Here is a 68020-nt window from a genome sequence, read left to right on the forward strand (position 1 = left end):
AAACACTTCTGCGTTATTGCTAGCTTTGCAAATAAAATACTGTGCAGATCGATAAAGGCAATCCATTTTATGACATTAAAATGAGTTATACTAGATCTAGGTCACTGCATTTTATTTTGTTCAATAAGATCAGCAATGAAACATACATAAGTCAGATTAAAGTGAGCAAAGTTGGTGAAGCCAGAAAAAAAGATCTGTAAGAGGGAAAGATGAAGGTTCACACCACATTTTTATGAATTTGGGGTTCAATCCAGCTTCATCTTTCACCTGCAAGAAGGACCAGTAGCTTAGGTTGCCAAAATGTGAAAGCTAATGTGGCATAGTGGCTAAAATTATATTGTTGTTGTTGTTAAGATTTATATACCACCCTTCATCAAAAGATCTCATGGTGGTTCACAAAACAAAAATACAAGAAAAAGCACAAATAAATAGTTAAAACAGAAACAACAAAACAATACCCTCCCCCCAACAGCAAACCCAACAGAATTGATTTCCTAATAGTCATGCATAGGGTTGCAGAGTGAGTTTTATTGAATTTTGTGAATTAAGTCAACATTTTTAAAGTAATTCTGGTTGAAGGAAGGTGCAACCTTCTCAGTGGAGCTTTCTGCAGGCTGCCACTGGTGGAGATACAAGTATATGCACTTCCACCTTCCCACTCATTGGACAAAACAAATCGGGAGTTTTGTGTGAGTGGAATGATCACTCTGTGGGTGGAGGCCATCAGGGCTGGGTGGAGGACACTTCCAACCCACAAAACAAACCAACCAAGAAAGGGAGTTTGGATTGCAACTTAGATCATTATTATTATTATTTTAGAGGAATGAAAAACTCACCTTGGGGGAGGGCCATAGATCAGTGACAGAGCACATGTTTTGCATGTCAAAGGTTCCAGGTTCAATCACTGGCAAGTAGGACTGGGAATGACTGCTGTTTGAAACCCTGGAAAGCCAATGCCAGTCTGTGTAGATGTTGTTGTTGTTGTTGTTTAGTCGTTTAGTCGTGTCCAACTCTTCGTGACTCCATAGACCAGAGCACGCCAGGCACTCCTGTCTTCCACTGCCTCCCGCAGTTTGGTCAAACTCATGCTGGTAGCTTCGAGAACACTGTCCAACCATCTCGTCCTCTGTCGTCCCCTTCTCCTTGTGCCCTCAATCTTTCCCAACATCAGGGTCTTTTCCAGGGAGTCTTCTCTTCTCATGAGGTGGCCAAAGTATTGGAGTCTCAGCTTCAGGACCTGTCCTTCCAGTGAGCACTCAGGGCTGATTTCCTTCAGAATGGATCGGTTTGATCTTCTTGCAGTCCATGGGACTCTCAGGAGTCTCCTCCAGCACCATAATTCAAAAGCATCAATTCTTTGGCGATCAGGCTTCTTTATGGTCCAGCTCTCACTTCCATACATCACTACTGGAAAAACCATAGCTTTAACTATACAGACCTTTCTTGGCAAGGTGGTGTTTCTGCTTTTTAAGAGACATAGATGTAGATGAGTGTGCTTCAATTTTGGGTCCTCCGTTGTTGAAGTACAACTCCCATCATTTCTGGTCATGGAAAATCTGGCTCTGAGTGATGGGAGTTGTAGTCCCAACAACATTTGGTGGCCTAAGGTTGAAGAAGACTGGTGCAGACAACATTGTACTCCATGGACCTGTTGGTCTGCCTCAGTATAAGGCAACTTCCTATGTTCAAATCCCTGGTTAGCTATGAAGCTCAGTGGATGCCTGAGGAAAACACATTTCCTTCTCATCCTAACCTACGTACACCACACTGCTCTGGCCCCTTTGGAAGAAAGGCAGAATAAAAATTCAGCTGTAGGCAGTTGTGGCTAAACAATATTCAACACAATGTCTTCCAGATGTTTCTGAACTACTACAACTTCCATCAACTGCATGTTCAATAACATCTGAAAGGCACCAGGGACCATCCCTGCAATATTGTGATTTAGCTGGAAGGTTCATTCTTCTACATTGTGAAGTAGAAAAGAGGGTTTGAATAGGAGGAAGAGGAGACTTTAAGATTCCCATTCTTGGAAAACATTTCCATAAATAATGACAGTCTTCAGCTGGGCTTTAATCTATTTGTGGTGCCTCTGCAGCTATCGAGACAGAAGAACAGAAGTACTCACACCACCATTCAGATTTAGAAATAATAGGTGTTTTTAAACCTGTCTAGCTAATTCAAAAAATAAGCATTCTGGAACAAAGAGGAGTGTTGTAAATTGTTTGGTTCCAAAGATCACATTGTGTAAGCGAAATACATTTGTCCACACGCAGAGGGGATCACTAATTCCCTTCCCCATCTGCAACCCCTGAAAACTGGCTCCGCTTTGGGATATGCTCTGGAGAAGTTGGAGGGGGGTGCAGATGAGGGGGAAATTGGCAGCTACCTTGCACAAGAGGAAGGGCCTTAGATTTGCACAGTGGGGTCTTTGGATCCAAGCCAGCCTATGCAAAGTTTCTTTGACTTACTTGGCAAAAGGTCTCTCATAAATAAGGTTGTTTTGGTTTGCAGAATAGAAGGTAGGAGACAAGAAGAAGAATGCTTTGCAAACTTTAAGCCACAGCTGGAGTCAGATTCCCCTCCCCCCTTGTACAAATAAATAAGGAGAATTGGAAGTTTTACAAGACACATGGAACAATACGCAGTGGTTGTCATCTGGTTAGACTGAACCTTTCTAGTTTTTAGCAGTTTTCTAAATAAAGAGGGATTTGGGGACTTTATGGGTCTGCGGGACACATGTTTGTGACAGCCGCTTCCAGATGGGTGGCTCCAAGCTCTTATAAAATACTGTTCTTCTGCTGTAAGATGCAGAATTGCAAGTGACTTTCAACACTTTCAGGGATATTGCACTTTTTTCTGAATGTTAATCCCACTACGTTGATACTAGTGAATGTGATGTAGCTGCTGTGTCAGGGGAAAGGGAAGGTCTAGTTCACCTAAGAGACCTTTGGGAGGAGGAATTCCAGGTGATCCTTAAAATTAAAAATCTGTAATTTATTTAGCACTACCCATGTTTACTAATGTGAGTGTAGTTGCCCATTAGTGTCCATGAAATGTGAGTACCCAGAATACTGAACTTTTCTTTTGGATTGAAAGTGCTTCAGCAGGAAAGTGGCAACACATTGCCAAAATGGTGGTGACCATAATTTTGTGTTTTTGTTTTTGTCTTTTTAAAGTGTTATGGTGCTGTAACACTCTTTTATTTAAAGAACATCTGTAATATTCATTAGTATCAAAAGGGAAGATTGGGGACAGTTAAATTCCCAGGATGTTTTATTTTCTGCCATAAACCAAATTCCAAACTTATGCTGCTATCCTGTAGACAAATACATACAGACTGATATATATCTATCGACTTAAACGTTGTTATTTAAAATATAGTATTCATGTTGCTAAACATATGGTTTTTCCATCAAAGCTCTATACATGATAATTAGAACTACATAGGAAGCCACAAGTCATCATTAGCTATGCATAACAAAAATGATTCTGAATTAAGTACGGTGCTAAGAGTTTAGAAAACAAAGCTCATTTGAATGGTGAACATTCTCATCAGCTGGTAGACCGCTTCAAAGCCCATCTGCAACTTTGCACAGTCATTTTCAGAAAAAAATATAAACTGATTTAACATGTGATATAGTGCATGTACACACACACACCTCCCTTTAATTTGGTAAAAATTAACAAAATTTGAATTTATAATTATCAGTTTTCACTGCATAGTGCCAAGGCTCAATGTGATGAGCAATGTGCTAATTATTTGTTTAAGCATCCTTCCTTTTTTTTTAAAAAAAAGGTGTGTTTAATAAGGGCAAAAAGAAAGCTTTAAAATTTCTATTTCGTTTTGCCGATTGTCAGTCTTCCTGTGCTGTGAGCTGCAGAATGGGACACAACTATACCACATATCCCATAATCAGAGAGCTGCCACTCCCTCCTGAACCCCAATAAATCTATTGTCATTATCATTATGGCATTATGTGCCATCCATAGTTCAAAGGCCTACCCAAGCTGATGTGAATTTAACCCCAGACCATATATTTATAAGAGGAAGGCATTCATATCAGCAAAAGCTTCCTGCATGAGGCAGTAATTTGATCATGAAGGAACTATAGCTCAGTGGTAGACCATCTGCTTTTGCACCCAGATGATCCTAGGCTCAGTCTCCAGCATCTCCAAGTATGACCAGGAGACTGCCCTGCCTAAAACCCCAAATAACCACTGCCAATCAGTGTAGACAGTTGGGCTACTTAGCATAATAGTTTGCCACGTTCTTACAAGTTTGCAGCAGTCCCCACTCTTTGTTTCATATCAAAGTTACAGAAAGATCATCATAAATAATTGACTAAAGTTAAAGGTAAAGGTAAAGGGACCCCTGACCATTAGGTCCAGTCGTGGCCGCCTCTGGGGTTGCGGCGCTCATCTCACTTTATTGGCCAAGGGAGCCGGCGTACAGCTTCCGGGTCATGTGGCCAGCATGACTAAGCCGCTTCTGGCGAACCAGAGCAGCACACGGAAATGCTGTTTACCTTCCCGCTGGAGTGGTACCTATTTATCTACTTGCAATTTGACGTGCTTTCAAACTGCTAGTTTGGCAGGAGCAGGGACCGAGCAACGGGAGCTCACCCCATCACGGGGATTTGAACCACAGACCTTCTGATCGGCAAGCCCTAGGCTCTGTGGTTTAACCCACAGCACCACCTGCGTCCCTCTAAATAACTAACTACTCCTCTCTCAATTAATTCAGATTAAGTGCATAATTTGCTTTGCCAACAGCATGTGGTTTATAGAACACAATCAAGTGCTAGAGGACCCACAAAGAGATATTGTGATAATGTCCTCCCGGGACTGTGGCTGTAAGAAACTGCCCGGGATGTGAGTCACAGTGTGAGCCAACAGCCAGAAAATAGGCCACAGTCCTCTCACAATTTTACAAAACGTACATTTGTAGAGCCAAACGTCAATACCAAGAAACTGAGTGCCCTTGCCAAGTTTTTGAAAGGGCAGTGCCAGAAGCTGAATCATTGGTCACAGCATGTCAGTAGAGGACGTTCAGAGAGACTTGAGAGGAACAGAAGGTGAAAAACTAAAGGTTGAATAAAAATATAGGAAGCAGGAGTACAAGAAAATCCTGAAAAGTAAAGTCTGGCTGGCAAGACTCCAGCTGGACATTCTAGATCAAAAGTTCCATGTAATATGACCATGTAACAATGGGATTTTATACTCAACCTTGCAGCATTTCACTGGAGCCACCAGTGACTTTAATAACTCATTTCTGTTCTGCTCACTGACATATCTATCCCTTCCTGCCCACAGGACTAGGAGGAGCAAAATAAACAATAGCTCATAAAGCAATTTTAATAGGCAGAGTGTTTCATAGCCAATCTTACTTCGCATAAGAATTCTGTAAGGTAAGTCACTGTTCCTCAGCTTTGCCAAGATCGTGCCCAGTCTATGACTTGGCATGTATTTTAATTAGTGTGGAGTGTGCAGCTCACATTACTTCATATGTAAGCACATGACCTGCTGCTTAATGAAGGGAATCTGCAGTACATGACATCTGCAGATAGGACAATCACTAATGGGAACTCACTTTCTCTCTCTCAGATACAGACCCTCAAGAGGCCACATGGACATGATGGCTAGCACTGATGGGAATTGGAGTACAAAAACCTACAGTGGTGCCTTGCAAGACGAAATTAATTTGTTCCGCGAGTTTTGTCGTCTTACGATTTTTTTCGTCTTGCGAAGCACGGTGTCGGGAAAGCTTTGGAAAAGCTTCAAAAATCACCAAAGTCTTTAAAAACCTCAAAAAAAGGCTCCCATGAGTTGCTCCTCGAAGTCAAGTCGCAACTGTATTAACGGTGTTAAGAAAAAGGAAACAAACTTGCAAGACGGTTCCGTCTTGTGAAGCAAGCCCATAGGGAAATTCGTCTTGAGAAGCAGCTCAAAAAACAAAAAACCCTTTCGTCTTGCAAGTTTTTTTGTCTTGCGAGGCATTCGTCTTGCGAGGTACCACTGTATCTAGAGACAGAGGTTCCCCCACACTTCTCTAAAGCCTGTTGTATTGTCATATTACTAAAAAAAAGTGTGCTTGGTATAATTTGTGAAAACAACCTTAGGAGAGTTGAGATATGCATTTACCGTGGCAAAGGTACCTTAGAGACATTATAGTACGTACACTAAACTTGCTGGAGGAGGATACAGAATTGAGAGGAGCCTATAGTTAGAGATGTACCTTGGTGTGTATGGTATTCAGCACTTGGCATGCAAAAATATTCACATATAACATGCCTTTTATATTGTGCTGGGAATTTTTGAACCTTGAATATATTTGTTTCAAAATTAAGGAAATACATATATAAAGAAAACAATGTTTCTTACCACATGTGCAGATACCCATATTAGAAAAATGGTTCAATGAAACAATCATAAGCCAAAAAAGCAAGAGTTTATAATTACACAGATGTGACATTGTCTTCAGATTCTTTCTCCCCCAAGTTAACACTGCCTGTAATGGTAGATTCTTCATGAGCTGCAGCGTTGTCCTGTATTTTTTTTGAACAACGTGGTATTTGACCGCAAAAGTACATATAAATCCATGGATTAACACAGCTGTTAAGATTCCCTAGGAGCATGAGAATGGCTATTACTGGACCTGAAAGGAAAAGAATTTATAAGTCATTCAGAGAAGACAAAGGAATATGTTGCAGGGGAAATGATCTCTCTCTCTCTCTCTCTCTCTCTCTCTTAATGAAAAACTGATTTTTATACCCTGAACAGATGTTTATGCCCTGAAGATAAGCTCACTCTCAATAAAAGAACGTTAATAAAAGATATACATAAGAATTTTTGATCCCATTGATCTTCAACCAATTAACTTACTATAGATTTGTTTGGGAGTGGGTGTAGATTTTCCAAATGTCTTTAGAAACATTTTGTCACAGTTTCAAAATCCAGTCTATATTTCTCTAGAATCAGATTATTGTTCAATTCAGTGTAGTGTTTCTCGTGCACTATAGAGTATTCGTAAGAGTAACAGCAATTGTCTCGTTCAGTTTTGACTTGAGCAAATACTCCAGCTGATCTGCTCCAGTTGTTCATAAATCATAACGGACATAACATTCAGCGGCCTTTGGGGCGCAAGCATTTCAATAAGTTTTGAAGCAAAATTCTACTCACTTAAAAACAATTGATTTCTTGTTTTTGTTCTTTAAATTCGCAAAGAAATGTCATTTGGTTTTCTTTTCTTATTAAGCCGTTTAATATTATGCTCACATATATGAATATAAATCCATCCAGATATTAAATATATAGCAATGTGATTATTGGCAAGATCATTGGCCTTACCTTCAGTCCTAGCATCAGTAGGGTGCCAGGCAGTCCACAGCTGTGCGATGAAAAAAGGTGACCAACAGAAAATATAAGCCACAACTATCACCACTGTCATCTTTATAGTCTTGATCATAGCCTTCGATGTACAACTTGCATTGTTTCCCTGGCATGGCTGTATTTGCTTCTGATTCGTCACTTCCAATTCATTGGAGCTTTTCAAATGCATATGCATTTGAATTGCTCTGCAGATCCTCACATGACATACGATGAGGACAGCTGCGGGGAGGAAGAAAATAGCGATGGAAATCCAAGTCACATACACCTTTGTGCCCCAGGGTTCAATGAAGTCAGCTTGGCAGTCAAAGATGCCTGGGGATACCTCTCTCTTCCGAAAGATAAATACCTGGGGAACGCTGAAGACCAGAGAAATGAACCAGCTTGTGCAGATAGGAGGGTTCCAAAGGGCCACCTTCTTTGGAAAAGAGGCCATGGGGTGGCACACAGCTTGGTATCTATCCAATGCCATAACCACGATCATATAAGTGGAGGCAAACATGCTCAACAGCTGGAAATAAATGATGGTTCTGCACAGAATGTCTGGGCCCATGAAAACATCTGTAATTTTCCAAAACAGCTGCGGAAGGACTTGGAAGAATGCAACCATCAGGTCTGCAATGCTCAGGTGAAGCAGGAACACATACATCCTAGACAGCTTCATTCTTCTCCTCCATAACACCAGGATGAGGATGATGTTGCCCACAGACGCTGTCGCAAATATTATCCCCAGCACAGTGATTTCTACCAGAGCTAATTGTTCATTTCTCGATTGCCTTTCGGGAAGAGCTGGTGCATTTGTGGAGTTGAGAAAACCGGGAAGGAAAGGAACGCCAGGCTCATAGTCATCTTTGGAAAATGAGAAATTCTTCATAATGCAGAAGAGCTACTTTCCGCCAGGGTCACTTAGGTTGGCAGCCGTGGAAGGCAAGCTATTAAATATACCGCCAGTTGTTTATGTTTCAGTGTGTCTTGGAACATATGGGTTCACGCACCAGTGGACTTGAATTTCAAACTTTCTCTCTCGTCGTCCAATAAAAACATCTAAAAACTAAAAAAAAAAAAAACCAACCCAGCAGCTTTACTCTTAACAAGTAGATCTTTATGTAACTTGAGAAACTGCAGTTGTCTTAGCCAGGAGGAAAATCAGAAACACACACATACACTGAAACTTGTTGGCTTATAGAACGTGAACTACCTATTTGCATTGACATCCCAAAATAAAAGCAGCCAAATTTATGCTTATACATTTGCTTATGGGATATTTGCCTAGTATCTACGTGACAACTGTGTTCTTTAATGTACCATAATTCTCATTATCATATAATGACAAAGCTTTCTACGTATGTACATAGAAAGGCTGTGCACTTTTTCATCAAAAAGGAATGAAAACCCCCAGAAGTAGGCTAAAAACAATATATTCAACAAGGGGACCATATTTCCCCATTAACTTTGTTCTCCCACCACAAAAAAGAGTGCATTCACTGTAAAAGATGTCTCCAAAAATAATCCTAGTGTTCCTTTGTGCTTTCCTTGTACAAAATTAAATATCACGATTGGAATTCCTTTGTTCATACAAAATAAATCCATGTTAATATAACCTAGAACTACACATCTGTTCTTGTATTTTTCACATTGAGCAACAATACAATGGAAGATACAGATTTAAAAAGTGCAGATAAGATATTCTTTGCCGTTTAAATGACTACAGCTTATGAAACTGCAAAGCAGATTTACAGCTCTCCAGTCTTCTTCTTTTCTTGGTATGGACTACACTGTTTTATTGTAGAAAAAACTACTGTTGATTTTGGGAGGGGCATGGCTGCTTCATACATTTACATTTTTAAGATGTGCCCATATTAGTTTGCAATGAAAATACGCAATGCATGAATGCAACAAAAATGTGATAGCAAATACACAATTCTGTAGCGGTTCCTCATACCAGTTCTTCCAGAATAGATTCCCAATGAGGGTATACTCAGAAGCAAACACAAGGCTGCCTTGCCAAGTATTGTACAAAGCAGCTCCACAGCAGAGCTAAAATCCTACACCTGTCGCTGTAGTCTCTCTACAGTATTATCAAACAGAGGTGTGCAATATTTTGGTCTACATTCCGACAAATATTCCCTCAATTTCCCCCCTTTGCTCCCCGCCCTACTATCATAAATATCAAATGGTCACAAGCAAACATTGTCCCTTGTTTCTTATTTCCACCAGTTTAAGGCATGTTGTGTATCGGCAAACTAACAGGTCAACTATTCTCTCTGTATTCATTAAAAAGGGCTATAGTACTTACTTAGCTTGCAGGTGTTGTTAAGTCTTGATAATCAGTGTCCATAAAGCAAAACGAATCCACAGTATCCTCAAAATGAGCATTCCCCTGCCTGCTTAAAGCTGCATAGCAATAACTGAGCGACTGAGAAATATTTCTCCAGCTTTGATTCTGGAAAAAAAGGGGGGGGGGACGTCCTTGCATTTGTTATATTGCAAACTCTTATGTACTTCGGCTTCTCTTAAGGTCAACAATTCTTCAACAGCGAACACTTGGTTTGTATTTAGATGAGGTTTTCAAGAGAAAATACTCCTAGTCACCGGATGTGTGAAATTGCTGCAAGTTCATCAAATCCTTCCCTTTAACATAAACATAGCCTCATGTTTTCCGCTTCTCTTTTATAGTGTGCTATATATTAATGTTGTTTGGACTAGAAATGTAAACTGATGTTCCCGAAACAGCGAAAGCCTGGCTTTTACAATGGCAAAAGTGACCGCAAATGGCATGCCATACATTAGTGTTCAGGTTCCTTCACATTTACAGGAAGTAGTAGCTGGTCACAGTCCAATATATTTCCAAATGCTTTTCCGGAACATATAGTTTCACAGGTGATGCTTGCAGATCTCCACGAAACAAAATCAGAAAGCCACTTATAATTCAGCTATGCATTTATTCCACTGCTAAAGTGTGTTCTCCCTCATGGAGAGCACAGGTTGCGGGCAGGGCTGACAAGACACCTCACTGTTACTAGGCAAATGGTTTGGCCATCCTTTAAGCAGGGGCGGGTTGTTACTGGGGAAATCTAGATGTTGCCATTTGTTGATTGACAGCCATGGGCGCCGACTCCATGGGGCCTGAGGGGGCCCGAGCCCCCTCAAAAATTCGTTTGGGGGGGCTCCGCCCCCCCAATAATCTCGGCCGCCCCTCCAGCAGAGCGCCATCGCCGCCCCTCCCCCAGCCCAAAATGCACAGGGTCGGGCTGCATGCCTCCTGCCCTCCCTCCCGAGCAAAAGCTCCACCCAATTTCCTTCGGAGCTGATTAATAGGCGCAGCACGCTCTCCCCTATTCGCTCACAAGGAGGCGGCGCCACTTTATCTGCATATTCATGAGCTTATTTATTATTCATGAGCTTTCATTTATTATTCATTATTTATTATTCATGGGCTCCCCCAATATTTTTTATAAGTCGGCGCCCCTGTTGACAGCCCTATTTGTTAAATACAATGCTCGCAGCGAAGAACTTCCTCTTTTCGCTGCTTACTTCGGATCACCCGCCCTCCCTTCCCTAATTTTAGGCTGTTTGCTTGACCTTGCTATGCCTGTCATGGGGTCGTCTGCTTTGGGGCAGGGGCCCGGTAGGAATTTTGTCCATTTGGCTAATTAGGGTGTGCCACTTGGTTTTTGCCTACTGCGTAGCAAATCGTCACAATTGTAAGGTTTGCCGTTAGGCATTGGTCTTGGAATTGGTTGGTGGAGGGGTATGGATTCAGCTGTGCCTGCCCCACCAAAATGCTGCTGCTGCTGCTTCGAGGGTTTTCCGTTAAAGGAACCCAGGGGCTCCCCATGCTTTTGTCCGAAACCCCCTGGCAAGGGGCTAGGGCCACGCAAGCCCCTGGGAGCATTCTGGGGAGAGGTGAGGCATGGTTCCCAGTCCCGTCTCTCTCCCCAGGTGACTTACCCTTGCTGACTTCACCGGGGGGGGGGGGGGGCGAATGTCAGAGCTGTCCCCATGCGGGGTCAGTTAGTGCTACCAATGCCTAAGCAACCACTCACATTGCTGTAATTTGAATAAAGTTGTGGCCAAAATTATGCCAAAAACCTTAAACAAAAATTAAGTGTCAATTGTGTTTTTCTTTGGGGGGGGGGTGTCATGGGGACCTCGACGCGCAACCTGAAAGCACATCCAACACAAGCCTAATGTGCATGACTTACCCCCAATGAACGCTGGGAAATGCAGTTTATTAAGGATGCTGGGAATTATAGTGCTGTGAGAAGGAAACTATAGTTCCCAGGATTCTTTGGAGGTAGTCACGTGCTTTAAGTGTGCACTGAGTGTGTATTATAATTGTATGGCATGGATCTGTCCTAAGCCAAACTTCTTCTGATCCCCCTTAAATGCAGACTGCCAAGATCCTAAATCTATTTTAGATTTCATGCATAACCACGTGCCAAACCACATGCACTAGTTCTCATGTTACGGTGCCTTATGAATGTGGGCACATGTGAGCCACATCTAAGGATTTTGCATCCTCAAGGACACCGCAGCTTGAGTAACCAAGATCTTGCTCTCCAGGGTTTCTGCAGCAGGCAGTTTGCCAGTCCCCACTGACCAAGACGGCATCTGTGTCCTTGGCTAAGAGCTCAAGCCATTTCTGCCAGTTTGATAACTTCTTTGCTGAGATTATTCCAAAATCTGTGGGGGCAAAGGAACAAGTATGCACCTGCTTCTTCATCTCTCATCACAAAAATGCCAACTGTTATGTACTGAAGTTCTCACCCTGGGCCAGCAGGGGGATACTGTAGATAGTTCAGGTCCACATATGCAAATAAGGGGTCGAAAGCGACGTTCAGTGATTGGATAGTTACAGAAAATGGTGACTGTTGCGTTCTAGTGGAGCTATATAAGCAGGCTGGCTGAACCCTGCAGTTCAGTTCTGTTCTGACCTGTGAATAAACAAGAGCTGTTTGGAGAATCGCTGTGTCGTCTGATATGTTCACCCACAACTTAACACCAACACTCTGGAAACGGGTGGACTGTGAACCTGCACCATTCCATTTCTTTCTGTGTTTGAATAAGATAAAACACAACAAGGAAAGTGCATAGTTCTTTGGATCAGATTATACCTTTCAATGCAATTTGCCTTCCTGGCCTCTTTGGGTTGACCTTTTCATTCATTTACAATGTCCAAAACTGAAATGCAGAAACAGTTGTGCACTACTATCATGTTTTCAAGGTCCAGATATCACATTGCAATCTGCGGCTGTGTATACGCTACAGCTTTAAAGCACATTTGAAGCATATTCTTTCCCTCAAAGAATTCTGGGCACTGCAGTTTGTGAAGAGCTGCTAAGGACTGTAACTCTGTAAGGGGGTAAACTACAGTTCTTTGAGGGAAAGAATGTGCTTTGAATGTGCTTTAAAGGTCTAGTGTGTACACAGCTATTGTGTGTTTCCTTCTCCCTTTGGAAATGGGGGGGGGGGAGTGAAGCGGGAATTATGACTGCAGATGGAGAATCATGCCAAACATATAAAATATTAAATCATTAAGCTCGCTTTGTGCTCATGAGATATATCACATTACAGTGGTACCTCGTGTTAAGTACTTAATTTGTTCCGGAGGTCCATTCTTAACCTGAAACTGTTCTTAACCTGAAGCACCACTTTAGCTAATGGGGCCTCCTGCTGCCGCCGCGCCGCCGGAGCACGATTTCTATTCTTATCCCGAAGCAAAGTTCTTAACCTGAAGCACTATTTCTGGGTTAGCGGAGTCTGTAACCTGAAGCGTATGTAACCCGAGGTACCACTGTACAGTGAGTTTTCAGGTTCCCCACCCACCAAAAATCTGGATATAAGGTTCAAGCCAGACTTAACATTTGACTCACAGAGTTGCATCAGGAAGGCACATGCAAACTTCCATAACGATATATCAATTTTTTAAAGCTGATTTTCATTTTTTCCTTCTCTCCTTGAGATATGTGTGCTGGGACTATGACTGCAGACCCTTCCAAATATGCAGTGTTCAATGAAGTTATCCCGTTTATTTAAATGAGCCAAAATACACGGGTCTATTAGACCAAAGACCTCACATAACTTGCCCCACAGAACATATGGGCTTTTGCCACTGTTGACCAACCTTTTGCCCCATTGTGGTGTTTTGCTTGAGAACTTCTCAGAGTTCTTGGCTCTGTTCCCAAGACACTGTTTTTTTAAAAGAACTAAGTGAAGCAGAGTCTGTACAGACTCTGGGAGCCTGGAAGAACTCTAGAAGGCCTGTTGCTTAGTTTGGATGGACATTTGATATCCCCTAAAGGGGGAGAGGAACTATGTTTGCTAGAGGAAAAATAACAAAACCAAGGTCCTTAGAAGTTTACAATTACATTAGAATAGTGGTGGTTGTTCATTTGTATTGTAATAAAAAATGGGGTTATCGACCAGTTAAAAATATTTTGTCCAGTTGTCAAAAAATTGATGAGTTAAAAAAAAGTTTGCCTACTGCATTGAATTCAGACTTATTCCTAGGTAAATACATACTGCAGCATTAATATAGATATTATTTTTTAGGAAACTTAACCAGGCAATTTTTCTCAGTTAAGCTCAAGGGAACTATTTCTATAATTTGGGGCACTTCTAGGTGGCTGTTCCCTCTGGAGTCTATGCTGTGCATGCATGCAAGTTTGGAACAGTTTCCACATGACATTGTCCTAATCTGAAAGTTTACCCATATTATTTCACCATTTAATCCAAGTTTACAATTTCTGTGGAAAAGCCAGTAAGTAGCAAAACAAAACAAAACATATAAATGGTAAATCTGGAATTAATTGGGGTAGGGGAGTAAGGTTGGCATTTTCATTAGGTTAATGCTATGTGGATGCTGCAAAAATAATAAAATAATAAAAAATGTGCAGCCCCAAGTACAGAAGAAGCTGCCATGTGGAGGCACCCACAATGAATAGCTTAGAATAGTTTCTCCCTTGTGTGCAGTGATTATCAACCACAAAATGTATCGCAAGAACTGGATGGATGGATGGATGGTTACGTGGGAGCCGGTTGAAGTTAAATCCTTCGAAGACAGAGGTCCTGTGGCTGGGACGGGGCGATATGGGATTGGGGGGGCAACTCCCATCTCTTGCGGGGGCGCAATTAGTGCCAGCACCGTCCGTTAAGAGTTTGGGTGTAATCTTCAACACCTCCCTCTCCATGGAGGCGCAGATTGCAGCTATAACAAAGGCGGCATTTTTCCATCTCCACCAAGCTAAGCAGTTGGCTCCTTACCTCTCTCGCCCTGACCTAGCCACTGTGATCCACGCGACGGTCACCTCCAGACTGGATTATTGTAACTCGCTCTACGTGGGGCTGCCCTTGAGACTGACCCAGAAACTCCAGCGGGTGCAAAATGCCACGGTGAGACTCCTTACGGGATCCTCGCTGCGAGATCACATTCACCCAGTGCTATACCAGCTGCACAGCAGAGTACAGGATCAGGTTTAAGGTGCTGGTTTTAACCTTCAAAGCCCTATACGGCCTAGGACCCTCGTACCTACTGGACCACCTCTCCTGGTATGTCCCACAGAGGAACTTACGGTAATAAAATAATAAAATTTATTTTTATTTTTATTTTTATTTCTTCATAGTTTGGCTAAGTAGCCAGTATGTTTCAATAGGCAGAGCTGTTGACTACTTCATCGTTAGGATAAAAATAGGCTCTGCGATATCTGGGATTTTTCAGTGTAATTATGGTAACATAAACATAGTCCTTCTAGGAACAGAATGATTGCTAGCAGATGTATGTAGCCGTATAAACAAGATTACCAAAGGAATATTTATTGTTTCAGCGTGCAGGAATATGAAGAGAGAGTATCAGAGATTCTGTAAAATTTCACAACCCTCTAGATTTCTTTACTTATCAGCTGCACCTTCATTGATAAACTTGTAATGGTTTCATATTATATTGCACATTTTTTTGGCCATTGGTTGGATCCAACCTTAGCCATGCTTAGAGTTGATCCATTGAAATCAGTGTGACTTAAGTTAGTAATGATGACTAACGTTCAGTTGTTGATTTCACTAAGTGTACTCTAAGCATGACTAAGGCTGCTGTTCTAACCCCACTTAACTAAGACTAGGAGTACACCCGATTGAATTCAATAGGACTTACTTCCAAGTAGACATGGCCAGGATTGCGCTGTAAGTCTGTATCCAGCCCAGTATGCTTCGCATCCATTATTTCAGTGGATATTTTCTGATTCTTGCATCTCCTTCCTCAAAAATATGATGCCCTTGTAACAGCCAGTGTGGTGTAGCAAATGTTGGACTAGGACCTGGTTCAAATGACCACTCAGCAAGGAAGTTCACTGGGTGCCTTTGTCAGCAACTGCTTCCCAGCCTAAATTACTTCACAGGGTTGTTGTGAGGATTCAATCAGGAGGGGAAGAACCATGTATGCCATCTTGAGCACCTGGGAGAAAAAGGTGTGTGTGCAGTGGGCAGGGTGTGTGAAATTAAAACAGCACTGTGGAGACTGGAAGAGACAAAAACAAAACCATCTGAGTTTCCTACCACAGTTAGCTGTAACAGGTTTAGCTTTGGAGGGGCTGAACACATGCTTACTGTAAGAATGCATGTTGTATGTCAGGGCTAGGGAGCCTATGGGCCTCCAAAATGTTGCTGGACTATAATTCCCATCACCCCGACCATTGGCAATATTGGCTGAGGCTGATGGGAACTGGAGTCTAGCAACCTCTAGAGCGGTGTTTCCCAAACTTGGATCTCCAACTGTTTTTGAGCTACAATTCCCACCACTGGTGCGGCTAGCTAAGGATAATGGGAGTTGTAGTCCAAAAACAGTTGGAGACCCAAGTTTGGGAAACCTTGCTATAGAGGAATACAGGTTCCTCAGCCCTGTGCTTACTTCCTACTTGGATAATTAATAATAATAATATTTTTTTATTTATACCCCGCCCTCCCCAGCCAAGGCCGGGCTCAGAGCGGCTTACAAGCAATAATAAAAACAAGATGAATGATTACAACTTAAAAACAAAAATAAAATACAACATTAAAATAATGGAACATTAAAATATTAAAATGTTAATTAAAACAGATTATACAAAAGTACGGTGGTACCTCTGGTTACAAACTTAATTCATTCTGGGGGTCCATTCTTAACCTGAAACTGTTCTGAATCTGAGGTACCACTTTAGCTAATGGGGGCCTCCCATTGCCGCCGCACTGCCGGTGCACAATTTCTGTTCTCATCCTGAGGTAAAGTTCTTAACCTGAGGTACAACTTCCGGGTTAGCGGAGTCTGTAACCTGAGGTGTTTGTAACCCAAGGTGTTTGTAACCCAAGGTACCACTGTATTCTAATTCTCCGGTATAAGCAAAACCCTGTAGTGCTGGTGTTGTCCCTGGGATTTCTCAGTACTCAAAACAGGGAATGTCTAATAATACTTTTCCAAAGAAAAGGAATACATCCAATTACTATTGTTACCATTAGATTAAAAAATCAGATGTAACTGTGCTCAGATAACTTAATCAGACACACCTTCTATCTCCCTACAGTTCACAAACTATAAATCAAGCAGGAGAACTTGAATCTTAATCTAACAAAGGAGTAAGACTAGTGGCACAACAGGAGATCAGTACATGCCTCTTTTTATCCCCTGGGAGATCCTATCTGTAATAGTAATCTTTTAACCTGCTTTCAATGGAACCCGCAGTGTCATTGTATATCGGGGGTCATAGGTTAACCTTGGATTCTTATTTATAGGGATGGATTTCACCGACTACAAAAGCATCACTTACTTGTGGGGAAGCACTGCCTGCACATGAATTTTGCCCCTGAGACTCCCACCTCACATCCAGCCGGATGACAGTAACTGAACTTTCCCCTCTATCAATCTGTTTGCTGAAAGAAAAACCCAAGAAGCTTCTTCAAACTGCTTTGGAAAATGGAAAAAGCTGTGTGAATGTCACACTTACTTTTGACTGCTGAGTATTACCCACACAGCTCAATTTTACCTGTGATCTCTGCCACTGTTGTTTTAAATTTTGTTTTTAATGCTGTGCATTCTACATTATTGGTTATTGTGGAAGGAAAGAGCAGGGTGGAAAACCATACAAATAAAAAAAAAAATGTGCTTGCCTGCCTTGGTGTTCCAACAATGCGTTTCATTCAGTGATGGTTAGAGAAGTTGACTTACCTAGATTCCTCTCCTGAAAAGGGGGCTTCAGACAGGAGCAGAAGAAAAAATAAACAGAGAGCTGTGATTTTGGACTGTGATCTAAAAGCATTGGGGGGGGGGAGATGGCAATACCCCTAAATATATGACATGGGAACTGTGAACTTTGCCTATTAGAATGGTTAAGCTCAGTGCTATTTTTCTAGAAAAAGAGGTGCCAGAACTCACAATGAACACCTCCCTTGTTCTCTTATAATAGCAATGGCACCCACCTGAGAGATGCTGAAACTGAGTTCCAGTGAATTCTGGCGGGGGGGAAAGCCCTGATTAAGCTACGCCTCAACCTATGAGCAACCTGTGTCAATAAAGCAAACGCTACAGAACGTCAATAAGACTTCAGTTGACCTCCTACCAAAGGATATCAAACCTGGGTAAGTGCTGCATGGACCACCGGAACGTTTAACCTACAGAGGTAGGATGTGCATAACAATGGCATACACTTCCATAGACCAGAGTTTACTTCATCACATGCATGGAGGGTTCACCTAAATTGGCAGGCGTATATGTAAAGAAACGGGTGGAAGCGAAGAAAGAAATGTAAGCAGTTAAGTCAGAGTTGAAGAAAATGCCAAAAAATAATAATACAGATCATGTCTTTTTTATATATATAAATATTTTATTAAGTTTTCACAATAAAAAAAAACATTCAAGAAAATATGCAAAGACAAAGAAAATACCAAATCACAAAAAACAATACAGTACAAAAATACAAACATTGAACACATCAAAAGAAAAAGAAAAAAAAGAGATAAAAACACATATAATAACAAAAAAAAACAAAAATTCCCTCTTTCTTAATTTCTCATCTTCAATTAACTTATTTTCCCGACTTCCTCACGTCTCCCGTTCTTGTATCCCTTTTTAGAAATTAATTCAGCAAATTCATATCCTATTAATTTATCTGTTATTAATCCAATCTTACATTTTACTTTGTTACTAAAGCCCCTGCGATTCATTTCAGTGTCCTCAGCATTCAAAAATTTTACAATATTTCTGCAAATAAGATTTAAATTTCTTCCACCGACTCCTCTCCCTGGTCTCGGACTCCTCCACTGACTCCTCTCCCTGGTCTCGGATTCTACCAGTCATTTCCGCCATCAATAATACAGATCATGTCAATTACATTGCAGTTTAAATGTATGTAAAAGGTGGGGGGTGTAAAGGAAAGTGCACATCCGGACATTAGTAAGCTGATTAACACCTGCTGTGTTGAAAACTGGTCCGCCTGCTCTTGTTTGTGCATGTTTAAAGGCAATCCAGGGCTTGACCTAAATGTAAAAAGTGTGTTGGCTCACCTAGATCAGTCTCTGTATTTGTGACTTCTTCTTCTGTTGGGAAACAAAATCTCCTTTATCTCCTTATAACTGGCTCTACAAGGTATTCTAAGCTGCATCTGCCTGCGCGTCTTGCCAAATTAGACGAATTGGCAGAGCAGTCCAAATCCTTGCCAAGGTGGGGCAGAGTGGCAGATCAGCTGCTGCATCTGAAGCTCTGCCAGATTATGCCAGCCAAGAAAGAAGGTAGGGGAGCTGCTTTTGTTTAAGTTTTTATTTATTTACTTATTTTGCTGTGCCGGCTCCAAGTTGGCATAACTGAGGGGCCTGGGTTAGGTTTCTCTCTGGTGTATGGTGTGGTTGGCTGGCTCTGCTTACACATACCCCATAACCCCATTTCAGGCCCTACATTGGCTACTGACTATCTTTATATGGTCTTGGCAGCTGCTTCCAGTCACCAGTCTAGCTGCTGCATTCTGGATCAGTTGTAGTTTCTGAGTCACTTTCAAAGGTAGCCCCACGTAGAGCGCATTGTCATAGTCCAAGCGGGAGATAACCAGTGCACTTATTACTCTGGCAAGACAGTGTGCAGGCAGGTAGGGTCTCAGCCAGAACTGGTAGACAGCTGCCTTTTAAATGTATGGTGTGAATGTGACCTAATGTACATCCCACCTTCCAATATATAATCCATACCAAGGCAGCTTACAAGGAACATTAAACTAACTTATCAAAGTCACCCTTTTAAAAGCCCACCGGGACCATTCTCTCAGGGCAATTGGTGGCCGTCTCCATCCTTGCCCTGCTCTAAGGAGGAGACTGAGAGCCTCATTTGATGGGTGGAAATCAGCAGGGCTCTTGGCTGTGGCCATTGGTGCCAGACACAGGGACCCGAAAGCACACAGCAGTTCCCCTGTTCACCTTCCCACTAGTCATAAACTCCCTTATCAGCCATTACCATGTCCCTCCCACCCACTCAAACAACCACCTGTCTCAAACTGGATTTATGACAGCCGCACTGTTCAGTGTTTGCAACCCAAATAAATGCAAGGCATTCTTGCATCTTCTTCCACCCTCCTCCAAACTTTCCTGTCTATGTTGCCGCCTCAAGTAATTTCCTCTTTTCCTTTCTACCTGTTCATAACATTGCTCCTTCCATTCCCAAGACCCTCTTCTTCTCTGCTAGCTGTGCATAAATAGACCCATTCTAAGAATCCTCCCTGTGTCTCTTTCCATTCCCATTATCCTTTCCCATCTCCAGAGACCGGGAAGTGCGGAGGAGGGTGAAAGCAGAGTTGCCTCTTTTCAAGTTTAGGTGTATGTCATAAACTATGCCCTACAGTGTCTCTGCTTAGCTGCCAAACTAAACAGACATTTGCAATGGATAGCGTGCTTATAACAATGGCAAAGTCATGGAGAATGAGAGAGAATAGATTCATATAAACAAAAGGACAGGAAAGTTTATTGCTGGCTAGTATGCTTCATTTGTAAGTTTGAGATATTTATCAGTGTACGTAATTACACGAAAAACAAGTTCCTTTTCCATTTCGGGCTGCCACCTAGTGTTTGAATGTAGAAGAGTTTTGGAGTACAGTAAAGTATTGTTTTCAGGCTCCTCCAGAAACCTGATAATTCAGCATTCATCCTGGTTTGTTTGCAGGTAGATTAGATGATGCGGACTATTTAATGAGCATTGCTTCTGATTTGTTTGTGGGGAGGCTAGATGATGTTGCATCAAACCAAGTGTCATCCCACACTTTCCAGTATGTTTTCCTGTTGCTTTCCTTAACACAAAAAGTCCAAGCAACTATAATTGTGCCACCAGAATTTGTGGTTATGTGAATTAATCCCACCTGAGAACAGCAAAAGTCTGGAAGCATCCTGTAAACAGCCGTTACTGAGCATTGATTCCGATTTACTTATGGGACAGTTATACAACAACGAATATTTATCCTGCATTCATCCTAATTTGCATGCAGGTTGTTTACACGTCTCTCTGCTCCTCCAAACCATCTCCATTTTCAGATAGGATTTACTCATGCACTGGCAAATTCAAGTTGCTTGTTGTCATGTAACTGCCCAATAAACAAATCAGAATGACTTACTCAATAAAGAACCAAGATATTCTAAGCACCATGTGCAAATTCAAGCAAATCAGAATGGATGTTGCCTGGAGGAGCCCTCTGCCAATTTCCTAACATCACAAAAATTCTTTTTTTTAGTGGATTATTTGTGCCAGGGCAATACAGTGCTTTAAACCATTTGAATTGCTTGGGTTGGTGTTTCAAACCCTCCTGACTGCAGGCATCTTCCGGTTGTTTTTGTTAAATCTTCTTTACCATAAAGAACAAACATTTCCCCACAATATTTCAGTAGGAGGTAGTAGATTAAAGATGGTGGTGTTAAGACAAATAAAAATGCATAGTGTTGACTAAGCCCATCTTGAATTCTAGGAATAAGCCTTATTACGGTGCCCCTTGCACACTTTATGCATACAGGAATATTTTCTCCATATTCTGTCCATGAAAGGGATGCTTAGGCTACGTATCCAGTGGTTTAAAATAAACAAACAAACATGTCAATCGAAAAGCAAAAATAAGAAATCATGCAAATGCCCAAATCATTTTGCATAATTTATTCTACAACATCAACTATTATACATAATTAATTCTGCTAGAAATGGACTGGGGCAACAAGTTGTTCAGTGCTCTGAACCTTTTCCCCCTATACCAGGCATGTCCAAAGTCTGGCCTGCAGGCCACTTGCAGCCCCCGGGCTGGTTTCAAACGGCCCCCCAGGCAATTTTGAAAAAGCAATCTCTTGTGGCCCCCAAGTGCCTGCCCACCAAAGCCTTTTTGCAGGTTCACCAGGAGCTCTCTCATCTGCATGCGTGGGGGTGGGGCGTGGTTAGCCCCCCCGCGCCATTAGGGAGTCCCCGACTGCATCACTCCTTGGGTCAACCAATCTGGTCGGAGGGGGGTGGGGTGGGGACATGGCTAAATAAATAAATAAATACTACAGTACACTTTTGGGACGTTGCCGTGTGATGCTAATTATTTTCCCCAAGAGTTAAATGATAACTAATCAGAGGCAGCTACAGTTGCAAATGGCCGACATCTGCCCTACTCCCGTGGAAGAACTCAGCAGATGGGAGAAACCGCAGCCAGCTACCCGGGAAATCACGCAAGAAAAATCCGAGCTCCCAAACCAAGCGACTATAGCACTAAACAACAGCCTCGCTTTTGACACAATAGACTGGACAGTCCCAGAAGAAGAAGATCTGCTGAGTAATTTTACCAAGCTACCAGACAAAGAACAAATAAATATACTCAGTAAATTGACGAAACTGCAGGCCAGATTGACCGAAATTCATCAACAAGGTCAACAAAATGCAGTAGAAACAATATACAATCAAACTTTACACTTACCAGCCTTCTCCCCAAAATGCATAGTCAAAAAGAGAGCTACTAATGGAACTTTCAAATCTATAGATGCAGAGCTTCAAACCCAGCCTCCTTTAAAATACGAAATGGCAAGCAAAAACTTTAGTAAAGAGACCACAAATTCCTGGCTGAGATATCAAATACTAGCTCCAAACGAAATAGGTACCCTTTATTTAAGCACTACAAAGGACTCTAACATTGCCGAACAAAAGATGACTTCCAACAGACCTGACACACTGAGCTCAACACCAAATGAGACCAAAGAAATGGAAGTAGAGACTGAAAACAGTCCTACTGTCCATAACAGTCCACCAACCACAGAAATCTCTCAGGAACAAGGAACAGTTAAGGAAGAAAATCAAGAAAGGGAGGAAATTTTAATTCCCCGTATTTTAAAAAAGAACCTAACAGATCCACCATTACCCTCCCCACCGAAAGCAGCGACAAATGGCTGTATTTACACAAGACAAAATTCCTCGCTGGACTCAATAACAGAACTAGAATGACTAAATGCTGCCAACCACCCACCAACTCAAAAACGGACTCTACGCTTATTGTCCTGGAATATTGCAGGGTGGGGAAACAAAGGCGGAGACCCAGACCTAATGAACTTCTTTAAAGACTTTGAATTAATACTCCTACAAGAAACATGGTCAACTAGAGATATTAAAATTAATGGATTCACCTCCTATACGAAACCCGCATTGAAAACAAACACGAAGGGCCGGCCGAAAGCAGGGTTCTGCTGTATGATCAAAGACAAACTAGGGTTTGAAATCAAACACCTAGAAAAATGCTTACCACTTGCACAAGCTCTACTCTTAACACAAAAAGACGATACTTTGTTACTTATAAATGTCTATATCCCCCCAACCAAAAACAACAGCAGCAATGAAAATTGGTCACAACTAACCTCCTACATAGAAAATTTGACCGATAAATACCCAAATGCCTCACTGATAATAGCAGGTGATTTTAATGCTAGAGTGGGATCCAACAATGAACAACTATGTAGTAAACTAAATTGGAATACTGATAATGATATCGCACATGCCCTAAAAATAGGACGTTCCTCCAGAGATAGGGTTGTAAACAACGAAGGCTTACGCCTACTTGAATTGTGTAACAACTTTAATTTACAGATTGTGAACGGCTCAACAAAAGGCGATAGAAGCGGGGAATTTACATACTTCTCCCCCCGAGGATGCAGTGTCATCGACTATATTCTTGTTCCTTATAATATTATAAATTCGATCATGGACCTCAAAATTGGAACGCGTACTGAAAGCGACCATCAGCCATTATTGTTGTCTATTAACTTAAAGGACGAAACTAAAATAACCAAATATAATACCATAGAACCTTCTCAACACAAACAAATGACTCAATTAAAATGGTCCCAGGAAATGAGTGCAGCAGTGGGGCAAAAGCTAACAGCCAACCTGAGAAAACAAGTACTATCTAATTTAAAGACCATTAATCCCCACAGTGATATTCCGAAAATCTATAATGAAATTTTTCAAATGTTTGCAGAGCTTAGTACCCCACCTAAAGGTTGGATACTTAAACATAGCGCTAGCCCCTGGTTTGACGATGAATGTTTCCAGCTAAAAAGAAAACTGCGCCAAATATTTAAAAATAACCGCACTAAACTAGAGCCCTCTTATCTTGATGAAAAAAGAAAATATCATCACATTCTGGCCGAAAAGAAACAGAAATACGCAACCCAAAAATGGCTACAATTACATGACTCAATTCAGAACAAAAACAACAAAGCGTTCTGGAACCTAGTGTATGGAGGATTGAAACCCGAAAATCAATTAACCCAATCACCAATTGCAGAATCCAAATGGTACCAATATTTTACTTCTGTCTTTAACAATCTACACAGTGAACTTAAAGGAAATGAGATCACTAAAAACAAAATCAATAAACTCCAGGAGTGGCCAAGGGTAGAAGAAGCGGAAATTAGAGAAATAGTTAAAAATTTTAAATCGGGGAAATCTCCTGGGCCTGATGGTCTACCAATAGAATTATTCAAGACCTATATAGATTGGTGGGCAGAACCCTTAGCTCAATTGTTTACTCTCATAGACAAAGAGGGGATCATACCTGAGATATGGCTAAGATCAATAATTATCCCAATCTTTAAAAATGGTGACCCAAAAGAACCAAGGAATTACAGACCGATAAGCTTATTATCAGTGATAGGGAAAATCTACGCTAAGCACCTTTTATCTAAACTCCTTCCCTGGATGAAAAATCTAAATTTACCAGGGAAAGAACAAATAGGTTTCTCTAAAGGCTGCTCTACATTAGACCACTGCCTTATACTTATGCATTTGGTTGAAAAATATAGATCCCAAAGGCAATCTAAGATATATGCTGCTTTTGTAGATTTTCGTGGTGCATTTGACTCAATTGACCGCCCAAAGCTGTGGAGGAAACTCGCAGAATTAAAAATTGATCAGCGTTTATTGACTTTAATACAAAATCTATACTCTTCCAATGTCTGTCAAGTCAAACTTAGCACCAAAGGTCACCTTTCACCAGACATCCCAAACTCGAAAGGGGTAAAACAAGGGTGTATTCTTGCACCCTTTCTATTTAATTTATTTTTATCAGACTTGCCAGATCACCTTCAAAAAATAGAATCACATGCCCCTAAACTTAATCAGAAACCAGTTCCTCTCTTATTATACGCAGACGATGCAGTTCTACTATCACTAACGAGTCTGGGTCTGAAACGTCTTATATCTTCTCTGATCCTTTACTGTGAATGTAATAAACTCTCAATAAATTATGAGAAGACAAAAATTTTGGTCTTCTCGAATGGTTGGAAACTAGAGAAATGGAAAATAAGAGGGCATGAAATCCAACAAGTAAAAATCTATAGGTATCTGGGAATATTATTCCAGAGCAATTTAGGGTGGGCAAATCATCGCACAAACGCCATAAAACAGGCAAAGTGCACCTCATCAGCAGTTGCTCGTTTTTACTATCAGAAAGGTAATCAATTTATCCCTGCGGCCAATCAGATATTTCAAACAAAAGTGCAAGCCCAGATACTCTATGGAATCCCACTATGGGTCCAAGCATATAACAGTGATCTAAAAAAGATCCACTCCAGCTTTCTGAGACGTATTCTTGGACTCCCAGCTGTGATCAAATATGAAACAATGTGTGCAGAAATAGGCATACACACAATGGAATACTGGGCCTGGTCCACCTCAATAAAGTACTGGTTACGCTGCCATTTTCGCTGCTCTCCATCAAGCCTGCTCGCTGATTTGCTTCAAGACTCTTATAAATCAAGATGGTACCAGTACCTTGAAAAAAAGATTGAATCTTTAGGCATCGAGCTGGAGCCCCTATACAATTCTAATGAGCAATACATTTTCCATAATATCCTAACTAGATTAAAGGATGTTGAGAGACAAAATATTATGGCAGCAGTAAACAAAATTTGCTCCCCCGTATTCTATGATTTAAATATCTTAGATAGCAGAGCCAACTACGTCACTAAATTAACAATCCCAGCCCAACGTAGGGCTTTTATGCTGGCCCGGTTGAATGTTTTTCCCTCAGCTTTTGTCAGGGGAAGATATCAAAACATCCCTAGAAACAAGAGACTCTGCAGATGCTCTATGAATGTCCCGGACACTGTAGAGCATATTCTCTTTCATTGTCCATTGTACAGTACGCTCCGTCAACGCGTGCTGTCCCCTCTTCTGGGTGGCCTGGAACCCCAACAAGGTGAATGTGTGGGATTCTGCCTATCCGACGTTGACCAAAGGGTAACGGCGGGGGTAGCTGAGTTTTTGGTAGCAGCCCTCCAAGGAGCAGGTTAACAAGGAAAATCACTGACTCTATATGTGTATATATATATATGTTTGTAGCCAACCGCTGCCTTCTTACATATACTTCAAGTCACTTATATGTTACTTTTTCTTTTATGGTTTTATCTGTACAATGCCTAATAAAGGTTTGATTTCAACAGCAAATGGCAACAAAATATCTGTGAAAGAGGAGCAGGTTTGCTCAAGTGTGTTGCAGGTAGAAATACTGTTTGTAATGAAGTGAGCGCAGTAGTTTCCTTGCTCGAATTAACAAATAAGAAAGTTTTGAGATTTTAAATTCTAGATTAAAATTGATTACTTAATTGAGAAGGGGATTGTAACAAAAACACTGGCATCTGGTGGGCAGACCAAAGTACTCGTCAGGAGAGCTATGAGATTCAGGTGAGGGTCAGATGCCTTTTCAATCCCAGCAGGTATATAACAGGAAGACCCCGCCTGCCCAGGCCGCAGTGTTAATTTTATGCATTTTTTAAAATCACTATGGTATTTAAGAATAATATCTTATGTCCTTTAGAGGAGAAATTGTGAATTGCAGAATTTTAAATACCCGTCATCATCCTTGGCTCACCACGTTTCCCCTTCCTCCGAGGCTTCTATCTCCTTTCTCCATGAGCCTGGACAGCCCCTGAGTTGTTGGTTCTTCGGTGGTGGTGGGGAAGCGGTGCACAGTGGGTCAGGCATGGAAGTCGGAAGGCCGAGAGCCGCGGCAGTGTGGCTCAGACAGCATGGTGCCTCCGTTCCCATTGGAGCAGCCCCAACATAGGCGCCGACTCCATGGGGCTTGAGGGGGCTTGAGCCCCCTCAAAAAAAATTTTGGGGGGGCTCAGCCCCCCCAATAATCTCGGGCGGCACCGCCGTCCCCCGCCTCCTCCCCACCTGCTCCCTCGCCAGCCAGCCAGCAGCGCGCCCAAGCCGGAGAGCCCCGGCCGTCCCCCGCGAGATTAGGGAATCCCCGGGGGCGGGGGCTCCTGCCTCTAGCCCCAGGTTTCCCGCATATCAGCTGTTCCGGAGCTGATAAATAGGCAGCAGCACGCTCTCCCCTATTCGCTCACGAGGGGGCGGCGCCACTTTATTTGCATATTCATGAGCTTATTTGCATATTCATGAGCTTATTTGCATTTCACGAGCTTTCCCGGCCCCCCCAATATTTTTTATAAGTCCGCGTCCCTGAGCCCCAATCTCATTCCTACTTGCGTGCAAGCAGGAGGGGGAGGGGATCCCTCAGCTGGGAAGGGAGGCATTGCACTGCCTATCAGAGCAGCCCCGATCCCAACTCCGACTTGCATGCAAACAGGAGGGAGTGGGGATCCCTCAGCTGCAGTCCAGATCATCTCAGTTTCACCCTTTGCATTAGTGCAGGCATGTTGTTGTTTTTTCAGTTGAGATGAATACATTGTAAAATCTCAGTTAATGTCAGTTGGTCTAAATCAGGTATAAATATATTTGGACACAAATATACCTGGTCTTAAGGGACGTGGGTGGCGCTGTGGGTAAAAGCCTCAGCACCTAGGGCTTGCCGATTGAAAGGTCGGTGGTTCGAATCCCCGCAGTGGGGTGTGCTTCCGTTGCTTAGTCCCAGCACCTGCCAACCTAGCAGTTCAAAAGCACATCAAAGTGCAAGTAGATAAATAGGGACCACTTACTGGTGAGAAGGTAAACGGCGTTTCCGTGTGCTGCGCTGGCTCACCAGATGCAGCTTTGTCACGCTGGCCACGTGACCCGGAGGTGTCTCCGGACAGCGCTGGCCCTCGGCCTCTTGAGTGAGATGGGCGCACAACCCTAGAGTCTGTCAAGACTGGCCCGTTCGGGCAGCGGTACCTTTACCTTTATACCTGGTCTTATGTTCCTGTTCATATGTTGTGAACTTAAAAGTTGACAGACAACCTTTATTACTGTGTAATGTACTTTACAATGTTCCTGACTTCAGCTTTCTGGATTTATTTTTCATCTGGCCTTCAGATATGAAAGGCAGAGTGATCCATGTGACGAAATGAGAAGTATGCCATTTGCAATAAACTTTGCATAAAATTTGCATTTAATTTTAATGATTCTAAGAATGTCAGGCAAAATGGTCAGGCCTCACGCATGTTCACTTCATCAATTCATACCTCAGCTCTCATGCTATCTGTTGCTGCTACTGCTGCTGCATGTTGTAGTCTCCATCATCTGGGGCAACAGTCTCCGGAGTTGAAGGAGCCCAGGGTAAGGAGAGGTCAATAATAATGGAAAAAAAGCTCAACAACTTTGGCCAGCCCCCTCATGTTCACTTAATCAAATTTGTCCCTCTAAATAAAGTTTGGACACCACTGCCCTACACAGTTACTTAGAGATTATATTATTCAACACCACTTCTGTCTCATCCTTGCAGGGTTGCTCCCCAAATTGCAGTGCTGACTAAATTGCGGATATGTTATAAACCGTTGCAATATTTTAGCCACGCAGCCATGCCAGTACACTTATACATTATAATAGGAAAGGCTGTTTGTTTGTTTTTAAGTGTTTACTTAAAAGAGGGGGGGGGGAATCTCCACTCAAGAGCAACAACTCATCTGTTTGCTGCGAGCTTTTTGGTTAGTTTCTAGGTGGACACACCGAGGTCTAACCCCAGATACGTTACAATCTTTAAGATATTATTTTATGGCTTTATATGTGTTGGAAAGCCGCCTAAAGTGGGCAGGGTATAAATAAAACAACAACAACAATAATATTTATTCTCCTTTTTCTTTCTTTGTGCGTGTGCGTTAAATACGGCATCTCCATTATCAACCCGGAAACTCCCTGCCCTAGAGAACGAGACGTGGCCCTTTAAAGATCTGTTCTCTCTTTTTGCCATTTTTAGGAGACCGGCGGCTATCGAGCTTGCTTGTAGTCGTTAAACGGCGCGCGGCTAAACGTTCCAGCTCGCACGCATGCGTACTAGGTAAAGATGGGGTAGGCGCGCGACCCCTGGGGGGTGAGAGCGAGCGAGCGAGCGAGCGAGAGAGAGAGAGAGAGAGAGCGCTTTATAAATAAATAAATAAATCTTGACGTCAGCGCGTCTCTAGCGCGCGTGCGCAGCCGACCGCGCATGCTCACCGTCCGGGAAGAAAATGGCCGGTGAGACTGTTGTTCCGGGTTTCGCGTTGGGCGTCCTGCCGGGCGGCCTAGAGGGGAGACCGTCGACCTTCGGGGAGCCCTGCTTGGGGTGAGTGGCAGCCAGCAGCTCCCTTGGCCTTCCGTCCCCTCGTGCTGCTGCCTTGCCCGGTGTTGTCGTCGTCGTCGTGCGCGCCTTTCCTGACCCGTGTCAGGAACGCGCCTGTTTACCTGGGTCTGTGAGTCGCCCTGTTGCCCCTCTAAGGTTCGCGGTGTTTTGTTTTCCTTGGTTACGGGGTGTTTTTTTTTTTGTGTGTGTGTGTGTGTGTGTGTGTGTGTTTATGTGTGCCTTTCGTGTACGTTGCGTAGCTTCGGGTTTTCCGTGGCTTAAAAGGCCTTCAGTAGTACCATTTATCTGTCAAAGAGATAAACAACTACCTGACATTCAGAAGACATCTTAAGGCAGCCCTGTTCAGGGAAGTTTTTAATGTATGACATATTAGTGTATTTTTAGTATTTGTGGAAGCCACCCAGAGTGGCTGGGGGAAAACCCAGCCAGATGGGCGGGGACAAATAAATTATTATTATTATTTATTATTATTATTATTTATGTTTTTATATGTTATGCTTTTGTATGTGTTGAAAGCCTCCCTAAGTGGGCAGGGTATAAATGATTTAAAAAATATTGTTATTACTATTACCAGTGAACAGGTTACGAGTTTGAGCCAGGGGTCCCGTGGTAGTTTGTCCCAGGGGCGTGTGAGTCAGCTGCTGCTATCATTGTTATTTATTTATTATTGAATTTATATACCACCCTATGCCCAGAGGTCTCAGGGTGGTTCACAGAACAAAATCAAAATATAATACCTCAAAATATATAAACAAAATAAAAACAACAAACCAATGAGTGATAGTACACAGTCTCTCCTCATACATCTGGTGTCTTTGGGATGTGAGGTTCTGCTTAAGGCTGAGACTTCAAACATCCACTGTTTCCCTAAAAGTGGGCAACTTTCATTCTTTCTCTCTCTCAGCTTTGGCTCTTAATATAAAGGAAGGAGCGCAATAGTATATGTGATGCCTTCCCTCTATATCTCCCTCTCTCCCCATCGTTTGAAAACCCTTATAGACTCATATAATTGTAGAGTTGGATGGGACCACAAGGGTCATCTAGTCCAACCCCTGAAATGTGAAGTTTGGGGCTCGAACCCGCGACTTTGATATTAAACGTATCATGGTCAGTAGACTGAGTAGCAAAATACCTTTTAATATTCCTGTTTGTTTGTGTGCATATAATTAAGACCTTTTCCGCAAGAATGTTTGCTTTTGGAATATTTTCTGACTGTTAAAGGTTTTGAGCTGTTCTCAATCTTTAAAAAATGGGTGTGTATGTGGTTGGTTATTTCACTAGTTTTTCTGCCTTCCACCGGGCTAAAGATGTTTTAAGGAATACATCTATATTGTGTATGTGACTAGCATACGGCTTTGGTGTGGTCAGTCTTGTGTCCTGAAAACACATGTAATGCTTGGCAATTTGCTTAATTGTATTTGTGAGCTTATATCCAGCTTATCCTCTAAGCATGTCTCACTGAAACCCAAAGCTATTATGCTCTGAATGTTTTCCTCCTGGTTTTAAGTGTATTCCTGTATGCAAGTGCTCATCTTGTCAGTTATAAATAGTGCCTTGTAATGTGTGATCTTGGCTGTACAAGAAAGATACTAGTAACAGATCATGCAAGTGTCACGTGCCCTGTTGTCAGCTAGCTATTCTCTGTTGCGCAACTTGTTCATTGCTTAAAATAAAATGATTGTATACAGCTTTTCTTTCCTTAGAATGCAAGGGCAGCCCAAAATATGAAATGCACCAAGTGGCATTTGGGCACACACAGGCTGATTTGATGCAGTACTTCAGTGGAGAGCTATTGTAGGAAGTTTCCCTGAAACATTTTCCCCAGAGGCATTGTTGATTGCAGTGAGAAATGCAATAGATTATTCATGCCAAAGTGCAATGAAGACGTAATGGTTGGTGCCAAAGTTCAGTGAAAACTTAAATGTGGTGAAAGAGTTGCCTTAGAGTAGAATTGTTGGATTAAGTGATGCAACTGGCAGTGGGTGGTTGTTGTTTTTCAACTGTGGTAGTGCTTCCATTTGCACAGGGCAGTATGTCTACTTCTCACTGATACTTCATATACTGTACCCCTAAAAGATTCTCCTGGAGGTTGGAAGATTCTGTGGTATGGCACAGAGACCTGCATTTGGTCATTTGGTAGGGGTGAAAATGAGGTGCTTTGCTTTACACTAACAGAAGCACTTTCACTAATACAAACCCACCATGGGAAGGAATCTTATTTCTAGTATTGTTATCTAAATCTGTGTCTAATTACACTCTTGCCTTGTTCTTATAGGAATGAATACAATGTTGCCTTTTATCCCATAGTCTATACTTTGAGGGAGTCAGCATGTTCTCTATTTTATCCCAGGCATCCCCAAACTCAGCCCTCCAGATGTTTTGGGACTACAACTCCCATCATCCCTGACCACTGGTCCTGTTAGCTAGGGATGATGGGAGTTGTAGTCCTAAAACATCTGGAGGGCCGAGTTTGGGGGTGTCTGTTTTATTCTATTGCTTAATATGTAGCTATTCTTAGGGATGTTCTGATACCTTGCTTCAATGCATTACACTGTATTTGAGTATTGGTAATCCCTGTAGCTAATTTCAGATTATTTTTGTTTAACTCCTTAAAGAAATGGCTTCCCAGAACGATACAATTCAAAATTTGATGAGCTGCCTCTTAGGCTAAGATCAAGTATACTCACTACTGGAAACTTTGATTTCTCTTTGTCGAGCATACTTTGCTCAATAGACTAACACTCTTTATTTTTCATTTCAGGTAACATCCTGAAGAGTGATGTTTCCTTTTAAAAAAAGATTTCTGGACAAAACAAATTTATGGATGACTTCAGTATTTATACGTAATGTCAATTCGGTTGTCTTTAGATGCCTATCTGTACTTAGTAGCTAGTTCAAAAAGCCTTTGTAAACAAAACACCAGACAACTATATTACTTGTACAGACCTAAGCTTTTTTGGAGTATAACTCAAGCTATTCCTTTTAGAGTTTTTCACACAAGCAAACCATATTATAAATGGGGAGGAGTCAAAGCACTATGGTATAACAAGCACTTCTGTTATCATGACTCCTTGCATTACAGAGCTTCTAAACTTAGTACTTCTAAGGAATTGACAAAAACAAGCAGTCGCATGTCACGATTTAAGAACACTTTAGAATCTGTCTCAAAAGCTGTGTCTGGAACTCACAGTGAACTGATTTCACGGATAGCTCGGCTTAAGCCACATTCTGGTATACTGAACAGATCGGCTGAAAATAATGGCCAAGAAAATAGTTTTCATACGAACCCAGAAAATGTCAGACAAGCTGCAAACAACAGAAGTCAGAAAGACTGCAATGATAGCATAGATGGTAAAAAGCTTGTGCCTGTAAGTGAAGACTTGGGACCCAGTAGTACTAATCGTGGTTCATTGAAAGATCTTGCAGATTTCAAAAATAGCCTTTTTCATGTTAGCTATTTTGCTACAAACTTTGGAGAAACATACAACTTTCTAGCAAATCACATCAATTGGTACTTTAGCACTGGTGGTATGGCTCAAGAGAAAAAGGGGAATGGTTCCCCTCCTAAATCACAGACTCAGGAGGGGAAGACACTTGATACACCAGAAGATGACATATTAAGTAATGAAAACAGAATGAATGCAGTATCCGCCTTAATACCTGCAGCACAGTCTCCAGACTCTGCAAACGCCAATGCCACCGCTCCAGCTTCCAGCAAAAAGGGTATTGCAAGTTTTCTTTCTTACCCAAGTAACAGTGTACAGGCCTTTGTGGATAGTTACATTGGAGGATTCGTCCCAAAGTTACGATCTGATCCGAAAACCGCTTTGCCAGAAAAGAGCAAAGTACAAGAAAGTGAGGATAAGTTGAAAGATGACGAGGAGGCTAAACGTGCGGAAGAGAAAGAGAGGAGGCTGTCCCTTCAAAGGGAAAAGGTAAACCTCCTTAATCATCACTTTATAAGCTATTTTGTTATGTAACAGATAAAATATAGTTATAGACAATAGAAGAAAATGGGGGGGGGGCGCGGACCAACCACCCCAAACCCCTGTGTCATTGATTTTAACAGAACAGAGTATAGAATATTTTTAAAAGGTTATACAACTTAAGAAGCAGCTTTGTGAAAGTACTTACATGGTTAAAGTATATGTACAGATTTTTGATTTATTTTGTACACTCTTACCGTAAAAGAACTAAGTAATTAGATGAATTGGCTTTCTATTTAAAGAGTGCTAGTTTGCAGCAACCCTGTAAATTAGTCTATAAAAATGACTGCCTATGCAAAAGTAACAAAAATCAGGTACAGAACATCAACAGCTTTGAGGTCAGGAGATAATCTATTAGCTTTTAACTTAAAAACAGCCCTACCTGTTCACCTGGAGCACTTTAGTCACCACAGACAAATCAATATTCAGAATACTGCTGTTGGCCTTATAGGGCTGTGGTAAGGGCTGCCAGAGTGAGCTTAGTTGAACACAACTCTGTATTGAGCACTTTAAAGTGCTGTTTGTGTCCCACTCTTGTTTTTTCTACTGTCTTCCCTACAACTCTCTTCAGTAAGTTACTGGTGCACAACAGTACAGTGGAACCTGGGTCTCGAACAGCTTAGTTGATGAACAAATCGGCTCCCGAACGCCAGAAACCTGGAAGTAAGTGTTCCGGTTTTCAAACTTTTTTAGGAAGCTGAAGGTCCAGTGCAGCTGCTGGCTATCATTTCTGGGGCATCTGTGCCTTGGTTTTCATACGTTTCGGGAGTCAAACGGATTTCAGGAATGCATTAAGTTCGAGAACCAAGGTGCCACTTTATTAGCCCAGCACCCTTACTACATATTTCTGGGCTTGAGATAAAAAAAAACCTGAAATGCTTCTAAAGCTCTCCCTGTTTGTCGGACATGGAAATAATTGCTGGAAACTACACAGGGGGGAAGTGCTCTTGTACTCAGGTCCTTCTTGCAGGTTTCACATGGGCTGGCCACTCTGAGAACAGGATGCTGGACTAGATTGGCCATTGGTCTGATTCAGCAAGCTTTTCCATGTTCTTATAATTATTAACTCAGCAGAGGTAACAAGGTAAGTGGTTATTTTCAGTTTCAGTCTAAAAAAAAAAAATGATGAAAATATTATTTATCAAAATATATATATGCATTTTTATTAATTCCAGGGGCATTTTCTTAGAACAAAACCACCAAAACACTTCTGGTACCTTAAAAGCTGCAGTCCTGTGCACATTTATTTGGGGTAAGCCCATTAAAGTCAAAATGGGACCTCTGAGTATACATGTATGGGATTGCACTGCGTGACACTTGTAGTACATGCTAGGATTCATGTAATCAGATGCAAGGAATGGTTATGAGTAGTGAAAACCTATGCATGTCTGTTTAGAAGTTGTATTTTCAAAGGACTCCCTGATAAGTGTGCATAGGATTTCAGCCTTAAGTGGATGAGTATTTAACTTGTGCTCATAGAGAAAAGGAGGGAACAAACTGCCTGCCTGTCATTTTTTTAATGTGATTGATAAAGTGGGTTCTGGCCCACAAAAGCTTGTGTTGCTAGATCCCTTAGACCAGTGATCTTCAGCTGGTGGGTTGGGACCCACTACTGGGTCACAGCAGCAGCGCTGCCAGCATACAAATATATGATTAAAGGTTAAGAAATGGGTCCCTCAAATGCACATTTGGGTTGATGAGTTTGAACTGGTTGAAGACATCTGTCTTAGATATTTGATGGATTTTTAAAATTAATAAAACATTCTCTTCTTAGATTATTGCAAGGGTGAGTATAGATAACAGAACCCGGGCTTTAGTGCAAGCATTACGGAGATCATCTAACAGAAGAGTCTGTATCAACAGGGTTGAAGAACTGACATACCATCTCTTGGAATTTCCAGAAAGTAGAGGAGTTGCTGTTAAGGTACAAATCAATTCTATCATCTCACCATGAATTGAGAATGAAATCACATCCTCATTTTGAAAATAATAATTGTGAGCTATGTATTTTACAACAATATATAACATCTAAGTGCATATTCCACTTGATATCAGGCTGTAAGAATCAGTGGCTTCTTATATCCTGCCAAGATGTTGTTGGTCACCAGCTCTCATCAGGCCCAGCCAGCATAGCCACTTGTCAGGAACAATTGGCATTGAAGTTCCACTAAAGTTACACCAATAACTGGTGCAGGGACGGTAATGTTATATAATACTCAAAGATCACAAGGTTGTAATACACAAAAGATTCAGAAGTTTTCTGGAGATAATCACAGTCATTTCTGACTTTATAGTAGAATCTGGAGTTGAGGATATCTAGTTACACATTTTGAGTATTTTGACTTTCATTGTTGCCCTGCAACTTGAAAAATAACACTAACTACATTTTTCAATAACTGGAAGGTTCTAATAACATGATCTTGTGAGTCCTACAAATTTTATTGGGATTTATTTTCTGAGAAGTGTGCTTAGGATTTCAGGCCAAGTATAGTATGTGTAAGAAAAATGTGAAGAAAACATCAATGCTTTCTTTTAAATTGAACAGTATTTACTTTCATAAATTTCATTTTAGTTTTATATCTGGTGGTCTGGAGGAGCACCAGATAAACACTTTTTGTGCTGTATTTAAAATCTTTATTTTGTTTCCAGGAAAAAAGCATTCCATGCTTGTTGCGACTAAGGCAGGCAAACGATGAAGCTCTTCAGGCTGCTGTCAGGGAAGCATTGGCAGTAATTGGCTATACAGACCCTGTAAAAGGGTGGGGCATTCGAGTTCTCACTATTGATGGCGGGGGAACAAGGTAGGGCTGTCAAAGTCTTACATCTATGTCTTTAGCTGGAGTGAATTATTTTAAATTTGTGTATCTCACTTTTAGTATAGGCAGCAGAGGTCGTTCTCTGCCTATTTGAGCTGAGAGAAAATAAAGTAGTACTCTTGGAGATTAAACATACAATTTTGCACGCTTCATTGTGTTACTGGATTCATAAATTTACATTTATGCCACTGGACTATAATAGTTTGCTTCTGTTTGAAGAGCACTGGAAATTCTCATAGTGAAGTCAGTTTCCTGAGGGTTGATTTACATGCAGCACCATTGTGTGCCAATTCATGAACATGACCTCTGTTTACGTGCTCACGCCTCATGTTGTCTTCCCCTTTCTGTGCAACCCGAGTTTGCCATTACATCTGAACGAGCAAATAATGGTTTGCACAAATATATAATCTGAATAGCTTTATGCTAGTTTGCAGTCTTCATGCAAATATAGTTTGAGGATTCAGTCATAGTGGCAAGCTAGACTTCCTGCAAAAGTGAAAGGAACTAAAGTTGGAATGGAGGAGGAAACACAGGCATGCATGTAATGTTAAACAATGAATCAGTGTAACATATTTTCCAGAATTTATCCATAACCATGATAACTGGAAAGAATTTATCCATAACCATGATAACTGGAAAAAAATTATCCATAACCATGATAACTGGAAAGTCTCCATTAGCAAGATGGAAGTGTGGCAAGACCATAGACTGGAGAATAGTTATGGGTCCCTGACTTCATCATCATATTAAAGTGCTGGAGGGGGTTTGCCTGCTTTTGGCCTGTCATTAGGCTGAATTTTGTTTCTTTTAAATAAAAAGATCTTTCAAATCTAATTCCTAACAGAAGTGCATACTATTATTATTTTCAGCACTTGATACCCACATATTTGTTTGAAAGGGGTCACTTGAGAGTGTCCTACTTTCATTTACTAACAGACTGAAATTCTCAATTGATAGCGCAAACAACTTGCATCTTCAGCCAGGTTTATTTTAGTGTAACCATGACAAATATGTAAATGTTTTTTAAATAACACTTCTGTTTAAACTTATTTGTGAATTTGTTTCTCTTGGGTCATGGCCACCTGCTCCATCCTCTATTGTTGCTGAACAGTAGAATCTTATACAGTTTAGATTAGCATATACTAATACCTCTGGAATGCGGAAAAACCTTTATTGGTATTTGTGTAGTCTATCTTGGAAAATACATGGTGAGTTCATTAGTCTTAGGATGGCGTAGTTTCTCAAACAGCATGAAACCGAGCAAGCAAACTATTACTATTGTTATTAGCATTTTTATCCCATTCTTTAGGCAAAACATGCTTGAATACCACCTTCTCAACTATCAGTGAGAAGACAGGTCCCTGTTGTCAGGTTCACAAAGTAAAAGACGTGGCACAAAAGGAGAATGGACTGGGAGGGAGAAAGAAAAAAGCAAGCTCAGACACTAATCCCTTAGAGATTTTAAGGTTTACAGCAGGAATCAAAAAATTTGGAGAAGAGCAGATGAAGAGGTCTTGCAGTCCCATCTCTCTTCTCTTAGCCAGATGGAGTGACTGATGTAAATGGAATTGAGGAGTTTATGCAGCTGGCTTTAAGTAGACCAGTGGAAAGGCGCTGTATAATATGTTGACCACCTTGCTGAGTAATAGTCATTTTTTCTTAGATAGAACAAGATTTTTTTTTCCATATCTGAAGAGAAAATCAAAGAGTTATGCAGTAAACACAGTGGCTGTTGGCACCCTTGTTTAATTTAGCTAATGTATCTAGAATGGACAAGGCCAGGGATCGGCAAACTTCGCCAGCGGTTGGATCGCCCACGCACGGAAGCGCACACACCCGTGCGCATGCGCACACTTCCGTCACTCTTTCCCTGCTGGCTTTTGGAGCCATGGCGGGGGAGGAGGAGGCATCTGCGGCTTCCGATTGGCTGCAGGACCTTCCTGCAGCCAATAGGAAGCCGTGGCTGCGTCTCAGAAGTCAGTCCCTGCAAGAAGCTAAACCAGTGTGGTGCTCCAGTTTAGCTCCATGCGGGGACTGACCGAGTGGGTGGCAAGGGCCGGTTTAATGACCCCCTCGGGCCGCATCCAGCCCGCGGACCGTAGTTTGCCGACCCCTGGACAAGGCCATATCTGTGTTTCCTTTTGAATGTTTTTAACCCAGAGCCATATCCTAAAACAGGAAAGAATGATGCATGTGAGCATGTTAAATTAAAAAGAAAAGAAAACTTCATTGGTTATATAATTGCCTGTGGAAAAAATAGTAGCGGATATCCAGTTTCTTTCACTGGCAATAGAAATGGTTTAGGGCAAGCATTTTTCTTCGATATTTTGTCATATTTAATGGACCATTTATAAGAATTACAAGCCACCTTTGGTTTAGAGTTGAGATGGCTAGGAGCATGTTGAACAAATAAATTGTCCTTGGTAAAGTCCCTGTAAAGCTCTTTGTCGTTTCTCTTCATTCAGTGCTCATTGCCAGTTATGGTGATATTTTGGACTAATCTCACCAACTGTCAACTAACATAAATTTGACACTAACCAATTAATTGTGCATAAAGTACAGAACTGCCTGAAAGCATTAATTACTCGTAATCATTACCATTCTGTCTTGTTTTGAATCAGTGAGCTGTGAAGGTATGTGGTAATGTATTCTTGTTTCTGCTTTCCTTAGCAACTACTTTCTCGCTTGATGTCTTCTTGGTATCTGGGCTCCTTCTAGCACACATTCTCTCCAAATGCCATGATTTCAGTTTTTGCCTTGGCAATTTCTGTTTTAACGGTGAAGCTGCCGTTAGATTTGTGCTCCACAAAATAAATTTCACCAACCTTTGCACTTAAATTCTCACCGGGTAGAAAAGTGTTAATTAACAAAATGATAATATTTCAGCTTTAAAATGATAAAATATACTGGATTGGATTCAAAGGGTTGTGTACAGCTGAGTTCTTCCTCAAAGTAGACCCATTGAGATTGAGCACAGCTAAGTTAGGTCCATTCATTTTGGTGGGTCTCTTCTGAGTATAACTTAGTTGAATGCTACCTAATGAGCCTAAGATAGTTGTGTCCATTAATGTCAATTGGTCTCTTCTGAGTAGGACTAGCACTGACTCTTAACTCAAAGTTCTTTTCATCGGACAGAAGTATTATGGTCCTAAATTGCCAATAAGGTCTGAGGTTGAGAGTGACTCATGGTAGAGGCAAGATTTTAACTCAGTGGTTTGCACCTTGGGTTTTAATCCTGTGCTGGCTTACTGAAGCATAAGCTCTATGTAGACAGGGCACAATTTCTGAATAATAATTCGTGTATGTATGTTAGGACTTGATAGCTAAGATAACCAGTAAGTCAACAATGTGTGCATGCTTCACTTTGTTGGCTTCTTTTATTTCTCAAACACACAACCTATAAGATCTTAAGTTGCCAAGGTGTCATGCAGTTCAGGTTTAATCTTTGGTGAATAATTTACATATTTTTGTATTCTCTGTGGTCAGCTACCTTAGGACTGATGCAGTTTCATAGCTTACGTGTTTTGAGCATTGGTTGCTGTGGAATTTTGCAAAACTGCTCTGCTTTTGAATATGCTCTATGATTACCATTACTATATCCTACTGCAGAAGATTGCAACCACTAGGAACAGTCCACTTCAGAGCTACTGGTAGAGAGGGGAAATTACTGACTTTAAAGTCAGCATTGCTTCTCTATTCTTTACCAACCTTAGTAACCTTTTTATTTTTCTTTCCTAAAAAGTATGTATTTCCTGTGACCTGTATAGGAAACACTTATTAAAGCATATCAACTGGGAGAGATCAATCAGTTTTGAACGTGTTCTTTGCCTTTAAATATGCCACATTTCCCAGGATATAGCAATGGATGATACTGAAAGCTTGATAGCTAGTGACTTAAACATACTGTCACTTGGCTTTTACTTAACAAATGATAAATTGCATAACATTTTTGGGTTTTTTGTGTTACAGGGGTTTAGTAGCACTTCAGACACTTCGTAAGCTAGAAGAGCTCACTGGAAAGCCGGTTCATCATCTTTTTGACTACATTTGTGGAGTGAGTACAGGTAAATAGTCCTGTATGGACTTCTGAGCAGCATTCCCCATCACACTGTTCAATTGCATTATCTATGGCTTCATGTGATGTGCAAACCCAGGCCATCATATTCTTACACTCTAGGTGGCACTATAAATGAATGCTTAATGTGAATATCTCAGTTATATTAGCATGCATTTATCAACTTCCAAATTCTACAAATAATTCGTCCTAAAAATATGTCTCAAAAATATTTATAATCGGGTTGCATAGACATTGAAATAATATTTACACTCCAGGGACCAAAATAATCCTGATTATTATTTTTTAACTTTTAGAATATTCAGAGTATAAAGATTTTTATGTCTTTATGCTGTGCTCCTATAAATGATGCATTAGGTAATATTCATATAAAATACCACATTTACAGTTTATGAATCATGTTTGTTTTTAGGTGCTATATTGGCATTTATGTTGGGATTATTCCATATCCCTCTGGACGAGTGTGAAGAACTTTATCGTAAACTAGGAACTGATGTGTTTAAGCAAAATGTCATTGTTGGGACAGTTAAAATGGGCTGGAGCCATGCATTTTATGACAGTGAAATCTGGGAGAAGATTCTTATGTAAGTTAAATTTATCTATTGATTTGTTTAAAATCATCATTAATTTTGCTTACTTCAATGTACATCAAAGTATTAAATAGGCACAGTCCTCATTCTACCATCCTGTAAATTCTAAGAATTCATATCACAGTGACAAATGTTATTGCAACAGAGGAGTATAAAATATTAACTGCAAGTAGATATGGTGACACCTATCTTTAAAGTCCGTGGTTGGTGATTCTTTAAAAAAAAATTGTTTGTTCAGGCTGCCAAACCATTTGAAAGCCTTTTAATATAATTTTGTTTCTGACAAATAAATTGAGTTGGGGCCCTCTGTTTTCTTTTTACATGCCCAACTGCTCAATAGCTCTCTTCATTGTGGTTCATTATTTTCACTAAAATTCCTCACCACCTGAGGAATTTTGTCTGTATGGTAAAAATGCTAAAACTGTGGTAAATATTAACGTGTTCTTGCCGTTGGTCTAAAAGAAAACAAAAATGGTACAGAGTTTGGATCTAACCTATTAAGTTAGTTGAAATTGAGTCCCATAGATTTCTGTCGGAAGTAAAAAATGACTAATTTGTCAAATTGATTTCAGTAGATGCTACGGTCAGCTGATTTAGTCTGGATGCAGTCCAGTAGAATCCAAATAAATGATCTCCCTTGCCTAAGCGTTTAGAGCATATAGTATGTGAGAATAGTATGTGAGAAGGAATGTCAGCTTGAAGATCAGGGCAGCTGTATTTCTTTAGAAATATAAAAAAATAGAATGGCAGACAGCATATTAAAAAAATAAAATGGTAACTTGTCATGTTTTGTCCTTTTTCCTTAGAGAGAGAATGGGATCAGATGTTATGATTGAAACAGCCAGAAATCCCAGATGTCCTAAGGTCAGTGTACTTGATCAGTTTGGTTTTTTTTTAAATGTACTGCAAGCATGTAAGATTGTTTAAACATGTGTTGCACAACATGTCCTAAGGTCAATTAAGTATTGTTCGTCTTTGTTTTAGAACTCTTTTCTCAGTGCTCAGTTCCTAATGTGTTATCATCAGCATGTAGGAAATGGGCATTTAAACAGGCAAGTGGGTACAGAATTTAATTCTGTAGGCACATTAATCCAGTGAGTGGTCATTGGACGTTAAAAAGTAAAAATGTTCCTGAATCTGACAAATTCTAAACCAGATCCATAGTAGGATGAGTGCATATATACTTTAGCCACCTAGATTCCTAAGTTTCTTGGTCAGTCCCTTGCAAAGTTCAATATGAACATGATTCTAATTTTTGCAGTATGTGTCCTCTAAGCAAGCAGTTGCCAGTGGGAAGAGAGTGACAGGAAAAAAACCAAGGAAGAGGTTCCCTGGCCACTGTCTTTCTTTAACCCTAAATACTTGGTATTGGGAAAAGGATTTCCACCTCATCTTTTGTCATGAACCAATCCCTGTCTTATGAGCCTGGAAGAGCTTGTATAAAACCAGCTATAATTGGGCAAGGCATGATTGTCCTGTACCTGAGCTGAGTCATGTGATTTATTCCTAGTACCCATTTAAGATCTGGACTGTAATGAAACATCTAGTTCCAATCCTTCAGTTTTATAACTTCTGGGGACACTTAAAATAAATATGTAAACAAAATTTTAAAAATACAAAAATGTTCCAAAATACTGCTTAAACAGCAGGACAACAAAGCAGTTCAACAATATACATACATACAGATACAATTTTATTTGTATTCTGCCTTTCCTCAGTTCAAACTATGCCTTATAACATGGGGAAATAAAACCTACAACATAGCAAAAGTAGTCATAAATAATAAGTTCAAAATTACAAAAAACTAACAGCAACAACCCTTCTTCCAAGCAAAAAACCCCCAACAACACCCTAGCCTAAAAGTTTGTTCAGCAGCCTCAACTTTTGTGGCTGGAGTCAGTCAGGGCCCCACCATCCCAGGCCTGGTGGAAAAGGCCTTTGAGACAGAGAGCAGCTCTTCCAGAACTCTCAGCAAATGGTCAACAAGATAATGCACTTTTAAATGGTCTGACTGAGTAAAAATGTTTTTGCCTGGCATCAGAAAGACTTAAGATTCAGTATTAGGTGAGTAGTATTAGGATATTCTACCCCTGGCTTTAAGGGCTAGACCCGGCCCTTCTACTCCTTCAGTCTTGACCATATTGGGGAAAACTGATCTTCAATCCTGATCTTAATGCAGCCATGCATAGAAGACCTGCTGCTCTTTCTTCAGAGCTGGCCAGGTGTGCCTCACACAGAATTGGAAGAACCATCTGAGGGGGAAGAAGGACATAGCTTTTCATCTCTGCCATCCTTTACAGAGGAATTCCTCAGTTTTTCTTCTTCCCCCACGAAGGGCTTTTCCAACACCCACAAGTGGGTGCTGGTTTGCCTGTTTCTCCATCTCAGCCCCAAGTGGGTGCTGGCTTGCCTATTACGTCCCAGTCCAGCAGTGGCTCATTTCAACAGTGTGGCAATATGTCTGGTAACCTAAATGTTCAGGAACAGCAGCTTCCTTTTACTCCTGACTGCAGGCTGTGGCAAAGAATTTTATTACTCCTTCTCAGCCTGCTTCAAATGCCCAGATGTCAGAAGCATAACCTGTTTCAAGTTCTCAGTTTTTCACAAGCACTGGGGCTCCCTCAATCTGTAGTACTTCAGTCTCTCAACTATCAGCAGTGGTTACTTCTGCAGCTGTGGTTTTTGCTGAAAGCAGGGATGCTTCTTCTCCAGATCCTCACTTTTTTAACCGTGGGGAAGCTCTTAATAAGTACTCAAGCCCTGCTTCTCAGCAGTAGTCTTGTTCTCCACCAATAGTCTATCCCAGCGATAGTTTTCTTCCCCAGAAGATCAAGATCCAGACCTGATTGTAGTCAATAAGGAAGAGTGGAGTGGGTTGTCTGATATTGAAAACTCTATTCATATTGGCTTTTCCTAGGCGCCTGCTACCTTCTGTTGCTTTTCAAATCAATGGTGGCTTTAGAATTGAACACTCTAGCAGAGAGAGTTCACTCTTTCCACCTCCAGGGCTCAGGGTCTCTGTACAGGTAGGGTGAATTTGGCTTGCATCATTAAATACTGAAGAGTATTGGTTTGTGTTAGCACCATCTAGAAATGTACAAATCTATGCATTGCTTTTGTCATAGCCAAGTAATATACCTTATAAGTGATCATTTCAGCTTTGCATGTGAGAATTCTTCTGTTTTTTAAGCTATTTTTTAAATAGAATGATTTTACTTTGTAATTGGGTAGAGAAAAACAGTACGACAATAGCATAAATGCGGGGTTTAAGTGCTTGAGTCACGATTTCTCAAACAAAGGCAAGTTCTTAAATGGGATACAAATAGAAATATACACCCACTGATTTGTTAAGAGTAGCAATTTAAAAGATGGTATTTGAGCTGTGTGCATCACGGTATAAATGTCTCAAACATTTCTGATGCTAATTTTTCCATGATAGGGAATAGTATTGCACTCACTGTTAACGGCAATATCTGAAATAGAGTCACTGTTTAGAAAGTCTTCCTTTAACCTGTAAAATCTCTCTTATATGTTTAGTTCTTAGAATTGTTCTGGGGTGGAACCTCCTTGTGTAGGAGGTTAAAAGAAGCCTTTCTTGGGGGTGGGGGACATTAATTAAATATATTTCTAAGCATGTTAAATGTGGGAGTTATTCATTCTTCTTGCCTTTAGGTAATTTAGCAACTTAACTATCTCATTGTATTCAGCTCCATCATTCTCTTTTATAAGCACAGAACTCGTCACTACTGTATAAATGCAACTTCAGAAGATATAAGAACTGTGAACACAAAACCTAGTGAACGATTTTCCAAATCTTACCTTGCTTTCTAAGAGGCAGATATTCAAAATGCTTCTGTCTACAGAATACTTGGAAGATTGCTAATCTTATGGTAGCTTTTAGTGTTGCATTGCCTACCTTATTTACAGTTTAACTATGAAATGAAAGCAAAAAAGTGTGTTAGTGATTCCACATTTAGAATATTTTATTCATCTCAAGTGTTTTTATCCCAGAAATGTGAACAGTAATAAAATTGCCCCTGCCCTCAGCTTTGCAATCTAAAATACAAGATGGGGAAGAGCAATTGGGAACAGAAAGGGGGGGAAAGAAAACTCAGAACCTTGGGGTTCTTTCGTTGCTGTTTACTTAACAGAAAGGCCAAAAAATAATTAGTATCTCTATTAGCTAGGTCAGGGGCCGCCAAGGGTTACCGGGCATCAGCCGGATCACTCCCGCGGAGATCCTCCGTGGGCCGGGCTGGCGCAGAGCGATGCTGGAAATTGCATCTGCGCATGTACATGGCTCCGGAAATCACTTCTGCGTGTGCCCAGACGCCAAAAATTGCGCCTGTGAAGAAGTAATTTTCAGTGTCTGGGCATGTGCAGAAGTGATTTCCGGTGCCGTGGACATGGGCAGACGTGATTTCTGGTGTTTGGGCATGCTGGAGCCGCGGAAGAGAGTCCCCGTGCTGCGCTGTACCGGTTTAGTGCAGCGGCACAGGGACTCGCCAAGCGGGCGGCTCGGTTCGGGGGTGGCTCGTGGGCCAGTTAAACAGCCTCTGTGGGCCGCTTTTGGCCCATGGGCCGCAGGTTGGGAACCCTTGAGCTAAGTTAACTTTTTTCAGCTAGGTTAACCTTTTTCATAGATTTGCATCAGTGAAGCTGCCATAAGCTAACCTGCTTTCCTTACGTTACCATATATCCCCCAAAAATAAAGTTGCTAAGTAATCTCTAAAAGTTTTTGCAAATTATTTTACCTTCACAAACTACAGTGTTTCAAGATACTGTATGATAATGGAGTTAGTTGGTTTGAGCAATTTATTTCTTATCAAAGCATATGATGAAGTCTTTATGAATTATCACTCACTTTATGCCTGTGTAGTAAATTTCAAATCTAAGATCTTCAAATGTGAGGAATAAAAACAGTGTTGGGGATTTATGTATTCCTGCCATCTTCTGACTGTGTGGTTGATTTCTATTCTATATCTTTTCCTTCTCCAAAATTCAGGTAATGGGGGCTGTCAAATCTCAGTTAACTGCTCATAACAAGTGCCATGTGTTACATTTCCCCCATTGATCAGTAAATATTTGTTTTCTCTTGTGTATACTTTAAACTACTGAAGCACTTCTATAAAACCTTAACTATTATGGCATCCTCTAATCAAAGTGTTAGACTGATAAGACCATTTAAGACATCTGACCATCAACATTGCCATATAACTGAGTGTGAAAATAAAGTTTGTCTAATAAGGTGTATGTGTCCCATTTCTAACCACTGAAGTCGTAGAAAACAGTTATTGGCTTCATTTAATGTTTTGTTTCCCTGTTCTTGTCAGGTGGCTGCAATAAGCACCATTGTAAGCAGAGGGACACCGTTGAAAGCCTTTGTATTTAGAAATTACAATCACCTTCCCGGAGTCAAGTCTCACTATCCTGGAAGTTGCCAGTATAAATTATGGCAAGCTATCAGAGCATCATCTGCTGCACCAGGTTACTTCCAGGAGTATGCGCTGGGCCATGACCTTCATCAGGTTGGTTGTAATGTTGCTTTTCTTTAAATCATAATAATTAGATTTCTTTGTAGACAAAATTGATCTAGGGTAGAATGGGAGTTAAAATGGGATTAATTATTTAACAGCAAATACTATCAAACAAGATTGCAGCTCATTTCACATATTGCTTTAAAGTGAGCCTTATGTATGTACCTTATATGACACAGGCATGATTTAGACATATGGTACATATGTATGATAAGAGCATGTGCACTAGGGAAGCAAGATTAACCATGGCTCCTTGCCATGAATTCAGGCAGTGAAACACTATTCAGTGTTCATACTGCAGTATTGATTTCAGTAGTTCAAAGAGTCTTCTGATTTTGGTGAATTGCTTAACCTTACAATAAAGGTTTCATAGTTCTGTGATCTCTAGCAAAGCCCTGCGTGTTTCAAGGTATGCTGACAAACTTTAATGCCAGGGCAACTGCTGTGAGAGTTGTATGCTGATGCTAATTAATGTTTTCATTGAATGGAAGAGTCCTTTGATATGTGGCATTAAAAATTCATTGCTTTTAGTTCTGCCTCCTGCCTAATGAACCAGTTTATTAAGTATACCAGTCCTTTGATGTGTGACAATATTGAGAGTCTTACGGCTGCTTCATATGTTGCTAATTTGCTAAAAGAGATTTCAGTGAGGAAGGGGCATGAAAACCAGACCAGCAGTATGGCATTTTTTCCCTAAAAGAAAAAGGGAAACCGCTCTTAGAATTCTGTTCATTTTGAAATATATATATATATATATATATGCTTTCGTAGATTTTCACGGGTACAGGAATGCAGGTTTTGGTGTCTTCGGGTGTCTTCCCGTGTAAGAGTCGGGGTGTCTGGGCGACGTTTCGACGAGGTCTCACTCGTCATCTTCAGGCTGGTGCTTTCGGCTTCTTATATATATATATATATATATATATGCAGGTTTTGGTGTCTTCGGGTGTCTTCCCGTGTAAGAGTCGGGGTGTCTGTGCGACGTTTCGACCTCGTCGAAACGTCGCACAGACACCCCGACTCTTACACGGGAAGACACCCGAAGACACCAAAACCTGCATTCCTGTACCCGTGAAAATCTACGAAAGCAAATATATATATATATATATATATCCCACCTCCCAACAGGAACCTCAAGATGGCTTGCAATTTTTAGAAGACAGTATGAAATAAAATTGCTGCACTAAAATGCAGCGCAAAGCTAAAACAAACAGATGTGACAAGTGTTTATAAATATGAAAGATAAATATTAAATTGTCAAGTTAACAATAAATAGTGATTACATTGAAAGGTATCCTAGCCATAGACTAAATTCAGCTGAAATGTGATTAAGTTTTGGTTGAACTAGACACAGAGGGTTCGGCCCAGAGATCCCGTTGATGGTTTTCTGTTTGTGTTATCCTCCCACTTAAGGATCGGGAATTACTTTCGTTAATTCCTCCTTTGCCCCCTGAGAAGATGCTCTGTTGGGGTGTCGGTGGGTTGCAGAAAGAAGGGGGAATTGGCGAAAATCACTTCACCACTTTCTCCTTCCTTTTCCCTGCAGCAGCCTCCCCCAGATCTCTGTTGCATAGAACTAAATTAATAGCTCCGTTTGTTCTCCATATTTGCATGCAGTCTGTTCAGCAATGGAATTTTTCTTGGGGCAGTGTGCTGATTCCTAGCTAGCAAAGCCTTCAAACTGCTTCGACCCTAGGTTCTTGTCTTCCCCTGTACAGTCATACCTCAGGTTACAGACGCTTCAGGTTGCGTTTTTTCAGGTTACAGACGCGCCAAAACCTGGAAGTACCAGAATGGGTTACTTCCGGGTTTCGGTGGTTGCGCATGCACAGAAGCGCCGAATTGCAACCCACACATGCGCAGACGCAGTGTTGCGGGTTGCGAACGCGCCTCCCGTATGGATCACGTTCGCAACCTGAGCGTCCACTGTATATTCTCCCTCATGCTCTCAGTTCAGTAGCTGTGATCCTCTCTCTGAGTGCCCTTGTTGACTGAAGCTCAGCAGGAGTCTGTCTGCAAGAGGACTTCTTTGGTGGCAATGCCAGCTTTACGCAATGGCTGCTTCAGAGACACCTGAAGGCACTCTGAATGATGAAGCTCTTAAAGAGATATTTGTTGTTAATACTTGTCTCTGTCGCTACTTAATTTATTTTCCTGCTAGTTTCTGTTATCAACTTGTTCACGTTTGCTTTTTGTAGTAGGTAGCAGTTTTGTTTAAAATCAAGTGATGTTTACAAACGGTGGTTTCTGAAGAAAAGCCTTAAGGATACGTGGCGGTTAGTTCTATATGGCAGGGCTGGGAAACCTGTGGCAATCCAAATGTCATTGGACTCCCAACAGCCTTAGCCAGCATGGCAAATGACCATGCAAGGCATATCATTATTCATTATTGCATCACTTAACGTATTTTATACATTTTTCTTAACATACTTAATGCATGCACTCCTAGGCTTAGATGGTTTGTCTATAGTTCAAGTCGGTTGTGAAGAAGGAGAAGTTAAGAGAATCTGCATTCCTGTAGCACATGCAGATTGATGCAAAGAGTGTTACAGATGCTGCTCCTTCTTCCGACCTGTCAATAAATAGAACTGTTGTGGCCAGTGAACTTTCTCAACAACCCAGACAGCAATTAGCCAGTATAGACTGAAATACCACCCACCGGGAGGTATAAATAATGATCAGTGATCTCTGGATTGTGGCAGGGCTGGGATTCTGTGGTATATGAAACAAGTAGATAAAAGGGGGGAAATGCTACCTCTCTCAAAATGTTGCAAGCAGCTGCTAAAAGCATAGGAAAACCCTGTGCTGTTCAGATCTTAGAAGGGGGCTTGTGATACAAAGAGAATAGGCTTTACTCAAGATCTGTTTTCAACTGTTAGATTTAAGGGTCACAGTTCCTGTTACCTTCCAACTCATGAAGACTTAACTTCCGCAGCGAGGAACATTTTGTATTTTGGGGTTTTTTTAATTGTGACTCAGAAGCGAACAGTGCTTCAGAACAAATCTTGGGAAGCATTATCTTCCAGGCAAGCAGGATAGTACAGATATGCTGCTTTGTTGTTGTTTTTCCAAAAGCCCTGATTTATTTCCCCTTGTGCTTGAAAAAGTATTTCTCTGGAAGAATGGGGAGGGGGTGAGATCAGACCACTTAGGATGTAGTAAAACCTTACAATCCACTCCCCCTCTCTTGTTCTCGAGTTCCCTGCATGGTACAAGACACTGGATTGCTGTACTTAAATTTTATTGTCACAGTCGCTGCAACAGCTGCCAGTATTTTTCTCTTTGTAACACCTTTTATAATCTGCCATCTGCTTAGAATACTTCCTGTATTGACTGCGTGTTACACAACTAAACTCCTTTTCATACTGGTGTTCGATAGATACTGTCAGAGTTTTCCAGGTGTTGGGCTTCATGGAATCATAGAATTGGAAGGCACCCACAAGGGCCATCTAGTCCAACCCCCTGCAATGCAGGAATCTCAGCTAAAGCATCCATGGCAGATGACCATCCAACCTCTGCTTAAAATCCTCCAATGAAGGAGAGTCCAGCAACTCTGAGCAGCTGCAGCCAGTGGTCAGGGATGATGGGACTGTAGTTTAACTGCATCTGGAAAGCATCATGCTAGCTACCCTGGATTAGTGTTACATGTTCCTCTGCCGTACAGAATGGCAACTGGCTCCTGACATGAAGAAGAATTAATTCTTTTGGCAAGCAAGCCCAATATAATTTTGTCGCAACTTGTATTTCTTTGGGTCCTTTTATGAATTGCTTCCCATAAAATACCTTGAAACAATTTCATGGTTAAAAAAAAGATAATAATAAACCTCCATATGTAAAAAGGACTCCATACATAACAAAAATTAAGAATGATTAAATAATTCCATATGTGTAAAACAATTGTATTAGGACGTGCATATAGGACGAGGAAGAGTGTGACCCTTGATGAAACGTTTTCAAAGCTTTCGTTTCATAACAGTAACTGGGAGCCTGTTTCCAACATACGTACAATCAAATGTTGTTTTTGTTCCTTTCTCTTGCCTTTATCAGTAGACTTTATATCCACATGAGAATTTTAAGATTTTATGCAAGGTCTTTCCTGTTATGCCCATGCTTCACTCTTAGGATCACTGTGTCAGATACGTAGGATAATTTTTGAAATATCATTGGAGATTAACAAAACACAAGAAGCATTTCTATCATATCACGGGCTCAAGTTTTTAAAAATTGATAGACATGGAGGGGGGGGTGGGACCTTCTACTATTTGTGGCATGGAGCTAAGGGTGCTTGATTTCATCTCCTTGGCCATTTTCTAGTAACAGGACTTAAGCTGGGTATGAATACTGGAACATGATAAGAGTGCTTTCTCCCAGGAATGTCTCCCATGCCTTTCTGCCATGGTATTAAATTCCAGTACTGGAAATTGGCAGGGAATAGAACTGTGTGCGTTGAGGGCAGCTATGGAATTGGGATGGGATTGTCAGCTGCTAACCCAGACATGGTTTTGGTACCCTTAATACCTCTTTGCAGTGTAGTCCAGAGATGCTTTTTATTCCTCACTCATCTGTTTAGAGGCAATATTGTGCTTGCCGTCAAAAATGAGAGAGGTGTAAACTTGGAACTCCAGGGTGTCACAACTGTGATTTGGTGACACTAGTGAACAGGGAGTGGAAACTAGAACTCTGTAACTAAGACAGTTAAGTACAGACTTTGGCTTTGCCCAATTTTAAAGACAACCTGAACTAATGTCCTTTCTTTTCCCTGAAATGCTCTTTTCTGTTTAGTATTGTGGTGGTGTCATTTTTCTGCTGTTGTTCAAGTATTAATTCCCATTTTAAATACTATAGAAATGGTTGTAAGTCTTAAGTGATGCAAAAGCACATCTTTTGTGCTAAATGAGTGTTTATTGAACACACAGCTTTTATGGGAGTCCAAGGCATACCAATAAATGTTAAAGATCAGTCTTAATTTGTTTATATAAATAAAAATCCACAATTCAGTGGAGTGATTGAAAGATGCTCATGTAATCAAGAATGTCATTCCATTAATGCTTTTGTTATCATACTTTACCTTGACTGTTCTATCCTATATTTATCAGACAAAAGAAAGTGCTAAAATTCTCAGAAGACAGCAATTTTAAAAACGCCTTCTGCGTATAGCAGAAGCCCCATATTCATATTTCGATGCTGAATTTAATTTTTAAATAGAACAATTCTGTAAGTGAATATTCCCTTGGCTAGTTTGGAGTTTTCTTTTTCACAAGCACAATGAAGGTAAACAGAGCAAGTCTGTGAAAATGAACTCGAAATGCAAAGCATGTCTGCACAGGCATTGAGGTGAAATGGTTGCTATGGAGCTAGCAAACTCCAAGTATTGGAATTGGCTTTGCTAAATCACATCTTTCAGTGCCATGGGACTCAGTTCACATAACTTCACTGTGTCAAAGTAAAAAAACCTGTGTTTTAGGAAAAGGAAGAAAGTGCCTGGTACAGTGTAACTTGAAATTCCGGCTTTTTATTGAAAAAGAAAATGCACAATAGGCTTTACATGTACAGTGCTGTTGAAAATGAGTAACAAGATTTTAAAGTCTTAATTAGTAGTCTCCTGTTGAGTTTAGGATGGATGTATTTTGCCCTGGTTTTTGTTGCCAAAGGTGTCCTGATGCCACTTGTTACAGTACCAAATATTCCAGTACCAACAGAACTTTCTAAAAAGTCCTGCCACCAGTTGTCCTAGACTAGGCGGTAAAATACTAAATAGGAAGAATAGAATTTATTTTCTTGAGTGTATGAGCTCTGAAATCTTAAAGAAGACAACTGGTAAAATTCCCAGCAACGTCTAAAAATCATGCATATTAAGTAATGTCCTCCCCATCACCCACTATGAACAGCAGGGAGGTCTGCAGCACTTTGTGAGAAAGGGAGAAGGAAATCAGGATAGCAAGTTTTTAAAGCATGGATCTCAGGGGAATTTAACTTTTAGGTTTCTGTCTCTTTACTGCCATGTACATGTTTTGAGTAAAGCACGTAACATGGAACTTCTTTTTTAAAAAAGAGAGAAAGGAAAAGCTTGTCTTTGATCTGGCAAGGAACAAACAAAGCTAAGTTAGAAGTGACAGTGTTCTGCCCCATAATTTGTTTCTTTCACACTTAAAAAAAGTTCTTAAATAATAATAAAAAAGTGGCATAGATAAATTCCTTTGGCAGTTGCCAGTCTGACATTTAGAAGTCGCAATCTAAAAATAAGCAGATACTTTTATACCAGAAAGGGCCTGGAGATCAAAGCTCTGTGTTGACGATTGCAATAGCTGTCAAATACTTTTTTTCTTTTTTTGTCAAAGCATTAAATTTGAACTTAATTCACAGCCAAAAGTGGCATAAAACATTTTAAATGTTCCCAGTGTGCTTATGGCAACAGCGGGGCAAGGGATCAATGTAAGAATGCAAGAGTACAAAGAGAGGCAGGGGTGGCTCATGTATATTTGGGGACTAGTGAAGAGAGAAACTTGCAGTTGGAATAAGAATAAATAGGGAGCAGGGAAGACAAAATAGAGGGCAAGGAAAGGCAACATGAGAAGTGAAAAGAGAATAAATGGAATGAAGTGCTTGTCAATTTTGGCCAGTTGCCACGCAGTTGAATAAAATCCAAGGCATGTGCATACACTTCATATGGCTGTTGCTAGATCATTCAGTTCAAAGAGACGGGCATCCATCATAACAATTTTTCTACACTTTAAAGTATCTAGGGATATGAGATTTAAAGATGCCATTATGTGGTTGGTCTACTCGTGTGAAATTTTAAATTCAGCTTTAACCTTTAGCGATGCAAAGCATTAAACAAATGATCAAACTGTGGTTAAACAGATCCTCAGTTATGTTCTGTATTTACGAAAGCAAATAGAAACTGCAGTTAGAGCATAAGCAAAGCCGCAATACGTTAAATGTTCAAAACTGAGCTTTTGTGAACTCTTGTTTGCCCTTTTGAGCACAAGTTGGCCATCTGCCTTTTGCAGACGGAAACATCCATTTAACAAGCTCATATGAAAGCCTTGTAGCTTTTGTCCATTTAGGTTTTCCTGTGTCCTATATAATGAAAATACATTAGGATTTGATAGTTTTACATGCTTCTTAAAACTCGTAGCATTGTACCGTGTGGTGGTGCTGTGGGAACCCAGACAGAATGGCCACTGGTGGGGTCAGTTTCATTAGGAGCAGCCCTAGTGGCAGTTGGCACTAGCCAGGCTGACCGAGAGGCCTTAGCTGTCTTTCCTGTCCCTTTCACAACTGTCGGGTGGAATGTGACTTTTTGCCATCATTAGGCCTTAAAAGGTCTTTGCAGGATCATGCCTTTAGACTGTTGTAGCACATATGATGTAGAGTTATATGAATCTGATCTGCTTAAAATTAAATGTTACATATCCCAAGTGGATGCTGCTGCTAATGTTTACTATCTTCAGCTTTAAAAGAACCAGGGTATTAAACTGAATTCAGTAGACTTATTCATAGCGCAAACACAGTGTTTACTATGGGTGCTGAGGCGAAATCTGATTTTAGCCAAAATTTTAAAATGTGCACTAAGAGGCTACTGTTCTTCTTACTTCTGCTGAAGGCACAATATACTAATTGGTCCAGAAAGAGTTCAAAAAGCTTTTGTAGATTGTATTGAAAGCTTAATCAAAGGACTTTCTCAACAGGCCAATGATCTGCATCCTACTTTATCTACTGCAGCTGTGGAAAAAAAGAGTTTGTGTTTTCAATAAAGAATTCATTGGACTGCAGTTTGAACAATATATTAAGTAGATGTGATTTGGATATTCTTGTGGTGTGATGTGATAAATTTAGAATTAGAACAGTTTAAAAAAATTATTTAGTCCCATAGAAAAACCAACAACACTTGTCTTTGCATGTCTTTGGAAACAGAATTTGGTTTTGCATATTACAATCTCAAGGGGGAAAGTGATCTAAATTTCAGAGCCTGTTTCATAGACAACAATACCTGCAGTTGGTTGTATGGGTAGTTCTGCCCCCTCACTCAAAAAATGTCAATGCCATTATTGGAGAAAAGCTACTCCCATCACACTAGGATGCAATATTATTATTATTATTATTATTGCTTTTTTGCTGGAGGATAGGAGGCACAACTATAGCTCCAGCAGGGTTTCAGCAGACAATTTATGTATTTGTGCACGAAGAACTCTTTAATATTTTATGTGGAAATGCTTGTTTGCAGTGTCTTGTACCACTAAAATATGATTCTGTTGCCAGCTGCTAAAAGGCTACAAGCACTCCCTGCAAAACAATTTTTTTTGGTAGGTTTCTGAAAGGCTCAACATAGTTCCTGTTGAACTAGTAGAAATAAATGTCTGAAAAGGCTATTTGGCTTATATTCTAGGCTTGTAGTAAACATAACTACAATCAATCTATGTGCAAAAGAAGTGTCCATGCAGTAGTTGATGTACAAACTGATTCAATATCTGTTTTATTATGATTAAAATTTAAAGCAGTGGACATATGCTTTAGAGTAGACCAGTGAGGACTGAGCATGCTTGTTGGCGCAGAATTACTGGCCATTGTGCTGGGAAGAAACAAAAGAAGAACTAGGGCAACAGAGTGACGGGTACCCTGAACAGAGCAGTACCCTTTACTAGTAGACTGAAGCCTCCATAGTTCAACAGTTTTGTGCTCTCATCTAAAGCTATGGCTGTTCTGTCTGCCTGAGGCTTTCATCAAAGGAATGATTGTTTAATATTAATGTATATATTTTACTTAGTTTAAATTACCTAAAGCTATTGATACCGTACATGTTTAGAAACAAAATTTACCAGTCACATAGAATCCATAGAGTAGCATTACTAATTAAATTGAGCATGTACAGCAGCAGTATATTTTAAGTAGCTTCCTTGCTTCAGTATTGGCAGAAAGCGAATAAAAACAGAACACTGGGACTTTTTATTTGAATCTTGTAATATTTTAATGATACGCCTATAGTTATGAATGGCTCAAACCCCTTGCTTTTGTTCCTTTTTTATTATTCACAGGATGGAGGCCTGCTTTTAAATAATCCTACAGCTTTAGCAGTGCACGAATGCAAGTGTCTTTGGCCAAATGTTCCACTGCAGTGTGTAATATCCCTGGGAACAGGTCGATATGAAAATGAAGGGAAACCTAACGTCACCTATACAAGTCTGAAAGCTAAATTGACTAATGTCATCAGCAGTGCCACTGATACTGAAGGTTGGTACCTACTGGCTAAGGTTGTTTTGTTTTCGTATTATGCCTTTTCGTAGCTTTTTGGAGAGTTAAAATGCAGGTTTTCATGACTAGGAATAGCATAGCATACATGGATATTTTTAAAAATGATTTACCAGTAGTCAAAACATCAAAGGACATTCTGTTTCCATCAAGGGCATGTTTCATAATCTTTGTTCAAATTGAGATTATTTTGTTAATCCCTATCTCCCGCCATCCATGTGAGGATTTGGGGTTTAGTTCATATACAAAGCCAGCATAAAAAGAGAATTAGAATGCATTGTGTTAAATCAGTCTGTGTATGAGTCTGTGTGTTTGATACATTTAAGGTTTAGCCTTTTTGTCAGACTAATATATTGCACTGGATATTTGGTGAATAAGGATTGTGCTGGCAGCTGATGATAAAGCATGCCAAATATGCATTTAAATTAACTGCTTGAGACTGTACCTTGATTATGCTGTTATTAAGCTCTCTTTGATTGATGAATACACCATATCTAAAAATGGGCCATAGTGCTGATGGAGGTGTTGCTTGCCTTGAAATTCAGGAGGGATGCCAGAGTGAGCATTAAAATAATCGTGGCAAGGACTGGTATAGGTTTGAGCATGCCGGGAGTAGTGGTTAAGTAGCAACATAATTCTAAATCTCCTATTTTGATATTGGTGGAAAAGCACTATCTCCCTCCATTCTGCACATTCATCTAAATTATTTTAAAGGACTTGTTTGACTTGAACCAGCAACACATTGCCTCTTTTAAAACTGAAAACCTTCTGGGATTGATACAGAATACCACCAGAAGATAAATTGTATAGTCGTGTTGTGTTGCTGTGAAGAGAGGCACTAATTTAAAACAGGTGACTTTTTAAAGTGAAGTTGTGTAATTGTTTTTAGTGTGAAATCCATATAAAATATTTTATGAGAAAGGCCATCTTGGTGGCATCCATATGTTTTGGACCACAACTCGCATCCCCTTCCATGCTGGCTGGGACTGATGGGAGCTGTAACCTAGCAACACAAGGAAGGCACCATATTGGGAAAGCCTAGCATAGACCATAGAAGAGCCGGGGAAGAGAACTGTGTCTCACAGTCCTGTTGCTCTAGATCTGTTTTTGATGATGATGATGATGATGATTACTACTATTATTACTTAAAGGGCCAGGTGTAGCATTTCAGCAAGGATTTGGCTACTCAGAAGGTGTCCCAAATCCCAAAATTGTATTCCTGTGGCCAGAGAAGTGCCTTACTGTTGACAATCGCCTGGCTTTAAAATTTATTGTGTAACAGCTGAGCCTCTTTTCCCCCATTTACGGGAGTCAGAATACAATGAAAGGAGTTCTGATTTTCTGGTCAAATGGTGGGCTAGGCATTATGTGATTTTCTGCTTCTGGGGTTGTTGTAATGATTGGTTAGTTACATACATAGCCATAGCCAGTAATGTCACCGTGCAATATTCACTTCTAAATAGAAAAGTCAAAAGGTGAAGATACATTATTTCCTGTGAGTTGGCTGCTTAAAAATATATTATTATTATTATTATTATTATTATTATTATTATTATTATTATTATTATTATTCCTCATTCTACCCTTTACCCTAATGTCCCAGGGCAGTTACATCATTAAAACATCTTAAAATCACAGAAATAAGGTGATACAAATGTGGGGATGCAGTGGGCCAGGTAATGTTTGGTTCATTGTGCGGATATGGCCTCATGTTACCTGGCTTCCTAGAATGTAGAGCTGCATGTAAAAATGTTCTAAACAGAAATAATTGGGTATGCATCTATATCACATTTATGTGTATAAATTTCAGTAACAAATGAGCACCATGGGCTATTGAGTGCCACAGGTACACGTACTTACTGACCAAGTTTATTTGAGTACTACATTCCAGGCTGAAGCATGCTTCCCTTAGACTGTGCTTTATTTTAAAACAACTGTTTTACTTTCAAATAAATATTTTTAAAGTAAGGTTGCCATCATTGATAAGTAAGACAATGGTAAGTAGATACCTCTTTAAATTTAGGGAGGAGGTGCTACACCTCAACCTTTTCCTCATTCTTAGGTAAAGTTTGCATGTGTCTTCCCAAACTAATGTTTTGTTTTTCTTGTGTTGGTTTTAAAACTAGAAGTCCACACTATGCTGGATGCCCTTCTGCCTTCAGACACCTACTTCAGATTTAATCCTATGATGAATGAAGATATAGCTCTGGATGAAAATCGCAAAGAAAAGCTGAATCAGTTGAGGACTGATGGCATCCGGTATTTAGAAAGAAATGAAGAAAAACTGAAAAAAGCTGCTAAAATATTAGCCCAGGAGAAAACAACTTTGCAGAAATTTAACGACTGGATAAGATTAAAATCTGACATGTACGAAGGGCTTCCAATTATTTCCAAATTGTGAATATGTAAAGTTTGTAAAGTCTCAGGTGTGGACCTTGTTTCAGAAATCCGTTCTGTGCTAAAAGGGATCAACATTTATTAGTCATTATGTAATTACTCGTGATTATAATGAACATGATAGGCTGGGGGAAAGTACTTCAGTCAGCAGTGACACACCAATGGCACTTAAAGCAGACAGGGAAGTTGCCACAATCTCTTATTCTTTCCCCTCCTGTTCCCCCAATCTAGAGCCCTGGGCTAGATTGAAGGTAGATTTCTGCAGGATTCAGATGAGGGTAATGATGACCTTTGCACACCTTTTTGCATTGGTGGAGGTGCATTCTACTTATGCAGTGGAATCTAGGGATTCATCAGGGATTCATGTCTGGTTTTTTTCAGTTCTTGAAGTGAAGATTTTATTGGATATCTGTTCCTAAACTTCCTCAGAAGTACAATTCTGGTATGGCTTGGTTTTTTTTATCTGACATTCGTTAGGGTCTGCCTAAATTTGTGACAATTATGGGACACAAATTTTGTTATGTGTTGGAAATGCAGACCAAAATCATGTTGACAAAAACAAAATGTGGTTTACCTGTTAACTAAAAATGTTTTTGATGTAAGAGGAAACAAACCAACTGGGCAGCCTGCTCTACAAAGCACTTACGCCAGAATAAATAAAACTACTCTGATATCAGATTGGATTGCAATGTATTATAAACCTGCAGTATTCTACAGGTTCTTGGCACTGCCACTAAATGCCATCCCGTCTATTTAATGGTAATTTAATTGCCTTATCACAAAGTCTGTGCATGTCAACAATTTTTTTGTATTTTAAAATAATGTTAAAATGCTTTGTATATTGTGCATTGGGTCTCAATATTTTATCCAGTTTACATTATCAGTATTTGGCTCATTACGGTAAGGTCTACAGTAGCAACCTACCTATATTTTTCAGAATTTTTAAGTTCAAAGGTTCTATTCCAGAGTAATTCCCTGTCTAAAAACAACACAAACTCATGTCTTGAAAGTAAGAAAATAAATTTGTAACATGATTTCTTATATGTTCATAGTACTGTATGATTTATTTAGTGATATGTATACTAAGCCTAGTCTAGTTACTGGTAAAAATAAAATAAACAGGTTTACTCATGTGCCTCATGTTCTGTGCCTGAATTGCTCAAAGACTTGAGTTTTAACCTTGTGTAACTTTGTATACTCCAGTTAGCAGTCAACATGACTTCAGTACCAGTGTTGAAGATAACTCTAAAAAAGACTCATCTGTGCTAATCATGGTTCATTCTGATATGCTAAAGTGGCAATGGGGGATTTCAAACACTCTCGAGTTGTGTTTATTCATCAACCCCATGAATGCCTTGCATGCTGCCCATGAAAATCTCCTTCCTAGAAGGCTTGTTCGTGAGATCTTGGTAGTCAGACACAGACTTGGCAATATGTAAAGTATTTGGCTTAAGCAATGACATCTATGGTTAAGATCAGAAATACCTAGTTGGAAAAATAATGGACCGCTGCTGTCAGTTAGCTTGTTAGTACTGGATTAAAAAGACCATAGCCGTTGGTTATGATGGCTATACAGGCAGCGAACATTACGCATGGGGGTTCCATTTCTAGCCCCTGTGTGTTGGCCAAGTGCATATAAGTGTGCCCCATTCTGGTCTGCCCCTGACCCACTGCCTTCCAGCTCCAAAAGGACCTGTGCATCAATCAGATGTGCCTAAAATGGTTCCTGCCTGTATACAATTTCCAGGTTCAGAAACATTCTGCCTCCGTAGACCAGTTGCCTGGGGAGCAACCCTGGGAGAGAAATCTTGCCTTCAATTCCTGCTTGTCCCCTTCTCAGCTCGATGAACGTTTTGGTTTATCCAGCAGGGTGGTTCTTATTTTAATTGGCTATAAGGCCACCAACTTGGATGGCTTCTTAAAAAAGGATTAGACAGATTCATTGAGAATAAAGAGGCTATGCTCCACCTCCACTATCGTAGGCAGCATGTCTCGGAATATTGTACCAGCTTCTAAGAATCACAAGTGGCAGAATGCTGTTGCACTCAAGTCCTGCTTCTGTAGGCTTCCCATGGGCATCTGGTTGGCCACTGTGAGAACAGAATGCTAGACTAGATAGACCTTTGGCCTGATCAACGGGGCTGTTCTTAAGTGTGTCACTGAGTTGTATCCAACAAAGTCCTATTCAGAGTATGCTGTGTCTGTTGTTGTTGTTTAGTCGTGTCCGACTCTTCGTGACCCCATGGACCAGAGCACGCCAGGCACTCCTGTCTTCCACTGCCTCCCACAGTTTGGTCAAACTCATGCTGGTAGCTTCGAGAACACTATCCAACCATCTCTTCCTCTGTCGTCCCCTCCTCCTTGTGCCCTCCATCTTTCCCAACATCAGGGTCTTTTCCAGGGAGTCTTCTCTTCTCATGAGGTGGCCAAAGTATTGGAGCCTCAGCTTCAGGATCTGTCCTTCCAGTGAGCACTCAGGGCTGATTTCCTTCAGAATGGATAGGTTTGATCTTCTTGCAGTCTATGGGACTCTCAAGAGCCTCCTCCAACACCATAATTCAAAAGCTGTGTCTATTGATTTCATAATATCTACTTGGAGTATGGCTTGGATACAACTCTTTGTTTCTTGATATATATTATGCTTAGAATCCCAGAAGGGGCAAGCTTTATGGAGAGGACTATAACTCAGCTAGACCACTGTGCATGCCAATTTTTATTCTATTTTTTACTTCTGTGTAAATATTTATTGCATTTATAGCCCGACTTTTCCTCCAAAGAACTTAAGGTGGCATACATAGTTTTCCCCCTCTTCATTTCATCCCCACAACAGCTCTGTGAGGTAGGTTTGACTGAAACACGACGACTGGCCCAAGGTCACCCAGTGAGTTTCATGGTTAAGTGGGGATTTGAATGCTGGTCTCCAGGTGCCTAGTCCAACACTACAATCACTACATCACACTGGTTATCTCATAAATACTCCCATTCTTCTTGTTGTTTTTTATATATCCAGAATGTGAATGTTTTCCCATTGCTGCTCTTTGGAATTTGGCAGCTCATGGCTTGATGCTCTCATGAGGGAATGGGAATGAAAAATGGGGAAGAACTGTTCTGTAGGAAAGGAACCATTTTCTGAAATTGAAACGATGCACCTGAAATGACTTGGCATATTTTAGCTGTGTCTGCTATAAATGTTTCTAAAAATTATCATTAAAAACTTATTCTGTGCACCCAGTTGTGAATGAACAATAATAATAATAATTTTTTATTTATATCCCACCCTCCCCAGCCGAAGCCGGGCTCAGGGTGGGTAACAACAATAAAATAATACAACATTCTAAAATCATTTCATTATAAAATTAATTCAAATCAGATCGATGGCAATGAAGAAGCAAGGGTGTCTCTGAAAACTCCTTAAAGCCGCATTGTCAGCTAGAAATGACAATGTACACTAATTTAAGTATGCACTAATTTGAGTATTTTGACCAAACTGCGGGAGGCAGTGGAAGAAAGAAGTGCCCGGCGTGCTCTGGTCCATGGGGTAACGAAGAGTCAGACACAACTAAACGACTAAACAAAATTTGAGTATGCTCCACACATCAAGCCTTCATGGTTTTTTTGCATTTTTTCTAAGATACAGCAATAAAATATTTTGCCTTCCCTTCATAAACTTGGCAAATTCAGTTCCCAAAGATAAATAAATCATTTTTTAATCATAGGATCCATCTGAAATATTGATGAAAGAATTTATTGTTGAATGCAGATAAGATACAGTGTGTGCTTTCTACAATTCCTTTAAAACTGTTTTTAATTGTAATCCTGTGCCTGAATATTCCACAGAGTATCAGTAAAATGCCATTTGAGATTCTTTATTCTAACTGAAGAATGTTAAGCCTTTTTTTCATATCGTGAGTGTGCATTTACGTTCAAGAAGTATCTGAAGATTTTGTAAAAGTAGGTTGTGTGGCATAACTTTGCATTTGACTACTAAACGTGGGGCTCCTCTCTCTGTTTTAGGCCAGGGATAACAAATTGGTGCTGCCTTATCTGAAGCGAATAGGGTGTCTTAAGTTTTCTTATCTCAAATGAATTGGCTGCTTACCCAGTTTTTGTTCAGAGTCTGATTAAATGCTGCACTTGGACTTATACAATTAACCTTTCCAATTACCCCATCAGGCACTTGTAAGAGAGCTTGTTTGATCTCCAAAGTCCTGTGATAAGGATATAGTGGTTGGCTGTCGTAAATTTAGCTAGGTCATCTCTGCCTGAATATATTCCTTAATTATTTCATTAGCTGTGGAAGACAGTCTGATGAACCATTCCTATATCCTATTCCCTCAATACACCAGGCACTTGCACAGGCATTTGTAATAATTAGTATTCCTTTGCATGCTTAAATTTCGACACGGTGGTGGGTGGGGGATTAGGTTATAAATGTGAAACAAATAAATGCATTAAAAAAAACCTTTTCAAAAATTGACGCTCAGTGACTAGGTACCTTTGGCAACCATCTGTACATGATTAAAATATTTAATGGCAAATGGATCAGGTAAGAGTTGTCACTAATTACTGCCTCCTGTTAAAGATGGACACTGATTTAGGGATTTATAAGTTGTGTTTCCTGTGTGTATATATATACCAGTCTATGTGTATGATACAAACTGGATATGGTTACTGTGTGAAAGCATTATTTGGCACTGAAACATGTCAGTTTAGTCTGACACTGTTTCTGTTTCTGTCCTTTCTTAAAAAGATGCTACATTTGTTTTTGATGCTATTAGTCATGAATCCTTTTGAGACTTTTCCATTCTACTCTGCATTGCTGTGACAGCTTAATTCTATAAGTTTTATTCTCTTAAGTCTGTATGCATTGTGCATAGCAGTGAACTGAAATGCAAAGGCTAACAGTTGTGGACTGCTTGAGGTTGTTCACAGAACAGAGTTTTCACAAAAGAAAATATTGGGATGCCTAGCCCTAAAGGTAATGTATACTTTGTCTAATGCTAATTAGGATTTAGTTTCTCTGTTGGGCAACCTGAAGATACGCATAGAGTGATAGACTTGTCAGCTTGATGGAGATCTCTCCCTCAGGCAGTTGTGCAAATTGTTCCACAGTTGTGCAAATTGTTCCACTGTTCTTGCTTTATATACAACATTACATTCTGGATGGATCAAAATGGCATTGTGGCAGGGTCAGGCGGACTGAGTGGCCACTGCTTCCAGGCTGATCCTGTTGAACAAGATACCTAGTGAACAACCATTTTTTTCTTGGCCATAAAGTTTGCTGGGTAAACCCAAATTAAACTGTGATGGTGACTGATCCATCATAGTTTTATGAAGATAAAATTGGAGGTGGGGTGGGGTGGGACATACAGCTCCTGGAACAAAAGGTGGGATCCAAGTGTGATAAATCACACTTATGCCTGTCTACTTAATAAGAGGGAAAAAATGTTCCATTTTGCTTGTAAGTAATTTGGAAAGAACGGAAAGATAAATTCAGTGCAGGTTCTAAAGTTGTTAGTGTCATACGTATTAATTTTTAAGGAATGTTCTCCGTGGTATGGAGAAGAAGAAATATAAGAGATGGTCTCATCTTTGACTAGAGCTCTTAAGCCTTCATCTAAAATCTTGCAACTGCAGTTACTGCTCATAAGTTGTTTTTTCTCTGTAAACACCAAATAACTTGCAGGGCTTTGGGGAGGAATTTAAGTCTTCCTGTTTCGCATTTCAAGAACCCAGCACAGCACCATGCAAAAATTAGAGTGCTATGTAACATAGCAATTAGAAAATCATTAGTGGTGCTCTTATGTTCCAATGATGCAAACCTAATTGTGTAGTGCTAAAAGGAGGAAAGGTTAAATACCATCATTTAACTTGAATCAAATGGTAGCTTCATGCAGCTCTTTCTGTGTTGCAAGGTTTAACCTTGTGCCTGTAAGCCAGCTGTTCTCATGGAGAAGGGTTCACCATTATATTTTCAGAGTTTCCTCTGGATCAACTCAGCTGGGCATCCAGGAGATAGATGTATGTGTTTTAGATTAATCATATCTTTAGCCTCTATTTCACAATCTACATTGGATTTGCTAGTAGCCTGAATGCTGCAGCCAACTGACTACCATACCAGTGTATTATTCAGCCACCATCTTATTTTGTTTCCATAAAGACCATGGCTTTAGTAGTGCTAAAATTTGCCCAGTTAGTCTTGATGGAGGCTCTATTAAGGACAGCTGGTAAAAATTGTAGACTTACAATTATAGTCTACAGATTTAAAAGCATGCTGTGTTTCCTGTCTAAATTTAGAGGTCCTCTTTTTTTCACCACACCGCCTGAGTCATCTGTTCTTAGTATTTCACTGGGGGGGTATCCTGGCAAAACCTTGGTAAAATAACCCCTCCTTTACCTATCACCAACTTGGTTGTCTCTTAAGGATCAGGTTAAGGCATTCTTATTTTCTGAGGTATTTTAACAGTTTGTACTTAAGAATAGTGTTGGTAAATGACTTTACTTTTTACTTTGCAACTTTGATTGCTATTTTAATTGTATGGAGTATAATCCAACTATAGTATATGGAGAGTACACTTATCAAAATTTGGATTTAAGTCCATTGAATTCAGTGACTTGGTTACACCCCCTCCCTATTTTGTTTAAAACATCATTTGCAAATTGACCTGGGACATACATTATGAAAGGTGTAATTTAAGTTCCATTAAATAAAATATGGCTGAAATCCTATACCCACTTCAGTTAGGGGTAAGGCCCATTGAACTCTATGCTGCTCTATCTTGAGTAGGCATTCTATAGTTTACACTGTGTGTTTTCTCTGAGAAATAACGATATTGTTTTCATATAACAATTTCAGCTTTTTTATATAACAATTTCAGCATTTAACAAACTTCTTAAGCCTTGCTCTGTTCTCAGGCTGAGGCAGTGCTTTCCAAGGTTGTCCAGCTTGGAACCCAATCATCTCTTCTCCCACGTACAAACATCAAAACACTCCAGTTACTTCAGAGAGGGGTTAGAGTGTTGAGGAGTGGGTGCAAACATTAATGCATAGTTCTGATTCTGCATTTTGCTCCTACAATTCATTAATAAAATCCTGGTTTTCTGTTTTTTCTGTTGAGCTTTATTGAAGTTGGTTACGTAGGAATTTGTAATGTTGACATGGAAAATAACGTGCTGTATCTAAGGAAGCAAGAACTTTTTGTGTCATACTTGGGAATGGCAGAGATCCCCCCCAAACTTCTGTTCCAGGGTTGTACTGCCTTGCTTTTAACTCCTTTTCTGGTTTGGATTTGGCTTAATTAACAGCTTTGCACTAAAGCTTTACATTTGGTGGTAAATATTTTCAAGTGCCCTATTCTAGATTGCACAGTACTATCTTTGTGTATTTTCTAAAAGATGACACTGTAGTGCTTTTCCCCCCTTAGACAAGTTCTTTGAACACATTATATTAGGGTATACTGTAGATGGTATGCTGGAAAAGCAGACCTCATTACTATATATATACACCAAACAGTACAGCATCTTACAATAGATACATTTATCTTTCTTTGGTGTGATTCTTATTTCCGTTTCACTACATTGTTACTCAAGCTTTTTAAAAAATGAAACGTGCAAATTTTTCACTTCTGTTAGCTGTTTATTCATGTAAAGTGTTAGTTGTTTTTACAGAAAGCAAACTTTTAAAAGCTATTATACCTGTAAAAATATATATATTTAAGTGGTGCGGAGCTTAGTTTGCTCTGGAATGTGTTGCATTAACTTTGTAGTCCAAACCTATGCAATTACTTAGAAGTATGTCTCACTGAGTTCAGTGGGATTTGCTTTCACTAAGTAGGCATAGAATTGCAGCCTTAGAACATATAAATTGTGCCTTCCTGTAATGCGAGCACAAGTCCTTATTGAAATACAAGGTGGGAGGAGTGCTATCACAGCAACCTGGATTTAGCAGGTGCACAAATTCCTATAGTGCAATAATACAAAGGCTGTTAAAGTGGCTTCTCCACTTGAAGAATCTGCAGCCAGTATGAACAACATATTTTATTATTCACTGACCATATTCTCTTATGACTTCTTCGTTTGCAACATTGTTCTGTGGACATTTCTATGTGGAGTTAGACAACCTTATTTCTCACTGATCAGGCACGTTATTTATTGCAATTATTTATATCCTGCCTTTTAGTGTACAAATTACTCAAATGCAGCTTACTTGAATTAGATTTAAACAAGCAATTCTAGCATTGCAAAAAGGCATCAGGGTAGTTGGTGGGCATCTCAAACAAACTATTTGGGGGGGGGCTTTGCTTGGAACTCTATCCTGGGTTGTTGTTTTTTTGCCACAGTACAGTTCTCTTCTCTGTGGTTTCTGCAAAGAATCAATGCGCCCCAATTCAGCAAGATACATAGAATCATAGAATCATAGAGTTGGAAGAGACCACAAGGGTCATCGAGTCCAACCCCCTGCCAAGCAGGAAACACCATCAGAGCACTCCTGACATATGGTTGTCAAGCCTCTGCTTAAAGACCCCCAAAGTAGGAGACTCCACCACACTCCTTGGCAGCAAATTCCACTGTCGAACAGCTCTTACTGTCAGGAAGTTCTTCCTAATGTTTAGGTGGAATCTTCTTTCTTGTAGTTTGGATCCATTGCTCCGTGTCTGCTTCTCTGGAGCAGCAGAAAACAACCTTTCTCCCTCCTCTATGTGACATCCTTTTATATATTTGAACATGGCTATCATATCACCCCTTAACCTCCTCTTCTCCAGGCTAAACATGCCCAGCTCCCTTAGCCGTTCCTCATAAGGCATCGTTTCCAGGCCTTTGACCATTTTGGTTGCCCTCCTCTGGACACGTTCCAGTTTGTCAGTGTCCTTCTTGAATTGTGGTGCCCAGAACTGGACACAGTACTCCAGGTGAGGTCTGACCAGAGAAGAATACAGTGGCACTATTACTTCCCTTGATCTAGATGCTATACTCCTATTGATGCAGCCCAGAATTGCATTGGCTTTTTTAGCTGCCGCGTCACAAGTACGGTAATCCACATACCTACTTAAATACCTGTGTGTGTGCAACATGCATGTACAGATGGGGTGCATATATTGCAGGGTGGTGGAAAATATGCCTCCGCAGGCAGTATCATACAGTCCTACTGGCCCAAATAGCACAATATTTCCCTTTTACTGTTTGAAACTGGGTTTTGCACACAAGATTCTTATGAGTTCATAGCTTGCCAGCTTAAGAATGAATGTGTTGAATGTTAAAGAATACATGCTTGTGCACATATAAATCTACTAATCATTCAGCAATTTATAATGCAAACTAGTTGAAACATTCATTGCCAATACTAAAAAAGTTTGTGCATTCTTCTTAGCCTTTGTTTGGACTATATATCCAGTAGAGATACGAAATACATATTTGGTGATCAAATAATTATTTAGTAGATGCCTTGTATAATCTAGCTGAGATTCCTGCCGGGGTGCCAACTAGAATAAAATATTTGGGGCGCCCAGGTAAGCCCCGTCTTGCATAATTTTGAAGACATTTGAAGGCAGCCCTGTTTAAGGAAGTTTTTAATGTTTGGATGTTTTATTGTGTTTTTAATCTGTTGGGAATCACCTAGAGGGGCTGGGGAAACCCAGCCCATGGGCATGGTATAAATTATTATTATTGTTATTATTAATCTATCTCATGACATGGCACACACACACACCATTTGAATTCCAATGCCCATCAACTTGGGATTGGCCCCCTCAAATATTTTATTGGGGGGAGCGAAGGGACCTCAGCCCCCTAGGACTTGGACCCCTATGATTCCTTCAGTGCAAGGGGTTGAGCTAGATGACCCTCGGGGGCATAGCTGTCAACTTTTCCCTTTTCTTGCGAGGAATCCTATTCGGAATAAGGGAATTCCCCTTAAAAAAAGGAAAACGTTGACAGCTATGCTCGGGGGTCCCATCCAGCTCTACGATTCTGTGAACAATGGG

General features: G+C 40.5%; 2 protein-coding genes and 1 long non-coding RNA gene across 6 annotated transcripts; 2 read left to right on the forward strand and 1 right to left on the reverse strand.

Moving 5' to 3' along the window:
- The first annotated feature begins 110 nt into the window (after positions 1 to 110).
- Positions 111 to 6287, forward strand: LOC309542213. Its single transcript, XR_014224147.1, has 3 exons — positions 111 to 963; positions 1481 to 5678; positions 6026 to 6287. It is a non-coding gene; the product is annotated as an uncharacterized lncRNA (long non-coding RNA).
- Positions 6288 to 6429: 142 nt separating this feature from the next.
- On the reverse strand, positions 6430 to 9912 carry LOC309542212 (mesotocin receptor-like). Its single transcript, XM_082240844.1, has 3 exons — positions 9683 to 9912; positions 7348 to 8437; positions 6430 to 6655 (listed from the first exon to the last, which is right to left on the reverse strand). The coding sequence occupies exons 2-3, from the start codon at positions 8258 to 8260 to the stop codon at positions 6456 to 6458; spliced, it is 1113 nt and encodes a 370-aa protein (XP_082096970.1). The 5' UTR covers positions 8261 to 8437; positions 9683 to 9912; the 3' UTR covers positions 6430 to 6455.
- Positions 9913 to 19010: 9098 nt separating this feature from the next.
- Positions 19011 to 59175, forward strand: PNPLA8 (patatin like domain 8, phospholipase A2). 4 transcript variants are annotated; one of them, XM_082239616.1, is made up of 10 exons: positions 19011 to 19137; positions 32155 to 33328; positions 35154 to 35303; positions 36029 to 36180; positions 40165 to 40259; positions 40683 to 40854; positions 41667 to 41724; positions 46194 to 46388; positions 55430 to 55625; positions 57770 to 59175. In XM_082239616.1, the coding sequence occupies exons 2-10, from the start codon at positions 32240 to 32242 to the stop codon at positions 58042 to 58044; spliced, it is 2382 nt and encodes a 793-aa protein (XP_082095742.1). In that variant the 5' UTR covers positions 19011 to 19137; positions 32155 to 32239; the 3' UTR covers positions 58045 to 59175. The 4 variants fall into 4 exon arrangements, with proteins under 4 accessions (XP_082095742.1, XP_082095740.1, XP_082095743.1 ...); XM_082239614.1 differs by lacking the exon at positions 19011 to 19137 and adding an exon at positions 29230 to 29375; XM_082239617.1 differs by lacking the exons at positions 19011 to 19137; positions 57770 to 59175 and adding exons at positions 29230 to 29375; positions 55702 to 55726 and having other exon boundaries at positions 55430 to 55659.
- The last annotated feature ends 8845 nt before the right edge of the window (positions 59176 to 68020 follow it).

The sequence above is a fragment of the Podarcis vaucheri genome, assembly GCF_965113315.1.
Source record: "Podarcis vaucheri genome assembly, chromosome: 10".
NCBI lineage: Eukaryota > Metazoa > Chordata > Lepidosauria > Squamata > Lacertidae > Podarcis > Podarcis vaucheri.

Excerpts from the sequence above, each read along its gene's own strand:
- LOC309542212 (XM_082240844.1), bottom strand. The coding sequence starts at position 8,260 with ATGAAGAATTTCTCATTTTCCAAAGATGACTATGAGCCTGGCGTTCCT. Across the intron at positions 6,656-7,347 it reads TACTGATGCTAGGACTGAAG|GTCCAGTAATAGCCATTCTC; the intron begins GTAAGGCCAATG and ends TTTTCCTTTCAG.
- PNPLA8 (XM_082239616.1), top strand. The coding sequence starts at position 32,240 with ATGTCAATTCGGTTGTCTTTAGATGCCTATCTGTACTTAGTAGCTAGT. Across the intron at positions 35,304-36,028 it reads GTAGAGGAGTTGCTGTTAAG|GAAAAAAGCATTCCATGCTT; the intron begins GTACAAATCAAT and ends TTTTGTTTCCAG. Across the intron at positions 46,389-55,429 it reads TGGGCCATGACCTTCATCAG|GATGGAGGCCTGCTTTTAAA; the intron begins GTTGGTTGTAAT and ends TATTATTCACAG.